We start from the raw sequence: 71,199 nt of genomic DNA, 5'->3' as shown, positions 1-71,199 counted from the left end.
CTTACGTGCCCATCGATCGCCGACGCAGTTTAGAGGACAATCTGTTTGTAGTATGGTACACGTCCTCCATGCCTACAAAGATAGTACAAGCTACCCGACGCCCAGAAGAGGCATAAGGGTATAACCCATCGTTCTTAACCCAGAAGGCAAGGCTTTGCTCTTTTGACTGGCTTGATTGTGTTAATACCCCCCAGTTTCCTCCTTCTTTCAAAATGGAAGCTTCTATACCTCCTCCTCCGCAAAATCCCCGCCGGATAGAGAGACTGAGGCTTACCCTCTCTGCGGACAAGGTTTTTCTCCCCTATAAGCCTCCACCTCCCCCTACTCCAGCTCAGCGAAAGCAAGCCCAACTTCTGCTTGCGGCCTTTTCTCACTTGCCTTTCAATATTCTTGAAGACGATGTTCCTCTCAAGAACCTTTGATGGGCTTGTGATGTTATGACTCGAGGTCACGTCCTCAACCCCGTTGCCCAAGCAGAACTCCAAATGTTTTTGGATCAACTCTCGTTGCTTCTTCATTGGCACCGGACTTCTGTGGCCACCACCCAATCTTTGGACCAACTTTCATCCCTTCGAGTTCATACTCAGTACGAAGCAAAGAACCTCATCAAAAAATATAATGACTTCAAGAATAAAGACTCTGCATACTGGGATGACTTGGATATGGATGAGCTGGAACAAGGGTTAAAAGAAACAGTGTTTGAAATAAAGGCTGAGGAACTCTTTTATCAAATGAGAGCACATCAACTTCAACAACCAAGCTTGGAGAAAATAGAAGATAGAATAAAAAAAGAACAGAATTTATTGACCATAGCTGGACCAAATTCCATGATCTTGTTATTTATTCTATTCCTTACTTTTATGAACTCGAATTTCTACCCAAAGAGGGCCCTTTGATGTAATTGCTTTTGTTTCAATACAACTAAGACTTTTCTATTTGTTTGGCATGGTTTGACTTTGTCTCCGTTTGTCTTTACAAGCAAATTCTCATCCTTCGAATCTAGATTCAATCATCTCAAATGAAACACTGAAAAACCAACAAGAACTTCTCTAATTCATGGAATACAGTTGACAACTTTTGCTGGTTTCCACTTAGAATCAGTGCTTCGAATTTAATAATCTTATCCCTTAAAGCTTGTTTTAATCATATCCAACATATGGTCATATGGTTAGTACGATCAATCAGTTTTAAATTGATCATTTTTGCTTCGAACAACAATCTATACTTCCAAAAATATGGAAGCCCCTCTCAAGAGCTGCATTGTTTTAATCCGAAAAGCAATCTCTTCTTATCAAACCAACTATTGGTTTTGATACTTCGAACAACAATTTCCATCCTTAAGGGATCTCAAGTTTTGCTTCGAAGGATTTATTCTCACTAAGAAACCCTAAAACAGGCTTTCAATCCTGTTGAGGTACACAAATACTTGAGCTTTCTTGCATCCTTAGGTGTGGGATGTGCTTCGAAGTCGGCTCCTTGCCTTCAAAGCTATTTGTTATCGGATCTCAGCGCCAAAATTTGTTATCGAAGCTATTTGTTATCGGATCTTAGCTCCTTGCCTTTTTTGCTGTATTTCGAAGCTGATATCAGTATTTGAGATATGTTTCATTCCAAAACTGTCAACATTGAGGGAAACCTTTCGCATCCGTATTTTTAGTACTTTTTGTGAATTCCGTCCGTGTCACACGACCGAGTATATTTTCAGACACAAAAAGTTTTAAAACCCTTTTATTTCGTGCTCGAAATTCACCTATTTGTCTATTGCACAAACCCTTTATCTCTACCGACCTTCCACTTCTCTCTACTCTCTTTCCAACTTCGTCCTCTAAGAAAGCTTTCTATCAACGGCTTCTTCTTCGTTGAAAATACCAGTCGTAGAGCGTGCGAGCCCGTCTGTAACCTTGAAAAGGATTATTGCCGAAGAGTGTGAGAAGTATAAGGCTGGTGAGAAAAGTGCCATTGACGGACGCATCTTTATTCCCCGCCGTCATGAGCAACAAGAGTATGTGCTTGGGCCCATCTTCAAAGAGATTCCTATTGAGCTGCCAGCTCTATATCTACATCTAGAAGACCATTGTCTCCTTTACGAAGGTGGTCTTGACTGGGGAAACTGGAGGATGAACCGCTCATATCGCTGTTAGCCCACGGTGAGACCAGAGTGGCAAGAATTGTATGATCAGGTTGTCCCTGATAGGACTCTGGACCTTCAAGAGCTTTGCCTTTTCGATGCCCTCTAATTATCTAGGTTCACTATCTCAGAGGACCCTTTTTTAATACCTGCTACCCTTTGCTTTTGGAATTCTGCCTTTAATTTCTTTCAATTCAGATGTGGGATAGTGGCCCCTACTGTTCTTGATATCTGTCATCTATTAGGATTATCCCCCATTGAAACCCCCTTTGGACCAGATTATCCTGACCTACCAACCCCTTTTTCCCTCCCCTCTCTTAACTCATTCTATAGTGACTTTGTCAAGGCTGAGAATAAAAGGGAGGGCCTTGTGACTGATAGGGAATTCTTTTCTTTCATACTATATTGGCTTTGCAAATTCCTTTTCGACACCTCTTCTCAAAGAATCATGCCTAAATTCGCCCCTCTTGCCAAAGCCCTTGTTTTACAAAAAAAGGTGGCCTTAGCTCCATACGTTCTAGGTCACGTATATAGAGCCTATTCTCTTTTTTGTGAGAAACCCTTGGATGCCAATCAAGGGGGTCCATTTTGGATACTTCAGCTTTGGCTTTTTGCTTATTTTACTGAGCTACAATCTAAATGTCTTAAATTTTTTGAGCCAAACCCTACTACTCATGGCATGAGGCTAGCCAACGCTTCACTCTATCCTTCTACCTTTGCTTTTTACTTCTCTTTCTTCCACCAACTTGCAACTTCCCTTCCTTCTTACAGTTTTCGTCCCTTTGAACCTACTACCATTGACCCATCTTGGTTGAAAAACTTTCTAAGTGATAGGTTCTGTTCTTCACCTCATCACAAGAACATATGGGCCTCTATTCTGATCCCCAGAGAGTTTTTCATTGGGACTATGAACCCCAGAGCTTACAAGTGCATTGCTGAGCCTTATTGTCCTGCTCAATTTGCTAGGCAATTTGGCCTCTCACAAGGGGTCCCAATACCTCTCTACAGCCAGACCAATTTAAGTCTTACCAGCAGGGATTTAAAGGTTCGAAGATCCAAACTAGAAGAAGCAACTTCTAAATTTATACAGGACTTGATTGAGATTGAGTATATCCCTTTCATTCCTCAAGGTAACCTATTAAAAAGGTACCAAAACTGGTAGGTGACCAATATGGAAGTATACTTTGGCATTTCTCCTCAAGACCTATTAATGGTGTTGGATGTGCCCCAAGCCAAGCCCAAAGGAGCTGGAGTTGTCACCTCTTCCACTACTCCTACCACTTCGGTTCCTGTGCCTGCCACCACACAGTCTATTCCTACTACCTTAACTCCTCCTAGAGTTACTCGAGCTGTCTCGAAGAAAGGTATATACCCTTGTTTCTTTTCTTTTCTTCTTTTTTATAATGCTTTTAGCCTTACCTCTAGTTCTTCTTTTTGAAAGTGGTGCGGGTGCCTCATAGAGAGATTCTCCCCAAAAGGTCGAAGCTTTATACCTTCTTAGGAGCAAATAGCAACAAAAGAAAAGGAAGCTTTTACTTGATCCTGAAGAGGAAGCACCTGGGGTTCAGGCAACAAAAGAAGAAAAGGCAGAACAAGAGCAAGAAACACCCTTAAAAAGAAGAAAGAAGATGGATGTCTCTCTTGCTGACTTCACTGCAGATCCTATACACGAAGCATCTGCTAAAACAGTACAAGCAGAACATTCCAAAGAGCTTATTGTATTCCAAAAGGCTGAGAAGAGGAAGCAACAACAAATGCTCAAGGATGAAGCCGCCGCCGTTGATGCACTCCAAAAAGAGGTTGCAAGAAAACAGCAAGCTGCTGGACACTATTCTCTTCGCAGCTTCCCAATTATAGCCATTACTTCTGAAACCAGTAAGCTCCTTCATACTTATTCATCTTTCTCAAATTCTCAATGCTGAGGCTTGACATTGTTTTGTATTTCTTCTTTTGCAGCAACCACTACTTTGCCTATTCTTCCAATAAAGACTCCATTAGTTTCAGTCGAAGTTGAACAATCTCAAGATGTGGAGCCCATTCAAATAATTCTCCCACTTCCTGGCCCTATATTTTCCATACCCTTCTTGAGGCCAAGTATTCCTGCTCCTCTTTTTTCTAGCTTAACTCCATATCTCCTTCATTTGTCTTTTGATTTTACTCAATTTGATTCTCTTTCGAGCATTGCTTCTCCTCTCGCTCCTAAGGAAATTCCAGCTGACACTTCATCTTTGATGGTAGCTGATTCCTATAGAGAAGGTACTGGTAGCTCTCCCACTCACGGTCCATTATCTCTGCCTAGCTCTAGTCCTTCTTCTCTTGACCAACTAGTAGCAAAAACCATAGAGACTGCTAAGGATACTCCATCTTCTTCCCCGATTCCTATACAGTCATTTCCTCCTTCTACCAGAGCTCTTTCTGCACCTTCCATATCAATGGATGAGGTGGACATTTTTTAGGCTAGACTAGCTAGTCTTTTTGACATACCTTCCACCTCTCCACTAACTAACAATGAGACTGAGCCATTAGTTCTAGCTGATTCTTTGCTAGAAATTTTTAAGAGATCTTCCTCCAGTGGTAAGACTTCCTTGCCTTTGATAGACTTGGACAACTGTCTGGAGCTACTGGCATCTTTTTCGAGGATTCCTTTTGAAGTCTTACAAAGGTCTATAATTAAAGATGGCTTCCTCTAGTGTTGCAAGGTTGTTGAGCAATCCGGCATGGCTGTCTCAAGTTATTTATCTCAGGCAGCAGCCGCCATAGATTTTTACATCAACATTTGTCATGCTGCCAAGGCTACGGAGGAGAAATTGGAGAGGGATCAGAGCTTTGTTTCCAAAGTACATACTGAGGTATCAGAATTGAAGGAACAACATTCCCTTGTCTCCCAATTTCGAGCTCAACTATTGGAGAAGAAGACTCAACTTGAGGAAGAATTATTAGCAGTTAACCAAGCTTTGGATCGAACTACTTCCAAGCTGCAAATCACTAATCAGGAGTTAGCTGATCGAAAGCAAGAGATGACTACAGCTATTCAATTGTTTCCATCCCTCAAGAATAGAGCATCTATTGTAAAAGAATAATTTAAACATTGTACTGACTTCTGGGCTAATCTATGGCTACATGTATTTGACTCTTTATGAAATAAATTCTTATTTTCATTGAAGTGTTCTCACGTTCTTTTATTTAGCACTTATTCTATTCCTTGTGTTTCCCACATGGTTGGATAACAAGGCTTCAAATATCTGACATTAATCTTTTTGGGATGTACATATCCATTCAAATTCCTCAAATGGTATGCTCCAAAAGGCCAGACTCTATGAACTTGATATGGTTCTTCCCAGTTAGGTGACCATTTGCCAAACTTATGGCTTTTAATCCCTATTGGGAGTATTGTTTTCCATACTAAATCACCTTCATCAAAGTCAATGTGTTTGACTTTCATATTATAGTTTTTTGCTACTTTCTTCTTTTGGAAAAGAATGCTATTTAATGCCAGAATTCTAGCTTCATCTATACTTTCTAACTCCAAGCACATACTCTGATGGTATTGCTCAAGCTCTAACTGGTCTTGGCATCTCACCCTCAAGGACTTAACATTAATTTCCACAGGTAGCACTGCATCATGCCCATATACTAAGGCATAAGGAGTGATTCATGTGCTTGACCTTGGAGAAGTTCTATAAGCCCACAATACATCCAACAATAAGTTATGACAATCCCTAGGATTGTCTTCCAAAACTTTCTGTATTCCTTTTTTCCGAGACTTATTGGATGATTGAGCTTGACCATTGGCTTGTGCATAATAGGAGGTGGAATTAACAAGGTTAATTCCAAACTCTGCCATAAAAAACTTTACCATCTTCCTATCAAATACAGTCCCATTATCAACACTTATAGTCTGTGGGATACCAAATCTATGGATTAATTCCTTAGTGAATCCAATGACTTTAGTCTGGTCTACTGCCTTGTATGGCTTAGCTTCGACCCACTTAGTGAAGTAATCAATGGCCACAAGATGAAACAATGATGCTTCAAAGAAGGTGGGTGCATTTTCCTCATTATATCCATGACACATCCTCTAAATGGCCAAGGCTTCACAACTACATGTAGGTCAGTTATGGGCACGTGCCTTATTGTGCCACGCTTTTGGCATGCCTGGCAACCTCTTGCATATTCTATGCAGTTGTCACGACCCAAACCCGCCCCTGTAGGTTTAGCACCGTAACCGGCCAGTAATTCGTGGATTACCAAAGGCCTCTGAACAGATTAGCAAATAATAAGGGGCTATGGAAGCAATAATACAAAATAGACAAGGTCCAATGAACTGTGACAAAGTACATGGGACAGAACATTTCAAAACTTATTTATATATACATAAACATGCCAGTCCAGATACACAATATTCACAAGGTATATACAGAAAGTACTTCCCAAGACCTGACTTTACAGGGTATACACAAAGACTAGCATGATTACAAAAAAAACAGCCATGGCTTTAGACTTCGATCGGAACCTCCTCGGGAGGCACAACAGTCGACTGACAAAAACAGAACAGAAGGCCGTCAACTCTAGCCCTGGTCACATGCCAGCTCACCTACATACATAATATAAACTGTGAGTGAAGCCTAGTGAATAATAATAGAGTAAAGGGTTTTCAATGAATGAGTTCGTACAGATTCAGAAATCATAATTCAGTTCATATCAAAATCATAGTTTATCCAAATCATATACAGACAGAAATCATAAGTCATGATTAAGTTTACGTGATACATCCATTAGCATTAACAGAACAGAACGTATACAAGTGAGGTTACGAATAACCAGTTCCATAAAGGAACCTCCGGATCCAGGTAACAGAACAGAACAGAAGTTGAGCCCCCGTGACAGGGCCTCCGGTACGGGTAATAGAGTGCAGGCAGAAATAAGTTCCATAGAGGAACCTCCGATACCGGGTAACAGCTAGTAGATATCACATGATGCTAAGGATGTCATGAATACATATCGGAAATTGAACAATCATTCATTGTACAGAACATATCATTTCGTAAAATAGATCTTGTTTTGTCACACAGAAAGTAGATACAATTTGAACATAACTTTACTAAATTATTACTCACAGTTGGTCTTGAAACAGACAGACGGAGCAGATTGATCACACGACACGCGGCACGTGACCTACATAACACATAACGGACACACACTTGAAACACACATTCTAATTGCACAAAACTTACGTTGTTAGTTCTTAGTGTGTTTCTAACCTCAAATCCTCACTAAAGAGTCTTAAACATGGCCTAGGAATGCCTAGGATGGAATGAGGATGCAAAGATGTCTTGGAAAACATTTTTCAAAACTTGCTGAAAATAGGGGTCTCACTCGAGCGTAGCTTCCTTCGCTCGAGCAAGCTTGTCAAAATAGAGGGGTCTCTCGAGCGTAGACTCCTTCGCTCGAGCGGTCTATAAAAATACAAAAGTACTGGTTGTTGAAATTTTACGCTCGATACTCGCTCGAGCGTGAGACATAGCCCTTCGCTCGAGCGTAGGTCTCGTCGCTCGAGCGTGCGTCTGCATGCACCAAAAACCTGAGAGCTTGCAATTTACGCTCGAGCAGAGCTTTGAACAAACGATGGTCGCTCGAGCGTGGAATCCTTCGCTCGAGCGAGGAAGCCAAATTCTGGAATTTCCAGATTTGCCTCCCAAGCTCAAACCAAGCATTCAACACCTCAAAACTCGACCTCTTGGGCCCATTTTTTTGGAAAACACTTGTAAACTCATAGTATAAGATGTTTCAAAGATCAATTTGTAAAATCAAAGCCCAAGGGTGAGTCAATTGAACACAATTTCAAATAAAACTTCAAGAACAAAACAAGAGCTTAACATGCAAGTGTTCAATTTAAATCCAATGCTCTAAAACATGACCAAATGTAAGATTGAGCTAAAAATCATGATGAATTCATGAACTAAGGCTAGAATATGGGCTTGCATGCAAGAACTACCATGAAAACACTTCAAAATGCTAAGATATGAACATGCATGCATGATTTAAGCCTCAATTCAACATTTTCAACCAATTCTTGACTTCAAACTCTAATCTTCCATGTACCATGTAAGAATTAAACTTAAATGCACAATTGAAAGGAGAATCTCCTACCTTAAGTCTTGAATTCCAAGCCTAGAAGCTCAAATTCGCAAACTACTCTTCAATTCTCCTAAGCTCCAAGCCAATCCTTGATGAATTCTATTTTCTCCTAGTTCTCCCTCTCTCTAGTCGGTTTTGGGCTTAGGAAGATGAATGAAAATGATATCAACACATAACATAGAGAGTAATGGCCTAGGATTGTCCACTAAGTGGCAAAATGATAATTAACTTGAACTAATGTAATTTAGCCTATTTAATCCAATTTAATCATTCCAAATCAAATTTCAACTAAATTTACCATAAAATCACATTAATTCTAATTAACACAAAACACTAATCAATTTCGGATTCGGCAGCCTATAAGGCCTTCAATTTGCAGTTTAAAGCATAAAACATGTGCAGATCATTTTATGGCAAACAAATAAAAACACAAAAATAATTAATACATATGCAATTTAATTCCGGAGTCCCTCTAAATTACTGTTAGGCATAATTAATCATGGTTTAGAATTAATCGGAGGTCGGGGTTATTACAGTCTTCCCCCCTTAAAAGAGTTTGGTCCTCCAAACTCGAATTACCATCATTCGGAATCAACATTGGGTCCAATTGGAACAAATTCGGATATCTCTTCTCCATGTCTTCCTCGGTTTCCCAAGTTGCATAGGTTCCTCCGTGGTTTTGCCAATCAACTTTTACCAACGGTATTTCTTTATTTCTCAATCTTTTGATCCTATGGTTCACAACCTAGATAGGTCTTTCCTAATAAGTGTAGTCATCTTTCAAAAGCACATGTGTCAGTTCGATGACGCGGAATGGATCCCTCAAATACTCTCGTAGCATCAATACATGAAAGACGTTATGCATGTGTTCCATTACTGGAGGTAAGGCTACCCGATACGATACCGAATTAATCTTTTCGAGGACTTCATAAGGTCCGACATATCTTGGCGCCAATTTTCCCTTAACACCAAACTGAGTTTGACCCTTCATCGGGGTCACCTTTATAAACACATGGTCCCCAACTTCATATTCCCTCTCTCTCCTTCGAACATCGGCATAGCTCTTCTGCCGACTCTGTGCAGTTTTCAGACGTTGCTGTATCAGTTTCACTTTCTCGGTTGTTTCTTGTACAAGTTCCGGTCCCAACAAAGGCCTATCACCTACTTCAGCCCAACATACTGGAGAACGACATTTTCTTCCATACAAAGCTTCGTAAGGAGCCATTCCAATGCTTGAATGGTAGCTGTTGTTGTACACGAATTCAGCTAATGGCAAGTAGGTCTCCCAATTCCCTTGGAAGTCTAACACACACATGCTAAGCATATCCTTCAGAGTTTGGTTCGTTCGTTCAGCTTGGCCATCTGTCTGTTGGTGATAGGCACTGCTCAGTCTCAATTCAGTCCCCAAAGTCTGTTGCAAACTCTGCAAAATCTCGATACAAACTTTAAGTCCCTGTCAGACACAATAGATACTGGCACTCCCTGCAATCTCACAATTTCAGTCATATAGATATTGGCCAATTTATCAGCGTTATAAATAGTTTTGACAGACAGAAAATGGGCAGACTTAGTTAAACGATCAACTATAACCCAGATAGAGTCCATACCTCGAGAAGAACGAGGCAATCCCACAATGAAGTCCATGGTAATGTGCTCCCATTTCCATTCCGGTATTGGGAGTGGTTGTAGCAAACCAGCGGGTCATTGATGTTCAGCTTTAACCTGTTGGCACTGTAGACATCTAGCCACAAAATTGGCAATACTCTTTTTCATTCCAGGCCACCAAAAATTATATTTCAAATTATGATACATCTTCGTGTTTCCGGGATGCATTGCAAATTTACTACTATGAGCTTCGGTCATAACACGTTTCCTCAAATCATAACAATCGGGCACACAAAGACGGTTCTGAAATTTCAGCACATCATTCTCAAACACAAATCCTAGCCTCGGCTTTGAATCAAATTCCTCCATGATCTTTTTCAAGTATTCATCCTCACACTGTTTCTATTTGATCTCGTCAAGAATTGTAGGTTGAGCGGCAATAGCAGTTAATAGCCCATCTTGTTCTAGGTCAGTCAACAATTCTTTTCAGTTAGATAGCAAACATGACAAATTCGCACTGAATTTTCGGCTCAAGGCATCTGCTATGGTATTAGCCTTTTCTGGATGATACAAGATTTGCAAATCATAATCCTTGATTAGTTCTAACCATCATCTCTGTCTCATGTTATAGCGATCCCGGGTTTACCCTTGTTGTACAGTGATCCGGACATGTGTCCGTGGATGTTGGTAGTTGTTTATTATCTTGTTTACATCCTTTCTTACTTTGTATTTGAGTTATAGGATGTGTTGGGCGGGTTGGTTACAGGTTGGTTGAGTTTAGAAACCAAAACTAGTTGCCCAGATTTTTGGCCTGTCCGCTCGAGCGGAGGTGTTGGCGCTCGAGCGGGGAATACATCCATCCAGTATCTTGTTGTGCAGTGTTGTGAGCTCGAGCGTAGGGTTGGGAGCTCGAGCGGAGGCCTGGTTCTGCAAATGTGCTGGGCGAGTGCATTCTGCGCTCGAGCGGGAGGTTGGCCGCTCGAGCGGAAGTCTGTGAGTGGCCGCTCGAGCGGGGTGTTTTACGCTCGAGCGGAGACCTGGGTTAAAGTCCCGAAATTGTGACTTTTCAAATCACTTTTTCACTTTCTCTTCTCTCTCTTACTTTTCCAAAATCACCATTGTTGAGCCTCTCACTCTAGACTCTACCTTCTCTCTAGGTTTTGATCTAGTAGGAGTGATTTACTCACCTTTGGTCTTTACAAAAAAGTTGTTGATCGTCGAGGGCTTCATTTTAATCTGAAAATCTCGGGTTTTGGAGCACGTTGGGTTTTGTCGTCTTCTCCTTTGGAACTCCGAATTTGAGGTAGGGATAACCTACTCCTCTCTATGGGTTTTGTCTTTAAATTTTGGTAATTTGAGATGTTGGGCTTGGTTTGGTAATTTGGTGAAAGTTTGGGACTTTTGCGTAATTTTACAAAAGTTGGGGTTTTATTCATAATAAACCTAGATGCATGTTTGGCAAGGAAAATGGAATTAATGTTGAATCATTGATGAAAATGGGACCTAAGGGTTGAAATGTTAATTATGGGAATTGACCTAATTACATTGTTTAATTAATTGGGATAATTAATTGAGAGGAATGAAGGAATGAAATGTTGATTGAATATCCATTGTGCATTTATTTTCTGTTTAGAAATAACTGCTTTGGGCTATCGGTGGAGGATAGTCGTGATTGTTGTAGACAATGCTTGATGATTAAGTAAACTGAAACTAATCAATGGAATGTGTCATGGAACTTGACGGTTGATAGAATACATTAAATGTGTGTATTGTGTGATTGTATATAGAACCAATGTGTTTATATACGTTATGTGTAGAGGAGGAGATAGGGGATGTACTCCGCGGTTTAGGGGAAGATAGGGGATGTACCTCTAAACCGGATAGGTATTGGGAGGAGATAGGGGATGAACTCCATAGACAGAGCTCATATGCTTGTCTAGAGAAGTGAAGATAGAGCTAATATGCTTATCTTTGTGAAGTGTGGATACAGCTTGTATGCTTATCTGTGGATATTGTTGATATACATATCTGTTGAGAATGTGGATATAGCTTTTATGCTTATCTGAATGTGAGATATAGTTTTTATACATATCTGTGGAAATGATGATAGAGCTGGCATGCTTATCTGTTGAAAAAGGGAAAATGAAAAGTAATTGGGACTTGTAAGTCGTTGACATAAATATGTAATTTATGTGATTGTATCAGTGTTGACCAACTATCAATTGCTAATGTTTTAGTCATTGTCCATGGTTGGTTTAGTGTATTTCTATTGGGCTGTGGCTCACCCTATATGGGAATATCATTTTCAGGTACAGGAAGCATGCCACCTCCAAGGACTTAGCTGGGAGGCTAGTGGCGGGCATAGTTTTGTCGTTTTACTTTTGATGTATTACATGTAACTTCAAGCCAAGGGCTTAATGTGTAAACGAGTTAGAACTCTTTGTTGTAACCAAGTGTTAACTTGGAAAGCTGTAAGCCCGTAGGGCATTTTGTTATGAGGTTAACATGTAATATTTATTTAACGGAACTCTAATGAATATAAGAGTGTGGTTAATTTATATGTAAATGCATGTTTTATCTGATGGGTTTATTGTTATTATTTTGAGGGCGTTACAACTTGGTATCAGAGCGTACCGGGTTCGAATACTTTGGGTACGTGGGAAGTGATTAGTATCACAATGGGTTTGTCTCGCTTGATAGAGACGTAGAAGTAGTACCATATGCTATGTGTTTATTTGATAACATGCTTATGTGACTATGTGGGTATGAGATTTAATTTCTAGGATGTTGATTGGATCCTTGAGTTTCTGGGAGTCTTGTTGGAAAAGCACTTGATCAACGCTGTTTCTAACCGGAACTCTAGTAACGTCTCGGGACTATCATTATCCGGAAATGAAATTCGTAAGTGCTTATGTGTTTATGTGCTTATGTGGAGTGAATTACAGTTGTCCATGCATTAGGACGTGAGTGTTTAGTTTCGGCACATTCGTGAATGTGCTAATGTTCTGTGTTGCCTTTATTAGGATGTCAGGACGAGGAAGAGGAGCTAGGCGTGGTAGACCTGCGAGGCAGGAAGTACCGTTACCGGGTGAGATTCCGGCAGTACAGGAGGGAGTTGGTCAGGCCACTATGGCTGAGCCAGTAGGTCAGCAGGCTATGGGTGCCTTGGCCAGAGAGTTAGCAGGAGCTTTGGGTATTCTTAGGGCTGAGAATCAGGCAGCTGAGGCAGGGCCGTCCTTCTTGAAGAGGGAGTTCTTTCGGTGTAATCCGGACGAGTTTATCGGGGATCCTAAAGAGCCGCTTAAGGCAGATGAATGGCTCGAACAGACAACGAAGACGTTTGAGATGCTTGGCATCGAGGACGGAGCACTGAAAGTGACCTTGGCATCCTTCCAACTGAAGGGAGATGCGGGTCAATGGTGGAAGTACGAGAAGGCTCGTGTTGGTGGTACTTGGGAGGCATTTGTGAATGCTTTTCAGGAGAGGTTTTTGTCTGCAGTAGCTAGGGAGAAGCTGAGGGATCAGTTTAGCCGGCTTAATCAGCAAGGCTTGTCAGTGGCCGAGTTTGAGGCTACTTTTACCAGTCTGTCTAGGTTTGCACCTGAACTGGTGGCGTCTGAGGAACGCCGTTGCTATGAGTTTGAGCGGAAGTTGAGGCGGGGCCTCAAGTTGAGAATTGGTGGGTCTTATATTCGAGAGTATAGACACCTAGTGGACGCTGCAGCTCATATGGAGCTTATGATGCAGGAGGAGGATGAGGGTCAGAGAGGCTCCAAGAGGAGCCAGGATAGTCAGGGTGATGGCAGGAGACAGAAGGGTTATAACCCTCAGCAGTCGCAGGGTGGTGTTGCTAGATCGACCTTCCCAGTGCCGAGTGCAGGCTCCGGGAGAGGTGGTCAGGGGGATTTCACCTGTTACAAGTGTGGCCAGTTGGGTCACAAGGTATCTGTTTGCCCGCAGAAGGGTGGGGGTCAGAAAGCTGCTTCTTCTTCAGCTAGACTGCAGAGTCAGAGTTTGGGCAGGGGGCAACTCTTGACTTGTTATCAGTGTGGACAACCTGGGCACATGAAGAGGTTTTGCCCACAGTTGAGTGCCACTTCGGGAGCGTCTGGTTCTAGGCAGACGCAGGGTTTTCAGCCAGCTCAGTCTGTGCAGGCCTCGAGGGCCAATCCGGGAGCTTCGTCATCCCAGTCTGTGCAGCAGTCTTTTGCTCCGAGAGGTGAGCAGGTAGACCAGGGGCCTACGGGGCGCGTGTATGCTGTTACCGCGCAGGATTTAGTACCGGCTCCATCGGTGGTGAGAGGTACTTTTCTGTTTTGTAACTCAGTTGCTAATGTGTTGATAGACACGGGTGCATCTCATTCTTTTGTATCTGCTGCATTTGCATCTGTTTTGGAATTGGAGTTAGCACAGTTAGCATCTCCTATTTGTGTGGTATCGCCTTTGGGTGGTGAGTTGATTCTAAAACAGGGTGTTAGAGGATGTGATATTGAGGTCGCCGATTATAGGCTTCCTTTTCCGTTTGTTGTCATGCCCATGAAGGGGTTTTGATGTTATTTTGGGTATGGACTGGCTATCGTCATACCGGGCTGTTATTGATTGCTACCGCCAGAGGGTTACATTGTGTACCTTGAGCGGGGAGTGGTTCCATTTCTTGGGAGACCGGGTTGGTAGTGTTTTGCCACCGGGGTATGATTCGCGAGGGCGAAGTGAGCTTAGTAGTCTACTTGCTAGCTTTGAGAGTGGTGGGAGTGGTGAGACCCAACATGTATTGCCGAGGGTGGTTTGTGAGTATTCGGATGTCTTTCCCGAAGATCTTGTTAGTTTGCCACCTCACCGAGAGATAGAGTTCTCTATTGATTTAGTGCCTGGTACGGCGCCGATTTCTATGGCACCTTACCGTTTTGCTCCAGCAGAGTTGGTTGAGTTGAAAGTTCAGCTCCAGGAATTGCTCGATAAGGGCTTTGTTCGCCCTAGTGTTTCACCGTGGGGAGCACCGGCACTCTTTGTTAAAAAGAAAGATGGTGCCTTGAGATTGTGTATAGACTACCGGAAGTTGAATCGGGCTACGGTTAAAAATAAGTACCCTATGCCCCGTATAGATGATTTGTTTGACCAGTTGAAGGGTTCCCGTTGTTTCTCTAAGATAGACTTGAGATCGGGTTACCATCAGTTGAGGGTCAGGGAGGAAGATATTCCTAAGACGGCATTCCGTACGCGGTATGGCCATTACGAGTTTTTGGTGATGCCATTCGGACTTACCAATGCACCGGCAGTCTTTATGGACTTGATGAACCGGATTTTCCGGGAGTTCTTAGACCGATTTGTGGTTGTTTTCGTGGACGATATCCTTATCTATTCGTCTTCTGAGGAGGAGCACGAGGCACACTTGAGAGTGGTGCTTGAGTTACTTAGAGCCCATAGGCTGTATGCCAAGTTTGGGAAGTGTGAGTTCTGGCTGGGGGAAGTCAAATTCTTAGGCCACGTGGTATCCGGGGAAGGGGTGTCTGTTGATACATCCAAGGTTGAGGCAGTGCAAGATTGGGCACAGCCTAAGAGTGTGTTTGAGATCCGCAGTTTTCTGGGATTGGCTGGGTATTACCGTCGGTTTGTGAAAGATTTCTCCAGGTTAGCGTCACCGTTGACTAGACTGACTCAGAAGGGAGTCAAGTTTGTATGGAGTGAGACTTGTGAAAGGTCGTTCCAACAGTTGAAAATTAGATTGACCACCGCTCCGGTGTTGATTATTCCGGAGAGAGGGTTGGGTTATGCGGTTTATTGTGATGCTTCACGAGAGGGTTTGGGTTGTGTGTTGATGCAAGAGGGAAAAGTGGTAGCTTATGGCTCACGTCAGTTGAAAATACACGAGAAGAATTACCCCACACACGACCTAGAGTTAGCAGCTGTGATTTTTGCCTTGAAAATCTGGAGGCACTACCTTTATGGTGAGAGGTTCGAGGTATTCTCGGATCATAAGAGTTTGAAGTATCTGTTTACACAGAGAGACTTGAATTTGAGGCAGAGGAGATGGATGGAGTTCATCGAGGATTATGATTTTGAGTTGCATTATCATCCGGGAAAGGCCAATGTTGTGGCCGATGCCCTTAGTAGGAAGACCATTAGTGATGTTGCTAGTATAGCCATCCGGGAATGGGTGATGTTGGGAGCACTTGGCGAGTTTGATTTGCTACTGGGCGAATCTGTTGAGGCTGCGGCCTTGTTTTCTGTCGTTGTGCAGCCTACACTTGTGATTAGAGTGTTAGAAGCACAGAGAGGTGACCTTGAGGTAGAATCCCTCCGAGAAAAGATCTCCAGTGGGAAAGTTGAGAAGGGTTTGACGGTGTATCCCGACCTGAGTGTGAGATACCGAGACCGTTTGTTTGTACCGGAGTCTTGCCGAGAGGAAGTACTCCGAGAGTTTCATCATTCGCGCCTTGCGGTGCATCCGGGAGGTACTAAGATGTATCAGGATTTGGGTCGCCAGTTTTGGTGGCGGGGTATGAAGAGAGATGTGGCTGTTTTCGTATCGAAGTGCCTTACTTGCCAGCAAGTGAAGGCCGAGCATCAGAGGCCAGCGGGTTTGTTGCAACCCTTGCCTATTGCCGAGTGGAAGTGGGAGCATGTCACTATGGACTTCGTTGTAGGTCTTCCGAGGACTCAGCGGGGTAGTGATGCTATTTGGGTGGTTGTAGACCGGTTGACTAAGTCGGCGCACTTTATTCCTATGCGCGTGAGAGATTCGGTAGATCATCTTGCCAACTTGTATATTCGGGACGTAGTGAGATTGCACGGGGTCCCAGTGACGATCGTCTCAGATAGAGATCCTCGTTTTACTGCCAGGTTGTGGCAGAGTTTGCAGAGTGCCTTGGGCACTAAGTTGACCTTTAGTACGGCCTATCATCCTCAGACTGATGGGCAGTCCGAGCGTACTATTCAGATCCTCGAGGATATGCTTCGGGGTTGTGTCCTGGACTTCAGTGGGACGTGGGAGAGGCACTTGCCATTGGTAGAGTTTGCCTACAACAATAGTTTTCAGTCTAGCATCGGTATGGCACCGTTTGAGGCCTTGTATGGCCGACCGTGTAGGTCTCCAGTTTGTTGGGCCGAGGTGGGTGATGCACCTTTGTTGGGTCCGGAGTTGGTTAGGGAGACGACGGAGAAAGTTGAGCTTATCCGTAGGAGGCTTGTTACAGCCCAGAGTCGACAAAAGAGTTATGCCGACCGTAGGAGGAGACCTTTGGCGTTTGAGGTAGGTGATCATGTCTTTCTGAAGATATCACCTCGACGAGGCTTGATGAGATTTGGGAAGAGTGGGAAGTTATCCCCTCGGTTTATTGGTCCTTTTGAGATCCTTGAGAGGATTGGTGAGGTTGCTTATCGGTTAGCCTTACCGCCGCAGTTGTCCGGAGTGCATGACGTGTTTCATGTGAGTATGCTTCGGAAGTATGAGCCAGATCCATCACATGTGCTGGATTGGAGCGATTTAGAGGTAGATGAGGATGCCTCGTATGAGGAGAGACCGGTTCGGGTCTTGGATAGGCGGGATCAGGTCCTGCGTGGCAAGACCATTCCTTTGGTGAAAGTCTTGTGGAAACATCACGGAGTGGAGGAAGCCACTTGGGAACGTGAGTTGGAAGTCCGTGAGAAATATCCGGACTTGTTTGTTGATGTGTGATCTTGTATTTAAATTTTACGTTTTGTTGAACTTAAGAACTTTTATATATGTCTTAAGTTGTGAAACATTGAAAATGTTTGGTTTAATGAAAGTACGTTTTGGAACTTGCCTCATATGGAAGTTGAATGTAACATTATATCTGTTGAATATATTGTTGAAATTGGAAAGATAGTGCATAATGTTAATGCATGTTGAAAGTACATATGTTGTTTACATATTGTGATATGTCTCTTGTTAAAGGGATGGGATGACCGGTAATGGGTCGAATTGTTGACTGTTCAAGTGTAACACTGTTTAAAATGGAGGAAAGCTTGTTTTGTAACTTGTGCTTAATTTCGGGGGCGAAATTCTTTAAGGGGGGGAGGTTATAGCGATCCCGGGTTTACCCTTGTTGTACAGTGATCCGGACATGTGTCCGTGGATGTTGGTAGTTGTTTATTATCTTGTTTACATCCTTTCTTACTTTGTATTTGAGTTATAGGATGTGTTGGGCGGGTTGGTTACAGGTTGGTTGAGTTTAGAAACCAAAACTAGTTGCCCAGATTTTTGGCCTGTCCGCTCGAGCGGAGGTGTTGGCGCTCGAGCGGGGAATACATCCATCCAGTATCTTGTTGTGCAGTGTTGTGAGCTCGAGCGTAGGGTTGGGAGCTCGAGCGGAGGCCTGGTTCTGCAAATGTGCTGGGCGAGTGCATTCTGCGCTCGAGCGGGAGGTTGGCCGCTCGAGCGGAAGTCTGTGAGTGGCCGCTCGAGCGGGGTGTTTTACGCTCGAGCGGAGACCTGGGTTAAAGTCCCGAAATTGTGACTTTTCAAATCACTTTTTCACTTTCTCTTCTCTCTCTTACTTTTCCAAAATCACCATTGTTGAGCCTCTCACTCTAGACTCTACCTTCTCTCTAGGTTTTGATCTAGTAGGAGTGATTTACTCACCTTTGGCCTTTACAAAAAAGTTGTTGATCGTCGAGGGCTTCATTTTAATCTGAAAATCTCGGGTTTTGGAGCACGTTGGGTTTTGTCGTCTTCTCCTTTGGAACTCCGAATTTGAGGTAGGGATAACCTACTCCTCTCTATGGGTTTTGTCTTTAAATTTTGGTAATTTGAGATGTTGGGCTTGGTTTGGTAATTTGGTGAAAGTTTGGGACTTTTGCGTAATTTTACAAAAGTTGGGGTTTTATTCATAATAAACCTAGATGCATGTTTGGCAAGGAAAATGGAATTAATGTTGAATCATTGATGAAAATGGGACCTAAGGGTTGAAATGTTAATTATGGAAATTGACCTAATTACATTGTTTAATTAATTGGGATAATTAATTGAGAGGAATGAAGGAATGAAATGTTGATTGAATATCCATTGTGCATTTATTTTCTGTTTAGAAATAACTGCTTTGGGCTATCGGTGGAGGATAGTCGTGATTGTTGTAGACAATGCTTGATGATTAAGTAAACTGAAACTAATCAATGGAATGTGTCATGGAACTTGACGGTTGATAGAATACATTAAATGTGTGTATTGTGTGATTGTATATAGAACCAATGTGTTTATATACGTTATGTGTAGAGGAGGAGATAGGGGATGTACTCCGCGGTTTAGGGGAAGATAGGGGATGTACCTCTAAACCGGATAGGTATTGGGAGGAGATAGGGGATGAACTCCGTAGACAGAGCTCATATGCTTGTCTAGAGAAGTGAAGATAGAGCTAATATGCTTATCTTTGTGAAGTGTGGATACAGCTTGTATGCTTATCTGTGGATATTGTTGATATACATATCTGTTGAGAATGTGGATATAGCTTTTATGCTTATCTGAATGTGAGATATAGTTTTTATACATATCTGTGGAAATGATGATAGAGCTGGCATGCTTATCTGTTGAAAAAGGGAAAATGAAAAGTAATTGGGACTTGTAAGTCGTTGACATAAATATGTAATTTATGTGATTGTATCAGTGTTGACCAACTATCAATTGCTAATGTTTTAGTCATTGTCCATGGTTGGTTTAGTGTATTTCTATTGGGCTGTGGCTCACCCTATATGGGAATATCATTTTCAGGTACAGGAAGCATGCCACCTCCAAGGACTTAGCTGGGAGGCTAGTGGCGGGCATAGTTTTGTCATTTTACTTTTGATGTATTACATGTAACTTCAAGCCAAGGGCTTAATGTGTAAACGAGTTAGAACTCTTTGTTGTAACCAAGTGTTAACTTGGAAAGCTGTAAGCCCGTAGGGCATTTTGTTATGAGGTTAACATGTAATATTTATTTAACGGAACTCTAATGAATATAAGAGTGTGGTTAATTTATATGTAAATGCATGTTTTATCTGATGGGTTTATTGTTATTATTTTGAGGGCGTTACAAATTCCTTCTGGGTAAAGAAATATTTCAAACTTTTATGGTCTGTATACACCTCGCAAGTTACCCCATACAAATAGTGGCGCCATATTTTCAAAGCAAACACCACAGCCGCTAATTCAAGATCATGTGTTGGGTAATTCTTTTCATGAGGTCGAAGTTGTCTAGAAGCATAGGCAATTACCCTTCCGTTCTGCATTAGTACACACCTCAAGCCTTTATAGGAAGCATCACTGTACACTTGAAACCCATCAGTGCCATTAGGCAAGGTTAAGATCGGTGCAGTCACTAACCTGGTTTTTAACTCTTGGAAAGTTGCCTCTCTTTGTTCATTCCAGTCAAACGGCACATTTTTCTGAGTTAACTGAGTCAATGGCATGGCAAGCTTGGAAAAGTCTTTCATAAACCTCCGGTAGTAACCTGCAAGTCCCAGAAAACTTCGGACTTCTGTCATATTTGTCGGTCTAGGCCAATCCACGACAGCTTCAATTTTCTAAGGGTCAATAGAAACTCCATCCTTATTGATTACATGTCCCAAAAACGCCACACTGTCAAGCCAGAATTCACACTTGGACAGTTTAGCATACAATTTCTTTTCTCTCAAAACCTGCAAGGTGGTTCTCAGATGGTTCTCATGTTCTTCCCTGTCTTTAGAATAAATCAAAATGTCATCAATAAATACAACAATGAAGTCATCTAGATATGATTTAAACACCCTATTCATAAGATCCATGAAAGCTACAGGTAAATTGGTCATCCCAAACGGCATTACTAAAAATTCATAATATCCATATCTAGTTCGGAATGCAGTTTTCTCTATGTCTTCAGCTCTAACCTTTAATTGATGATACCCGGACCTGAGGTCAATTTTGGAAAACACTTGGGCACCCTGAAGTTGATCAAACAAGTCATCTATTCGGGGCAGAGGGTATTTATTCTTAATAATCACTTTGTTCAGTTCTCGGTAGTCTATACACAATCTTAAAGATCCATCCTTCTTTTTGACAATCAAAACTGGAGCACCCCAAGGTGAAGTACTCGGACGGGTCAATTTCTTATCTAACAGTTCCTGAAGTTGGGTTTTCAATTCTTTCAATTCAGAGGTAGACATTCTATAGGGAGTCTTGGAAATAGGTTGCGTCCCCGGAAACACCTCAACAGTGAATTCAATTTCTCTATCAACTAAGTCCCCAGGTAAGTTAGTCGGAAACACATCGGGAAATTCACAAGCAACAGGGATTGTTTCTACAGTAGTACTGTCAGATGGTGCAGTCAGTATACAACACAGATAACCCCTACATCCCTTCCTAAGGAGTTTTACAGCTTTCATAGCCGAAATCAAATATGGAAAGGAACTACCCCATTCCCAATAAAAGTAAATTCAGGCATATCCGGTGGTCTAAACACAACAGTTTTATTTGCACAGTCAATGGTAGCACAGTATTTAGTCAACCAGTCCGTCCCCAAAATACAATCAAAATGATTAATGTCCAAGGGTAATAAGTCCACATATAACATCATATCGCCAATCATAACATCACGTTCTGGATAAACATGAGCACACATCATAGAATCCCCAGACGGCGTAGACACAAATAATACATAGGTCATAAGTTCTAATGGTCTAGTCAATTTTCGAGAAAAAGTATGCGATACAAAGGAATGTGTAGAACCAGAATTTATCAGTACACATGCATTATGAGAACATATAGAGAGTGTACCTGACACCACAGTATAGGTGTTCGGTACGTCACCGGGCACTAAGGCAAACACTCGGCCTTGTCTCAGAGGTTCTTTTCCAGTATTGGCCTTGGCATTGGTTTTGGCCACAGAAACAGATCCCGCTGAACTTGCTGCAGGACGGCTAGTAGTCTCAAACCTGAGCGGGCAATCTTTCACTACATGACCTGGCTGGCCACACCAGAAACAAGCACCGGACAACCGGTAGCACACACCTCTGTGCCTCTTACCATAATCAGAACAGACTGGAATAGACCCACTACTTTGACTCGAGCTGTTCAAAGTCCCTGTGTTTTGCTTCTTACTAACAACGGACCGGCCTTTTTTAAAACCAAACCCGGATCTTTTTCCTCTCCACTCAGTTGTTGTAGTTGCTGGGGCTTTACCTTGTTTCATGGCGGCTAGGGTGGCTTCTGCCATTAAGGATCTATCTAACACTTCCATATAAGTAGGCAATTTCAGTACGCCTACTCGATCAAATACCTCTAAATCCAATCCACCTTCAAACTTTTGTGCTTTCTTGTAATCGGTATCCACCATATGTGGAGCAAACCGTGCCAGTTCGGTGAATTTAGCTTCATATTCTACCACAGACATCCTTCCCTGTTTGAGTTCCTGAAATTCAGACACTTTCCGATCCCTGAAACATTGGGGAAAGTACTTGTCGTAGAAGATAGCATTAAACTATGCCCATGCCATATTTCCATTGCCACTTCGGATCAGTAACCACCACCTGCGGGCATCATCTTTCAGAGTGTAGGTGGCTAGGAGGACTTTCTGAGTTCCAGAACAAGGAAATACTTCATACAATTTTTCCATCTCAAGCAACCATGTCTCAGCTTTTAGAGGTTCAATTCCACCATAGAACGTTGGCGGTTTCATTTTCATAAATTTCTGTGCCAGATTGATGATATCAGTATTATCTGCCTCGGCTTGTGCCGGTGGAAGTGGAGGGGGCAAAGGTTGTTGTCTCTGTTGTTGTGTCCAGGCTTCAGTCAATGCTGCTAACATCTGTTCCATTCGGCCCATGCAAGCCTCTGAAGACTCACTTTCACCACTTCCCCTTACATTCTCCATCTTACTATACAGACATCAAATGATAATAAACACAGGCATAATCTTATTCGTTTCCTTCAATTCATTTGATTCAAATGTACATTCAATTTTCATATTCAGTTGCATTACCACACACTCACACATGCAGATGGAATGCCCCTAACTCTAACTACGACATCCTAAGCTCATACAGACCTGTGTGTGCAGTAGAACATGTGCTCTAATACCACTCTGTCACAACCCAAACTTACCCCTGTAGGTTTAGCACCGCAACCGGCCAGTAATCCGTGGATTACCAAAGGCCTCTGAACAGATTAGCAAATAATAAGGGCTGCGGAAGCAATAATACAAAATAGACAAGGTCCAATGAGCTGTGACAATGTACATGGGATAGAACATTTCAAAACTTATTTATATATACATAAACATGCCAGTCCAGATATACAATATTCACAAGATATATACAGAAAGTACTTCCCAAGACTTGACTTTACAGGGTATACACAAAGACTAGCATGATTACAAAAAAAACAACCATGGCTTTAGGCTTCGATTGAAACCTCCTCGAGAGGCACAACAGTCGGCTGACAAAAACAGAACAGAAGGCCGTCAACTCTAGCCCTGGTCACATGCCGGCTCACCTACTTCTTGACTTCAAACTCTAATCTTCCATGAACCATGTAAGAATTAAACTTAAATGCATAATTGAAAGGAGAATCTCCTACCTTAAGTCTTGAATTCCAAGCCTAGAAGCTCAAATTCGCAAACTACTCTTCAATTCTCCTAAGCTCCAAGCCAATCCTTGATGAATTCTATTTTCTCCTAATTCTCCCTCTCTCTAGTCGGTTTTGGGCTTAGGAAGATGAATGAAAATGATATCAACACATAACATGGAGAGTAATGGCCTAGGATTGTCCACTAAGTGGCAAAATGGTAATTAACTTGAACTAATGTAATTTAGCCTATTTAATCCAATTTAATCATACCAAATCAAATTTCAACTAAATTTACCATAAAATCACATTAATTCTAATTAACACAAAACACTAATCAGTTTCGGATTCGGCCGCCGATAAGGCCTTTAATTTGCAGTTTAAAGCATAAAACATGTGCAGATCATTTTATGACAAACAGATAAAAACACAAAAATATGCAATACATATGCAATTTAATTCCGGAGCCCCTCTAAATTACTGTTAGGCATAATTAATCAAGTTTAGCATTAATCGGGGGTCAGGGTTATTACAGCAGTCTTTAAGGATAGTTGGCCAATAGTAGGAATGCCTTCGAAGCAGCCATCTCATCTTCACACCAGGCTGATGAGCACCACAGATGCCTTCATGAACCTCAGTCATAGCTATCAATGTTTCCTTTGGGCCTAAACATTCCAACAATAACCCATCTTCCCCCCTTTTGTAGAGAGCATTACCATACATCATGTATTGCATAGACTGCAATTTAATTTTTCTGCTGGCCTTCGAAGATGGACCAGCCAGATACTGCATTATGGATGCCTCCAATCTTGTTCTTGTAAGTCATTATGATTGACTTCCAGGACCACATTCCTTTTATTTAAGGGTGGTATTAATTTCTGATATGTTGTTTGGCTTATGTCCCTTTGAGTATTATCCCTTCTCTTGAAATTCAAAGCTTTCTGAACCACATCATTAGCTTTATTATTCAAGAATCTTGGGACATGAGTTACATTTGCTATCTGAAATTAAGAAAGCAGATGTAATGCAACAACATAGTATGGCAACATGCTTATACTTTGACATTTGAAAATTCCTTTCACTTGGTTAACTACCAATTGAGAATCTTCAAATATGTCAACTGCATGAGCTTGTAATCCAATAAGTATTTCCAATCCCATTATTAAGGCTTCATATTCAGCTTGATTATTGGAACAAGTAATTTCATCCACTCTGAAACCATGCATGGTTTCTACTCCTTGTGATGACTTAATTACTACACCAATTCCAATTAGACCATTGGCTTTTGATCCATCTAACCACATGTGCCATGGTTCAACACTAGCCATACCAAGTTCTATTATCTCTTGGCTTTCTGTTTGACATGGATGGTCTGCAAAAAAATTAGCTAAAACTTGTCCTTTTACTGCCTTTTGGAGAACATATTCTAGATGAAATTCTGATAAAGCTAGTATCCATTTGCCAATTCTTCCCCTCAACATGGGTCTAGATAACATATATTTAACCAAATCTATGGTTACAATTACCAAGACAGTTGTAGGCAAAAGATAGTATCTTAATTTCATTGCAGCAAAATACAATGCAAGGCACAATTTTTTTACAGCTGAGTATTTACATTCACAAGAATTTAGAAACCTACTAAGGTAATAAACAGCTTGCTCCTTGCCTTCTTCATTGTCTTAGGCTAAAAAAGCTCCCAATGAATCCTCTGCTGCAGCTATGTACAATTTCAAGGGCTTATCACCCTTTGGTTTCATCAGCACTGGAGGGTTGGCCAAGTAGGCTTTGATTCCTTCGAAAGCAGTTTGATGCTCTGCTGTTCACACAAACTCCTCTTCATCTTTTAGCCTTAACAAGGAAGAAAATACTTTAGTTTTCCCTGCAGTATTAGAAATGAATCTTCGAAGGAAATTAACCTATCCAAAGAACTTTTGTAATTCTTTCTTACTTGATGGAAGTTTAGCTTCAATGATGGCTTTGGCTTTATTCTGGTCAATCTGTATTCCTTTCTTGTGTACTACATAGCCCAAGAATTTTCCAGATGATACGCCAAAAGCACATTTAAGAGGATTGAGTTTCAACTTAAACTTTCTCATTCTTTCGAAAGCTGCTTCTAAGTGAAACAGATGTTCCTCCATGGATTGGGATTTCACTACAATATCATCAATATAACACTCTAAACACCATCCAATGAGGTCATGAAAGATAGTGTTCATAGCCCTCTGATATGTAGCTCTAGCATTCTTTAAGCCAAATGGCTTTTTGACCCATTCGAAGGTGCCAATATTCCCAGGACATCTGAATGTTGTCTTGTGGATAACCTCCTCTGCAATACAGATTTGGTTATAACCAAAATGCCCATCCATCATTAATAAAACTTGATGCCCTGCTGACCTGTCTACCAATAAATCCACTATAGACATAGGATACTCATCTTTTGGAGTTGCTAGATTCAAGTTTCTGAAATCAATGCATACCCTCATTTTACCATTCTTCTTAACTACAGGCACAATATTGGATAGCCATTCAACGTACCTGGCTGTCTTAATAAAGCTTGCCTTGAGGAGTCTAAGAATTTCCTCCTTAACTTTCTGGATCACTTCTGGACTCATTCTTCTTGGTTTTTGCTTGTATGGCTTGAAATTAGGCCTCATAGGAAGCCTATGTTTCATTAATGATCTATCCAATCCCGGTAGTTCATTATAAGACCATGCAAAACAATCTTTATATTTCTTCAAAACAACCAACAACTGGTCCCTGTCAAGAGCATTCAACCAAGCACTTATATAGGTGGGCTGTAGTATAGAACCTTCCCCTAGATTTACTTCTTCCAAGGGGTCTTGTATCTAAGAACTTATTGATGCTCCTTCTTTGATTCCTTCTGACTTCGAAGCAATCTCCTTCCTTTGTTCTGCTCCCAGTTTCTTTTGTTTGACATCCTTACCCTCCTCCTCATAGACAAGGTCTGTCCACAAGGCATCCTCCTCCTATATCTCTTGAATTTTTATTTCAATATCCAAAGCACAGTATTTATCCAAGGCCAAGCATCTGACCTGTTGTTGTTTCTTCTTACAACCAATCATCATGGCTTCTTTCTCTTGCTCTTGCACTTTCTGGACTATTGATTTTACATCCAATGTTAAGAACTTCATTAGAGCCAAAGACCTGGCCTCTTGGGTTTCATCTCTTTGCCTACAACCAAGCGTCATTGTCATCCTTAACGACAAACTCTTCATCAGCACTCTCCTGGACCAAGTGCTTTAGATGTGCAAACTCCTCATCAGCCGTCACGTCGGCTGATCCATCAAGTTTTCTCAGTATACTGAGTGGTGCCACTCCTTCAGTATATAATTTAGCCTCTGCGAAATCTGCACAAGCTATGAAGGGTTGAGGATCTGTATTGATCTCCTCCGTCTCTCATGGCACAAGGCCATCATGATTTTCTGATGTAAAGAGGAAGGCACACATTTGTTGGTGTGAATCCAATCTCTTCCAAGTAAAGCATTATACTTAGCATTGTTATCGATAACAAAAAATGCTGTCATGCAGTCCCTGGTTCCCACACTCAAGTTAATGGGCAAAATACCTTGGGCTATCTGTTTGTCCCCAGCGAAACCAACAATGGCTGTACTGGTTGGGATTAGTCTGGGGTTCTTCTTTCCTAGTTTCTTCAACGAAGATTTTGGAAGCAGGTTTACTGCTGCCCCGTTATCCACCAGCACCCGATTCATCCGTATTCCTTCGAAGAAGGCCTTGATATACAAGGGTTTGACATGCTGTGTCATGGACGTCGTGAGATACTCAAAAGGGTATGAGAGGTTAATACTTACCTCTTCCTCACTCTCGTCTTCAGTTTCCATTGGTGTGGCTACTTCGGATTCGTCTTGCACCATACTTACTTATAAGTCTTCATTGGAGACTGGAATTGGGTCAATTTCCTGACCTTACTTTTCATCTTTAGCTTGAAACTCCTGTGGTAATATAAGCACCATATTCACTGACACCGGAGGAAACGAGCCAAATTGGACGACTGGCTGTACCTGTTTTCCCTCTTGGTCAACTTGTTTAGTTACTTCAGAAGCGTCCTCCATGCTGCATTCTGGTACTTCTATATCAGTAACTTCTTTCAAATGGTCTGTTTCTATTGGTTTTTTGACCAAAAATGTCTGTTTAGCCATGAAGGCTTCAAACATTTCTTCCTCAACCATCCATTTCCTTTGGCCTGGGACGACTTCATCTTCTATCTCACTATCACTTTCCATTAAAGCTTTTTCCAATCCTACTAAGCTGGACCTTTCCTTGGCCTTTAGTTTGGAATGAACTTTGGCCAACTGCTCCCTGCTACAACTCCTTTTATCTGGAAGAGTTGATTTTAGATTATGGTCTAATTTTGAATCTTCTTCTCCTTCTGCCTGGCTCTTTAGCTGAACCAATGAAGAAATTTCTCCACCTTCTTTCAGATCCTTCTGGTACTGAGTATACCTTCATTGGGACCTAGAAATCACTGAGACCATATTTGGTTCTTTTGTTTTCGGGTGCTTAAGCAATACCCAATTGTTTGGAGCCACCAAAGGAGGTTTGACCATCCTACCTTGGTTTCCAACAACATTTCTTTGGGTAGACATTTCCCTAGGTTTGTTCTGCATGACAAACCAATCTGGAACTCCAAGTACCCACGAACCTACTGACCCAGCTGTTGAACTGTTTCTTTTTTCTTTCAAAGCCATCTTCGAAGCTGGCTGTGAAGGCCACTGCTTGGCCCTGGCTCCCTGCTTTAGGCCTAACTCAGGCCTTTGATGATAGTGGCCACTTTCCGTCCTGCGTGAGGCTGGTCTAGGAGGCTAATCTCTGGCTTTGATTCCATAAACTGAACCCTTCTCCAGTCTCCTTTCAGGATGACTGCTCTCCATTCTGTAATAATTAGGTGGTCTGGACTCATGTAAAGGCCTCTTGCCTTTAGAATGCATTCTAGCGGCTATTGGCTCAGCCATTAATGGCTGCTGCCTGATACTAGTTGGATATGGCCTTTTGTTATAAGCACTGGTTAGTTTAGGACGCCTCTGCACATCCTTGTAATATTGATTCCCATCAATTGGAAGCCCTTTCAACCACTTGCAGCTCAGCCTGCATCTGGGACACATTCTTTACATGACAGCTGCTTCTAAAGAGTCGTCATCTAGTGTTTCTTCATCAGAGTCTTCCCTCTGTTGTGAGAAACCTTGTCCAATAGTTGGTAGATTTCCATTGTCTTTCTTGACAGTTGTTTGGCTGGCAACATGCATCTGCACATTGACTTCTTCAAATTCTTTCAAGGACAAGTTCTGGAAGTCTAGCATGATAACATTGGCTGCCACTTCTCCAATTTCTGGGAACGGATTAGTGTCAATCCCCATGGCCTTTTCTATTTTAGCTGGGAATTTTAGACTGTCCTTTCGAATCTGCTCTTGGATCTTGTCTCGAAAAATAATGCAATTTTTAGTTAAGTGAGACCAAGAATTATGCCATTTACAATACACTTTTCCTTTAAGTTCCTCTGGAGACAAAATTTTGACTCTTTTTGGTAACTTCAGGAAATTTGCAGCAAGCAAACGATCAAAAATGTCATCTGCCTTTGTTAAATCGAAAGAGTATTTCCTATGAAGGTCTTTCTTTTTAAACTGCTGGTCAATTATTGTGTCTTTATGAATTAATGTTTCACAGATCACAGGTTTTTTCCCTACAATCTCTGCTGCATGAATCTCATAATTAGGATCCCTATAATACGTCTTGTATGATGGATTACTATGATCTTGTTCTTCTTCTAGTAATGCTTCATGCCTAGACACCTTATAGGTCAATTCCACTAAGTCTCTAAACTCAGTTGAGTCAAACTTCTTTTGAAGCCTAAACTCTAAACCATTTTGAGCCAATCTCACAAATTCAGGCTCTAGTAAGATGATCCTACATTTATTTCGTGCTCTTTTAAATCTAGCAATAAACTGAGTAGCCTTCTCCTCAAGCCTTTGACTTAATCTTGCCAAGTCTGCCATGGAAACCTCTGGCTCTGTTTAGAAGAATTGGGCATGAAATGCCTCTTCCATTTGTTGTCAAGTTTGGATAAAGCCAGGTGTAAGGTTAATATACCATAAAAATGTTGCCCCAGTTAGAGAGTTTGGGAACAATCTTAACTTCATATAGTCATTGTTAGTGAATTCACCACACTGAGCAGCGAACCTAGCAATACGTTCAACCGTTGGCTGGTTTCCATTCCCATAAAAAAGAGTGAAGTCGGGTATCCTAAACCCCATTGGGTATTCATGTACCCTAGCTACCCATTCTGGATATGGCTTCCTGTACACAAGAGTTTGAACCCCCTGAGCCATTGGTCCACACATCTCTCTAACAATGTCAACAATTTGGTCCCTAGGGACCATATTTTGTGCCTGTTGAACCACTACTGGAGGAACAAACACAGGATTTAGTGAACAACCTTGTGTCTGGGGTCCTCTTGGTCCATAGGGTGGTATGTTTGGGACTTGTTGTCCCTGTGGTGCTGGCTGTTGTTAAGGGTATGGATGACCTCTTTGAGCCTGTCCTGCAAAAGGACCTATGAAAGGTGCTGGAACAGGTGTTGTGTCTCTTCCAGTTGTAGGAAAACCTTCCAACCCCCCGGGTATAAATTCGAATAAAGGGTTAGTGAACCCCCTCGTGCCAGGTATGGCTTCGAACATGGGATTTGGAACCATCCTTATACCATTTTCTTGTACTGGGCCAAATCCACCAATTTGCATGGCTTCACTGTTAAGTAATGAAGCATTTTGATTTGCCATAGGCCTCAAAAGAGGCTCATACCAAGACTGAGGTGGTGGTCTTTCATGGTTTTGGTTACTAGTTTGACCATTAGTATGCCCATTACTCTACATAGGCTGTTTATCTTTGGCCAATCTTTGCTGAGGGGCATTTGAATTTTTCTCTATATGCCTTGCATTTGTTGGTTGGTGGGCATTCGTTCGATCCAAAAAGGATGTTGCCCACCTTTCCATTGTGTTCATTAACTGCTGTCCCATGGCATCTACTAGGCCACCCCATGGATTCATTAGCTGAGTAGATGGAACAGTAGATGGTCCAATTCCTTGGCCTCGTCCAATATTATGAACATGTGGTACTTGTTCCGAAGTGCTGGTCTGTTCGACCATAGGTTCTGATAAAATGGGTGTTTCCACAAGATGTGTGTGGGGAGGTGATTTGGAAATACTCTTCTGATCCTGGGGGACACTCGTGATCCTCAACTAGTCACCTGAAAATAAATAAACACTCCGGTCGGGGGTGCCGGAATTAGCACTCCGACGGGCAAGTCAGTCTCTACTCTCTGGATTACTTGTATTTTAAGTAAAGCGTAATGAATCTCACATACTTCTTTCTGGCTGATATTCTTCTATTTATATCTTTTCTTTCTTGGCCCTCGGGATTGGGCCCACTTTCAATTCTCCATTCGGCTTCTCTTGTAGCAAACTGCTTTTCACTCGGCCCCTCGCTCCACTGGCTATTTGGCCGAATAGGGTAGGATTTGAACGTGTGAGACGGGGCCGAGTGCTATATATATTTCAACTCTCCAAGTGCAACTATTCGGCCTCTTTACGACTCCCAATATTCGGCCCCCACAATTGTCCCCCAAGCACTCCACTAATGACAGTTGGCTGGAGTGTTTTGTTTCGAACTCGAAAAGTCAAAGCCGAAATTCGGCGGCTGACCTCATTCCAACGCAGATGTCTAAGCACACGCCTCTCGGTTATCATTTCAACTTCCCGTCCCTTCGTACACTTCTATTTATTGTGATTTAAAATTTCAACGTCTTTTCAAATACATACACATTTTTAGGTGCTTGTCGCTGGACTGCCTTCCAAATTACCTCTGCAACTTCCTTTCCTTCACTATCCTCTTCGTCTTTTATAAGTTCTTTCTCTCTCCGCTTTGAATCCTTTTTCCTGGTGTGTTTTTGGTTTAGCATATTCCCATAGGCTGAAGGAAATGGCAAAATATTTGAAAGATCTCCTCTCCTCGAATCAAATTTCTGGCTTCTGATGCCATTTTTTCATTCCTGATGACATCTGTCTGTCACTCGTGACAGACGGCACCCTCGATATGGAGAGGGATGATGAAACCACGATCGTCTTCCCTCTCCTATCAATTGCAGAGGGTGGAGTCCGTTTCCCCCTTCACCCATTCCTTAGGGTTGTGCTTTGCCATTGGGGCCTAATCCCTTCCCAACCCAATGTCAACTTTTTTAGAATCGTAATGGGGATTATAGAGCTAAACCATCACCTTAGGATTAACCTTGGCATTCCTACCATTCGGCATTATTATGCCTTGGCCAAGTCTTCTGGTCGGCACGGACGTTATTTCCTTAGGGCCAAGGACACCGACCATCAATTAGTGACTATGCTTTCCAGCTTTGGGAAGCGAGTCGATGATGTTATGGTCGTTGTCCAAGGTAACAGGGAATTTGGCAAAGGCAAGGATCGCCTCGATCCTATTCCTAGACGGAGGGGCGAACCACGTTGCCGTGTAGCTTCTTGCATTTATTTTTTGTTATATTTATAAAGTTTCATTTTTGAGATCTCATGGTTTTTCTTGTGTAGGAAACAATTTGAAGAAAGTCCTGATTTTAACCGACGACGCCGTTCTTTGGGAAATCAAAGTCGCGCTCAAGTATTTCGGCTGTCCAAGTCTTTAGAAACGGGGGAGAGCGGCCCACGTTCTGCTTCGCTACGAGCCGACATATACGACCTTCTCGGCAGCAGAAAACATCCCAATTTCGAAGGGTGAAGAGTTTCTTACCGCTCTTATTTTAACCGACTTTAAAAACCTGCGGCAAGTTGGTTTCAAGGGGTCCGATTCGGAGCGGGCGGAAGTAGCTGAGGTCGTCGAGTCAGATCAGCCCGAAGTGGAAGTAGACAAGGCTTTGAAGTTGATCTTTGAGGAAGTCGGCCTCAATTCAGCCGACCCTCCGTCCACTTCGGGCCGAGGGGACCTTCCATTTGACGATGTTTTTAACAGTTTAGAGGACCTTCCTGACGCATACCCGAAGACATGGCTGGGTTAAGCCTCACACAACTTGCCAAAAAGAAAAATGCGAAAAGGATGGCCACGCGGCGAAGAGCAGAGGCCATTCGATCTGAAGTGCCACCTGCCACCGAATCTCAACCCTCCCTGCCTGTTGCCAAATCTCAACCCTCCTTGCCTGTTATTGAGAAGGAAACGGCAAGAAATCGAGGTGCCGAGTCCGAGGTGGTTGTGCAGGCCGATCGAGAGGCTGAGCAAAGGGAAGAGAAGCGTCCTGCCGAGGTCGAGGCCGGTTCAGAAGAAAACCGTGCCGACAAACGGCCTCGTCTAGAGGAATCGGATGTGATTGTGCCTTTTGTCATTCAGCCGAAGATAAAAAAAACACGTCGATCTCCTCTGATGCTTCAGTAATTAAAGACCCAACCGTCGCACTCAGCATGGCTACGTCCGTCTCATTACCGGCTGACAATGCGATTTTCCGGGCGGAGCCGGATCTGCTGGCAATAGCACTAGTCGCTCAATCGGCTCTCTTGGTATATACCTTGACCTTGTCTTTCCCTTTTATGCAAATATTGTTTTGGTTTTAATTTCCTGTTCCGCAGACGTCGGGAGAATAGCCGAGATAGGTCGTCGCCAGCATGACGCCGTCGAACGACTTGGCTGTTTACAAACGGAAATAGAGGGCCAAAGGAGCAAGGTTGATTTCGAAGAGGCGAGGGCGAAAATGAAAAACGCCAAGGCCGAGGCCGAGATAGAAAGGGCGAGAAATGCGGATCAGCTAAGATTGGCCGTCGAAAAGAGGGCAGACGCGAGCGAAGACACGCTCAAGTTAGCCCAGGAGGCGATTGCCAAACTGGAGGCTGAGCTGGAAGAATTAAAGAAGGCTAAGGAAGCAGCCGACTCGGAGGCTTCTAAGGCGTTCGAGGCCAAGCAAAGTGCTGCTTTCGCCAACTATGTGGACGAAGTCCCCAAATTTGAAAATCGGGGATTCAAACATGGCTGGCTCAAAGCCCTTGCTGCTGCTGATGTGACATTGGCTATGCCGATTCCATACGAGCAAGTGGATATTGAGCCGCTGGAGTTTGACTCCGAGGATTAATTTGGGCAACACTTGTTTTTGTTTTAGGATTTTGAATGTATTCTTACAGCTTTTCGTTTAGTAATTTTCATGTATTGCTACAGTCATAGTTTTTTGCTAGGCATTTTCATGCGAACTTGAAGCTTTTTGTTTAGTAGTTTTCATATGTAAAATGGCTACAATTTGTGCCCAATTTACTAATGAAAATTTCCTTTGTTCTTTGTTATTATTTGTGCTTAATTTTGCTATTGATGAATGTACTTTGCTGTTAAATTTCCTTTGTACAGTTTTTGCTTAATTTCCTTTGTACTTTGGATAAAACATTCGCATATACTTGCCGATTAGATAGCTAGGCAGTTCAGTAATTTACCCTTGCCCAAGTCGAATACTATTCATGGAGTGGCTGTGGCATAAATCGATCGGCATCAGGCTTAGATATTTGGCCAATCAGATTAATAAATCTGCTCTTGCCCCAGCCAGTGCATGAGCTGCAAAGCCGAATGCTGTTAGTTCATGGAGTGGCTGTGGCATGAATCGATCGGCATCAGGCTTAGATATTTGGCTGATCAGATTAATAAATCTGCCATTACCCCAGCCAATGCATGAGCTCCAAAGCTGAATGTTGTTAGTTCATGGAGTGGTTATGGCATGAATCGATCGACATCAGGCTCAGATATTTGGCCGATCAGATTAATAAATCTACCCTTGCCCCAGCCAGTGCATGAGCTCCAAAGTCGAATGCTGTTAGTTCATGGAGTGGCTATGGTATGAATCAATCGGCATCAGGCTTAGACATTTGGCCGATCAGATTAATAAATCTGCCCTTGCCCCAGCCAGTGCATGAGCTCCAAAGCCGAATGTTGTTAGTTCATGGAGTGGTTGTGGCATGAATCAATCGGCATCAGGCTTAGATATTTTTCAAGGAGTAATCCGATCGGCTTCGGGCTTTTGGAGTTTAGCATTAATGAAGTCGCCCCGGATGCACTGCATACATTAGGAATAAATGGGGTGAGTTCTTCGCGCCAGTGGTTCTACTTGTCGTGTTCAGACTCAATCTAAACTAGCTTTAGATAAGTGCGAATGTCAAATAGACTGTTCTTCAACAGCAGAAGAGAAGGACGAACATTGGCTGAGCTAGGCACTGCAATGAATCGCAGCAGTGAGCCTACACGCACGGGAGGAAGGACGTCGAGGGAACGGGAAAAACGTCAGCCCCCAAGTCGTCGACGCAGATCACCCCGAAAAGAAAAACAACAACGGGGAAGCTCCCCGCGATCGCAACAAAGAAACGAGCCCGACGCGATGTCGTGACTGTTGAGTTTTGTAGTTTTCGTGGGGAATAAATCGATGACGGAGGTGGATTCTATTGTCAACGACCCAGGTGTAGCAGTCGAGTTCGCTCGATAGATCTTTCCACCGAAAGTCCAGCAGTCGATAGTTGGTCGACAGGATTTCGAAGTATTTCAAGAAGGCAGCCATGGGGCGGTGAAAGGGCTGTATACCGCTTATGAAGTCGGCATACGCCTGCGCACCGTGTGACGAGAGAGAGAGAAGAAAGACGAACGAATTCGAAGTTTAGAGGCTCACGCGGAGAAGGCCGAGCGTGAGCTTAAGAAGGCTCAAACCACCGAGCCGCGTGCAGCAGGTCAGTCCAACCCGGTTGTGGAGGAAAGGGTGGCCCTACGGTTGTTAAGTCACGCGATTGCCGACCGAGATACGGCAAGCATGTTTGCCGTAGAAAATGCGAGGACCATGAGTTATGAAAAAGACTTTCACGAGGGCCAAAAGGTTGGGATAGAGAAGACCAGGGAAAAGCTCGCCGAAGAAGTTTGCCGATGTGAAAATCGTGGATTTAAGCATGGTTGAATCAAGGTATTTCAAGCCACGGAGGCTCTCCGAGCAACGGGCGTTGATTCGGCGTTACCAGTATACCAACGCGATCACTTCCCCTTTTTCCGCCTTCGAAGTCAAGAAGAGTGACGACGAAGGAGACACCGTATAAAAATAGATATTGTAATGTTCAAACGCAGATTGCGTGCAAGTTTAAGTAATTACTGTCTAATTGAATAAAATGTCTTATTTTAAATGTTTGTGGTTCATTTTGAATTTTTACATGCTTAATTAGGCGTCTTATTTCAAATGTTTTAATTTGTTTATGCTGTTGCGCCGGCCCAAGTTAACTAAGCACTTCATTTTGAATGTCTATATGCTTTGATGTGTAAATGGTTTTTGCCGGCTCAACTTAACGGAGCATTCCACTTTAACCTTCGTCGCGAAGAGCACTCCGAATTTGGAGTATTATTCAGCCCATAAGTGTTATGCCTAAACGACCCTCCGAATCCAGAGGCTAATCGGCCCAAAGGCGTCATGCGCCGATGGGGCTCCAAATCTAGAGACTCTATTTGGCCAGTCAGGATATCCACAAAGGGCGCTCCGAATCCAGAGTCTTAATCGACCCAAAAGTGCCATGTACTGATGAGGCTCCGAATTTGGAGTCTTAATCGGCCCAAAAATGCCATGCACTGATGAGGCTCCAAATTTGGAGTCTTAATTCTTGTCCAATCGCGATATCCACGAAGGGCGCTCCGAATCCGAAGGCTTTTATCGGCCCAATGGCGTCATGCGCCGATGGGGCTCCGAATCCGGAGACTTTGTTTGGCTAATCGTGATATCCACGAAGGGCGCTCCGAATCCGAAGGCTTTTTTTGGCCCAATGGCGTCATGCGTCGATGGGGCTCCGAATCTGGAGGCTTTTATCAGCCCAATGGCGTCATGCGTCGATGAGGTTCCGAATCCGGAGACTTTGTTTGGCCAATCGTGATATCCACGAAGGGCGCTCCGAATCCGAAGGCTTTTATCGGCCCAATGGCGTCATGCGCCGATGGGGCTCCGAATCCGGAGACTTTCTTTGGCCAATCGTGATATCCACAAAGAGCGCTCCAAATCCAGAGGCTTTTATCTGCCCAATGGCGTCATGCGCCAATGGGGCTCCAAATTCGGAGACTTTGTTTGGCCAATCGTGATATCCACGAAGGGCGCTCTGAATCCGAAGGCTTTTATCGGCCCAATGGCGTCATGCGCCGATGGGGCTCCGAATCCGGAGACTTTGTTTGGCCAATCGTGATATCCACGAAGGGCGCTCCGAATCTGAAGGCTTTTTTTGGCCCAATGGCGTCATGCGCCGATGGGGCTCCGAACACGGAGACTTTGTTTGGCCAATCGTGATATCCACGAAAGGCGCTCTGAATCCGGAGGCTTTTATCGGCCCAATGGCGTCATGCGCCGATAGGGCTCCGAATCCGAAGACTTTCTTTAGCCAATCGTAATATCCACAAAGGGCGCTCCAAATCTAGAGACTTTTATCTGCCCAATGGCGTCATGCGTCAATGGGGCTCCGAATCCGGAGACTTTGTTTGGCCAATCGTGATATCCACGAAGGGCGCTCTGAATCCGAAGGCTTTTATCGGCCCAATGGCGTCAAACGCCGATGGGGCTCAGAATCCGAAGACTTTCTTTGGCCAATCGTGATATCCACGAAGGGCGCTCCAAATCCGGAGGCTTTTATCTACCCAATGGCATCATGTGCCGATGGGGCTCCGAATCCGAAGACTTTGTTTGGCCAATCGTGATATCCACGAAGGGCGCTCCAAATCCGGAGGCTTTTATCGGCCCAATGGCGTCATGCGCCGATGGGGCTCCGAATCCAGAGACTTTGTTTGGCCAATCGTGATATCTACGAAGGGCGCTCCGAATCTGAAGGCTTTTATCCGAACACTTTTGAACTAGATTTCGCAGTGAGTAAACAGAAATCCTTGCATTACGAAAGTAGAATGTGTACATGGTGAACCATTCAAAACTAGTATCATTCCCCACAGGTCGGGTTCAATGATAGAATTTACACAAGTGAGTTGAACTCCAAGGCCATGGCAGACTCTTTTCAGGCATGTCTTTGAGCCGATAGGCCCCTACTCCTACGATCGAATCGACCTGATAGGGGTCGTCCCAGTTAGGGCCCAGTTTTCCATCAGCTGGTTTTTTGTCAGCTGGAAGTACTTTCTTCAAGAATAACTCTCCAGGTATGTAGCGGCGTTGCTGAACACGTTGATTGTACGACTTAGCAAGCTGTTGCTGGTATCGTGGCATGGACTCAAGGGCGCGGTCTTTTCGTTCTTCGATCAGAATCAAATCCAAAGCCAGCATCATGTCATTTCGGCCCATATAAAAAACTTGCGATTTCAGGGTTGGGTGGCCAATCTCCAAGGGTATGATCACCTAGGTTCCAAAGCATAAAGCAAATGGCGTTTCCCTAGTGGATCGCCTCGACGTAGTTCGATGAGCCCACAATACACTCGGCAATTCTTCGACCCATTTGCCTTTAGCTTTCTCCAGTCTCTTCTTGATGCCGTCCAAGATGGATTTGTTAGAGGCTTCAGCTTGACCATTACTTTGGGGGTAAGCCGACGTAGAAAAGTAAGGTCAAATACCATACTTGCTGCACAGCTCTCGGTAGACGCCACAATCAAACTAAGTGTCGTTGTCTGAGATAAGAGCTCTTGGAATGCCGAATCGTGTTATGATATTTCTCCATACAAAGCACTTAACATCAGCGTCTCGAATGTGCGTTAATGCCTCCGTTTCGACCCATTTTGTGAAGTAATCTGTCGTAACGATCAAGTATCGCTTGTTCCCTGAGGCCCTCGGCAATGGTCCTACGATATCAAGTCCCCACTGGGCGAACGACCACGGACTGGTGATAGAGCTTAACTCTTCAGCAGGCAGATGGGTTAATGGGGAGAACTTCTGGCACTGTTCACATTTTTTCACATAGCATTCGGCATCAGTTCTCATTGTCGGCCAATAATATCCCTGTGTTATAACTCGATGGGCCAAAGAGCACCCGCCAGAATGGGCACCACAACTGCCTTCATGTATTTCGGTCAGAAGCTCTTCGACTTTGTCCGGATGTACGCATTCCAGGTGTGGACCATAAAGGGATTTTTTATAACGCTTTCCTTGCGGGTCCAAGTAGCATCGCAGGGCTTTGTTTCGCAGCTTGTGTGATTCTTTCTTGTCCGCTGGGAGCTGTTCGGAAGACGGGAATGCAGCAATAGGGTCCATCCAACTCGGTCCTGACTCTATGATATTGACCTGGATTTCCTCCGAAAGGCCAATGCTCGACTCCAAGATGAAACCTACTTTGATAATCCGTTTAATCTCTGAGTTAATGGCAGAGGCTAGGCAAGCCAGGGCTTCTGCATGTGTGTTCTGATCACGTGTTATCTGATTCAATTCATGATGGTCAAATTTTGCCAACAAGGCGCTAGTTGATTTCATGTAAGCCGCCATACGGTCATTTTTGGCCACGTACTCCCTCTTTAGCTGATTGATCACCAGTTTTGAATCGCAAAATACAAGCAAACGCCGAGCACCCAGAAGATGTGCATTCCGCAAACCGGCCAGAAGGGCTTCGTATTCAGCCTCGTTATTTGATGCTTCGAAGCCAAGTTTGACGGCCTGCTCAATTATTGCGCCGTCGGGAGCCATGATTACTACTCCGGCTCCGCAGCCCCGTTGGTTAGATGATCCATCATAGTACAACTGCCAAATGTCCCCAACATAAATTCTCCAGTTTGGCTTAGGTCGAATTTCATCAAATTTGAAGTCGGCAAGACCCCCAGTGAATTCGGCCACAAAGTCGACAAGCACCTGTCCCTTGATGGAGGTTCTAGGCAGAAACTGAATATCATACTGGCCGAATTCAAAAGCCCACTTTGAGACGCGCCCTGATGCTTCTGCGCTACGGAATACCGACCGGAGGGGATGGTCCGTTAGCACCCCTATGGTATGACCCTGAAAGTAATGCATCAGCTTTCTCGCTGCCATGATGAGGGCCACAATGAGTTTTTCCAAAGGAAGGTAGCGTGTTTCGGCGTCAACTATTGCCTTGCTCATATAATACACTGGCCGCTGCTCTCCCAGCTCTTCCTTTATCAATACAGCGCTGACGGCCCGGTCGGAAACTGCCAAATACAAAATGAGCGGGTCACCTACCGAAGGCGTTGTCAAGAGTGGAACTGATCGGAGGTAGGTCTTGAGGCCGTTGAAAGCGGCTTCGCACTCGGCGGACCATTCAAAAGCCTTGCCCTGCCGTAGTGTATGAAAGAATTGTCGGCAGCAGTTCGTGGAATGACTGATGAACCTGTTAAGTGCGGCGGCCATCCCTATTAACTTCTGAACCTCCTTGACCGACCGGGGGGAGCCGAGTTCCAAGATTGCTGTGATTTGCCTTGGGTTGGCTTCGATTCCTCGGTGGTTGACAATGTAAGCCAAGAATTTGCCAGAGCCGATCCCAAACGTACATTTGGAAGCGTTCAGCTTCATTCTATATTTGCGTAGAATGCCGAATGTCTCATCCAGATCGGCTATATGATTCTGCTCTTCCTTAGACTTGACCACCATATCGTCAATGTACACTTCCATAGTGTGGCCGAGTTGCTCCTTGAACATGGTGGTGACTAGTCTCTAGTAAGTTACCCCTGCATTCTTCAGCCCAAAAGGCATAACCTTATAGCAATAGGTTCTTCTTGGGGTGAGGAATGCAGTTTTGTCTTGGTCCTCCGGATGCATGGCAATTTGATGGTAGCCTCTGTAGGCATCGAGGAAGTTCATACGCTAATGACGTGCCGTAGCATCTACAAGTTGGTCTATCCTGGGGAGAGGAAAATAATCTTTGGGGCAGGCTTTGTTTAGGTCCGTGAAATCAACGCAGACTCGCCAAGTCTCATTTTTTTTCTTCACAACCATAGTATTAGAGAGCCATGTAGGGTAGGTCACTTCCCTGATTGCCCCGGCATCAAGTAACCGATCAACCTCTTCAACAACGGCGGCGGTGTGCTCTGCAGCTGATCGCCGGCTTTTCTGAATAATTGGCTTGCATTTAGGGTCAACATTTAAATGGTGCTGCGAAACAGACGGATCTATATCCAGCATCTCATATAGAGTCCATGCAAAGACATCAAGGTTGCTAAGCAGGAAGGAAATTACCTGCTGTCTGTCAGTTCGATTCAGGGAGGCGCCGACCATGAAGAACCTGTCTGGGTTTCTGTTGATTTCAACTCGATCTAGGGCTTCTGTGGCCTTTTCATTTGGGAGTCACCCAACATCGTCGAGGCTCTCCCGATCCGGCACCTCAATAGAATTCACTTGCAACTCCTTTTGGCATCTTTCCCGCAAGGAGATAGTATGCTTGTGCCAACTTCTATGAGCCACAGATTTGCTCAATGCCGTGTTCTGTCAGGAATCGTAGCAACTGATGATAGGTGCTTAGCACAGCCTGCATAGTATGCAACCAACTTCGCCCTATGATAAGATTATACGGTGATGGCAGCTTGACGACCAAGAATTCCACATCCACTATTTGGGAGCCCACTCGAACGGGTAGTGTGATTTTTCCCAAAGGGTATTCTGGATTGGCGTTGAAGTCGAATAATGGATAAGGAGCCGGAGAGAGATCTGATTCGGAGAAGTCGAGTTTGGTGAATGTCTTATAATACATAACCTCCGATGTGCTCCCCGGATCAATGAGTACGTGCTCAACGGTGAATCAATTTATGCGTAACTCAATTACCAAGGAATCGATGTGGGGAAGTGTCACTCCGGCCAAATCTGAATCATCGAAAGCAATACTCGCAGCTTCATGGGGCCGTTTTGCCTGAGTGAGTTGATTTTGAGGGTCGTGATTCGACTGAATCGTATGCACCGCGGATGACACTGGCAGGCTGTATATCATGTGGATCACGCCAAGTGGAGGTGAATCCTGTCTCAAGGCTATTGCTTTGGTCGAGTTGCCTTTTCGGGCGTACTATTGTAGCTGACCATCTTGTACTAATTCCTCCAGGTGATCCTTCAATGCATAACAACTCTCAATATCATGGCCATGATCCTTGTGATACTCCCACCGCCTATCCCGTCGTCGCGTGTGTAGACACCCCATTTTTGACCGTCCTCAAGACTTGGACGTCATCATGTGAACACTCAATGATCATCCATGTTCGTGTTCGTTTTGAGTTCCCGAAGGTCTCAGCTGCGTGCCTTGCCTTAGGATCTCTCAACTTGTTTGTTTTGTTCTTGGTTGTGGACCAAGGACTTGTGGTTTTGTTTCTAAGGAAAGAGGGTGGCTTGTTGGCCATCCCTGCAACCCATCGACTAAGGCATTGTGCCATCGGCCATGTTTTCTTGCCATAGGCCATAAGTGTTGGCCGATCGGCACTCTTTTTGGTCGATCGGCCATATTTTTGAGCCGAGACCTTTCCATTTGCTTTTTGCAAATATTTTGTGACAGCTGTGACAACTGGTGAGCACAATTCTCATTTTCCATACACGTGTATGGAGGGATTGCATTCAAGACTCAAGCTTGTTCAACAAGCTTGAGAATTGAAATTCTATAAGAAGGGAGCCTCCCCTCCCTTTCCAGAGGGTCTTAAATCTTGAGATACAAGTTCTATAGCTCTCTCTGTCTATATTTTACCTCTCTCTTTTGATTTGCTCTTGTTTGTGCTCAAAAGTGTAAATCCTTCACACTATTGCACACGAACACCTACTAGAACACCATCCTTTTGTTGCTGAGGTGTTGAGGTGATGAGGAGTTGATTTTAGTATTTTTGGGTTGGTTTGAACTCAGAAAAGCTGCTGGAGTTGTGTTCTTCAAGGTGTTCTTCAAGGGTGAGTCAACTACCTTTTGATCCCTTATTTTGGCTTAAGCTTTTAGACCTATTTGCATATTGTTTTAAGCTTAACTCTAAACTACAAAAAGTTCTGATTTTTCATGCTTGTGATATTTGTTTTAGGTCACTTTTTGGTTGAGGGTGGTCTACACCCTCTTAGGCCTTGTTAAGCCTTGTTTTGAGTCATCCCTTTTGGCCTTTGTTCTAGCCTTTGCATGACCTCTCTACCACTGAAATCCAGAGAATTTTTAGTGGTGGAAAGGTGGTTTTGGAGTCTTGAATAGGAGAGGGACACCCCTATCTCCTTATGTCTTGTATGCTAGTATAAATGGCTCATAATAGTAGCATGTTTGCTTAGCATGTTTGCTTAGCTTGTTTTGGCTCCATTTCAGCAAGTATTTGGTGTTAGTTTTCCATGATATACCTCTATTTTAAATTAGTTTGATAGCATCTTGCATGCTTCACATACTTGTAGAGCAATCTTGCATGTTAGCATAACATGCATCATGTGTTTGGACCATCATTCTTGCATGTTTTGGCTCAACCCAAAGAAGCTTTTAGCCTTGTTTTACCATACTTAAGCTTTGATTTGTGTTGTCTTGATAATATATGCATTGTTTTGTATAGCCATGATACAATCTAGCTTGTTGGCTTTGAGTGTCCAAGCCACTAGCATGCATTGCTTAGACTATTATCATGATTTGGCATCATTTGAAATGATATTTCAGTCCATATAGTGTGGTCTTGCACTCACATTTGTCACCTTTTCCATGCCTAGGAGAGTTGGTGTTTTATTCCTTAAGAGTGGGTCATTGTGCTTGCCTCTATGCTTATGCCTTTAGGATGTCATTTCAGTGCATTTTTGGGCTTATTTTGACATGTCATGACTCTGATTTTTATTGGTTAAGTCATGTCATGTTTGGTTGTAATAGGTGTAGTGGAATACCCCTTGTTAGCCTTGCATGCCTCATGCTTTCGGTCTTTTGTTATAGCTTGTGTTGGCTAGGTTCGAGCATGTTTTTGGTCTTGTATTGACCTGCCTTGGGACTGTTTGGTTTCCCTTGGCCCTTTGGGGCTTGCTTTGTATGGCCATGGTTTAAGCCCCTTTGCTAGTTTCAAGCTTTGAGCTTTCTTGCATGCTATCCTTGTGTTATGTGAGTGGTTTGGCACCATTCCATGCATGATTTCAGGGCCTATAGTATTGTCATACATCAATGCTTTTCATTCATTGCTCATGCTTGAGAGTTGTTGTCTTCATACCTCGTTTGCAAACCAAAGTGTATGCATGTTTGTATGTGCATCTCATGCCATTAATTCATCATTTTGGCCATTGTTTTTGGCATGGCTGAGGTCTGTCCATCTGCAATTTAAGTCCATTATGTATGTGTCTTGCATGTTGTTGCATGCTTGTTCCATTTTGTGGTTGTTGCATGCTTGTCGCATTGCATGTTGTCGCATGCATGTCGCATTGCATAATTTTTGCATGTTGTTGCATGCTTGGTACATTGCATGTTGGCATGCTTAGGTTGTATTGCATTTTGCATGCTTGTTACATTTGCATTTGGCCTGCTTATGTTGCATTGCATAGCATTGCATTGTGTTTGGTTTGGGATGTTAAGCTAAACACGAGGAACGAGGGACGTTTCATACTTGAAGTGATGAAACGTGCCTCAATCCTCGGTCGCCGACCCTCTTGATCATGCATGATAGAGGTTAAGGCATTATGTGTTTTTGTGCATTTCATTCACATTGAATTGTGCGACTCGGTCTCTTTGGCTATCATGCATCGCAATACGTGATTGATGGCTCAACAGTCGAGCACTACACTCCTTTGAGTCTCAAACATGATAAGGGGTGTAGTTGCACAACATTTTCTTGCAAATGTATTGCCATGTCTCTGTTTGTACTCTGCTGCAGTAAAAGGAGCAGTCTACAGGAAGAAATGGCCGATCGGCTATCTAGAGTGCCGATCGGCTAACAATTTTTGGTCGATGGACTCAAAAATGGTCGATAACCCTTTTCCCTTGGCCGATGGCCTCTGAACATGTCCATGAGGTGGTTCGGAAGCATCACAGAGATTTGTACAGTTTTTAGAGGTGCAAAACAATGCAAACAGAGGCAACATAAGGCATGGCAACGGATTTCCGAGCGAAGCCGATCGAGCATGCATTTGTCCCTCTTCTCGAGGCTGTTTTAACTGCTTTGTATAGTTAGTTAATTTGTAATAATTAGTTGTAGCTAATTTTTAATTTGGTTATGTAATAATTAGTCTAATTAGATTATTAGATTAGTTAGGATAGCTGAGCGTAGCTAGCTAGTATTATTCATTCGGATCTTCCGTCAAGAAGGCGAATTTTGTAATAAGTGTGCGTGAGTGTGATGCATGTCTTCCAATCCCCATTTCTTTCTCCCTTTTACTTAACCGCTTATGATGGTTAGTTCTAGGTCATGTTTTGATTAGCATACTTATGATAGCATGTTTGCATACATTCATTCGTATTGCGTGCACCTGGCTCGGCGCATCATACTAACTACATTGTATTTCAATTTCTACTTGAATACATGATTATCAAGTTGCATCTCATATGCCATTTTCGAATAGCCGAGCCTATTTCTAGTCGCATTTTGCATGTGTTGCATTAGCCATCTTAACATAAGCTAGGATCATGCATTGATTACTAACTAGCTATTGTTTTGGCTCAAAGTACTAGGTAAGCTTTTATCCTTTAGCATCTTGCATGTGTGTGTGTGATTGTCATGATAGCATGCTTGCCATGAGGCTAACTGCTTATATGATTAACTGCCTGAATGTCTGTGGGTGAAGGTTAGATTACCTGAATTGGAACAATTCATCGAAATGCTAGTTTTAAGCCAACTTTGCAAAGTGGCAAAATCATGTTTTCTCAGCCCACTTGAGGGTGGTAAAATCCACGTCTTAGCCTACTTGCGAGTAGCACCTTCAAACCATTTTCAAACAAACAAACATGAGATGTTTTGTTCCAACTTAGGTAATCTAGTCTATACTTGTATGCTGTGTACATCACATAGTAAAGCTAGCTAATAAACCGGAATAAGAACACATGTTTTCAAAACAAAATATCATGCTTAGTACAGGCCGATCTTTTGATCGGGCGAGCGAGGGTGCTCATTGCATGACCTTCCCTTCTCGTACCCAAGTTCTTGAGCTAAGGCAACTTTGGTGATGACGGACACATGGCCTTAGGCACGAGTCAGGGTTTCCTAAATTTCCCAAAACAAAAATATTTAGGTGGCGACTCTATATCTGGCAAAGCAGTCCATGTTTGGCACTTCTTTATAAAAATCAGTTTTCCAAAATGATTTGTCAGATTTGGACTCTTTGGTGATTTATCGGTCTTGCATTGCACTTTGCGAGATTAGATTCAAAACCGTGACATTGAGTCCGAACTGTAGTAGCTAATGAACGAACGGATTTCGCGTCATTCGCGCGCGGAGCCAGGACGTTCGGGCACGTCTACAGCGTGTCGGGAGGTCCCACCATTTTCGATGGCCATTTGAAGAACGGAAGGTGTTGGATTTTGGACATAACCACGCTGATCGGCTCTGTCAACTTCGTATATTTCTTGTCAGCGCACCTTGTGCGCCTGCTATCGACTTACAGTTGTTCATTTGTTTAGTGGGAGTATTGGTCGCTTGATCGGCGAGAATCCCGTCTCTTGTCTCGTTTAGCCCGATGCCGTGGTTCAGGGCTCTGAGGTGGTAAAGAATTTAACGGCTGAGCAATTTGAGAAGGAACAGTCTTGTTGGCCACGTTTCCGACTTTAACCCACAAGGCGTCATCTTCCACTTTATAGTATTCCTCAACTTTCTTCATCAACAACCACACTGTTTTGGGGGGCCGTCTGGTCAAAGAGCTGCGGAGGGCACTGTCGGGATGTAACCCTATCTTAAAGGCGGTAATGGCCGTGGAGTCATTGCAAGCATCATCTACCAGATTAAAACACTCCTAATACCGCGCCGAATACGTACGAAGGGTTTCTCCCGGTTGAATCTGTATTGCCCAGAGGGAATCGACTTGCTTTGGCTGGACCTCATTAGTGATAAACCTTGCCCTGAAGGATTTTTGGAGTTAGTGGAAGCTCTTGATCGAAGCCGGCTCCAGTTTATAATACCACCTGACAGCCAGCGGTCTCAAACTGCTCGGAAATATTCTACACATAAGAGCCTCGTCGTCCGCTTGCAGCGTCATGGCTTGCTTGTAATGGCGGATATGATCGGTGGGGTCTGATTTACCGTCGTACAAGGTGAATGACGATGCTTTGAATTTCTTGGGTAGTACTGCCCTTGCAATCCGTCGTACAAAGGGATCGTACTGGTCTTCTTCGTCTGAACTATTTCTTCTTCGCTTATGCCTTATACGTGGACTCTCTTTAGAGGAACTGGTAGTTTTGGGTCATCCCTTCTTCTTGGGCTCCGGGGATAATGAGTCAGAGTCGCTATCAGTGTCTTGTTGTCGGGCTCGAGGTCGTCGACTACCTGCCCTCAGAGGTCGCTTCAGATCTTGGCGTACAGCTTGTTTGGACTTCGCCACTTCCAGGGCCAAATCCTGACAGAGACGTTCGTTCTCAACGATCATGTTCTCCAACCTCTGTTTATTTTGCTTTGCATGTTCCATGATTGCTTGCATTGTCTCATGCGCTGAAGTCGAGGATGAGACGAAGTTCAAGGCGAGTCTTGTGGCGATAGTCTCCGGTCCAAGCATGTTTATTGAAGTGATGTTGTCTCTTTGTGTGGTTTCGTCAGTGACTATCGGAGGGTCTTCCGTTACGTCTGCCATGGATGTTTTTTAGTATTCCCACAAACGGCGCCAATTGTGGGGAGGTGATTTGGAAATACTCTTCTGATCCTGGGGGACGCTCGTGATCCTCAGCTAGTCACCTGAAAAGGAATAAACACTCTGGTCGGGGGTGCCGGAATTAGCACTCCGATGGGCAAATCAGTCTCTACTCTCTGGATTACTTGTATTTTAAGTTAAGCATAATGAATCTCACATACCTCTTTCTGGCTGATGTTCTTCTATTTATATCTTTTCTTTCTTGGGCCTCAGGATTGGGCCCACTTTCAATTCGCCATTCGGCTTCTCTTGTAGCAAACTGCTTTTCACTCGACCCCTCGCTCCACCGACTATTTGGTCGAATAGGGTAGGATTTGAACGTGCAAGACGGGGCCGAATGCTATATATATTTCGACTCTCCAAGTTCAACTATTCGGCCTCTTTACAACTCCCAATATTCAGCCCCCACAATGTGTTATCACATTATCCTCTAGATTAGGTATTTTCTACCTCTCCTTCCACACCTTCTTCCAAGCGTTCATTTTCTCCTTGTCTCCTACGTCTAGCCATTTCAATTAGTCCCACCGGGTGTGCCAAAAATATATGTTGGCTTTTTTGGCTTTCGAAGGTTATTTTTGTAATTGTGAGCGTGCCAGCAAGGATCAATCAGTCCTTACAGAAATTTAATTGCCAACCAATTATTAGACGATTGTGTTTTAGTTCTTTCAGCCTCAATGAAAAAGACTTTTACTGGTGGCTTTACTTAGGAGGAATAAACTGACAATGATTAAATGAAGAATAATTGCAGTATTTCATTAAGTAAAACGAAAGACTTACAATGATCCAATTCAGTCTTGTAGAGGTTTACAGCAACAATTTACTTGAAACTACTCCTATGAACGAAGTGTAGTACAGGAATTTTAAAGTACAGAAATACAAAGAACAGGAAATATAAAACTGGAAAGGAAATAAAGTAGATAAAACCAGTTTTTTGGATCTGAGTCTGGGCCTTTTTCTGGAGCTTTCTCTGCTATTTATACTTCTCAAGGATAACCATCGAACTACACTTCTAACCGTCGAATCGCTCCTCCATGATCGCTGATCATGTTGCTTTATAGTTAGCTCCACTATACCATTACTTGCAGTAAGGCTTCCCTCATGATTTTGAATTTGAATGTGAGTAACAGTTGAAGCCACATCACTTCGCACCTCTTTGCTGATCCAGTGTGATGCAGATCTGGTAAGAAGCAATACTAACTGCCACGTGGACGATCACGATCGAAGGTTTGAATTGTCTTCCCGTATTACCCCCAACCTACTACGTGTTGAACTGTGATTGGCTTTATACAAAATATGTAGCCAACAATTGTATAATGTGAATATATTTTGAATTGACAACATATTAAAAATAATATGAACATTATCTCTCATCTGATATAAACGTTCACAACACCTTTCCGAAAAGTTCTCTCTTATCTAATGTAGTAATGTGAACGTTCACAACATATGAACCTTCTTATTTTTAATTGACAACACATTAAAAATAACGTTCATTATATTTTTAATTGACAACATATTCTTATTCACAACATGTAGTGATGTGAACGTTCACAACATGTGAACATTCTCTCTCATATAATATAGTAATGTGAACGTTCACGTTCGTATGTTTTAATATAAATATTCACATCATGTAATTGACAGCATAATGACAAAAATTCATTTTAAGTTAAGACTTGTGGTTGTGTAATTTGATGCAATGCTGATGTAAACCTTAACATCACTTTTATCACAACATCATCTGATGTGAATATTCATATTTACGTCATCTAATGTAAACATTCACATTCACGTCATCAATAAAGAACCATGTTTAATTTTTTATGTGTAATATATATCAACATTAAATAGTAATATGTAGTTAATGTATCTTTTTGGAGTGAAAATATAATAACAATCAACATTAAAAATATCAACATTAATGGAGACATAAGAGATTTAGGGTGTTTTGGTCTTCTTACCTCAGATAGGACCTAATAGAATAGTCAAAATGAATATGAGTTTGATGGAATAAAATTCTTGAAAAGGAAATTTATCAAAAAAAACTCTCTTGAAAAAACTGGTGAAAAAGGATTTTTTTTTATGTACCAGATGACATGAAACAATTAAAAAATGATTACATCAAATTTTGGTACGAGAATTTGGGAAAGAAATTATTAATCATTTACACATGAAACTAGTATTCTAACTTCTTGTTGATCAAACACTTATATGTGTTTAGTTCATATGTTTGGCGAGAGATTTGAAAAATAAAAAGGTAGGTGAAATATATGTAATATAATTACATTTCATATAATTTTTTTTTTTTTTTCAAATTCGTGAACCAAACACAGTTTTCGAGCACTTCCATCAAACTAGCTATTATGTTAGTCATTTTAGTTTTTGTGGTTTTGGCTTAACAAATGTAGCTAGTGATTTTACTTAGTAAAATATTGAACTTTTCATATTTTAAAATTAATTTTGTTGAGTTTATAAAAAAAAATCCAAATTAAAATCAATTATAATATAGAAAAAGAATAGAGAGTTCGTTGAATAATGTATTTAAAAATGTGTATAGCTAAAATTGAAAAAATAAAATAAAATAAAATAAAAAAATAACTTTTAAGTCAAAATATAATAAAATTCTGACTAGTTTGATGAAAATACTCTTACTAGCCCACCTTAGGAAAAGGATTTCATTCATTCAGACTACAAATGGTAAAGTAATCTTATAATTCCTAACGGGCATGTTTGATTGGGTAAATTAGAGTATGAGATTGAAATTATTAATTCGTGGGTCCAATTATTCTACGTTTGTTTTAACATTTTGGTATTAATCCAACAAATTTGCAGGATTATTAACAATGAGGTAGGGGTGAGATTATTAATCCAATGAATATTAATCTAATTGGATAGTGAATACCACACTAATTTAATAAGATTATTAATACTTCACTATTAATTTTGTGAATCAAACATGGCCAACGCGTATTAAATAAAAAAAACTGGTTGAACTGAAAAACTGATCCGCAGCGTCTCCAAATTGTAAGGTTTGGCTCACCTTAAGAAAAGGATTTCATTCATTCTGACTCCAAATGGTAAAGTAATCTTATAATTCCTAATACGTATTAAAAAAAAACTGGTTGAACAGAAAATTTGATCTGCAACGTCTCCAAATTATAAGGTTCGGGATTTTTATTTTATTTTTTTAGACCGGATTGGTTCCGATTCCAAAAAGCAACAAAACCATTAAATACGGTTTGATTCTCAATTTTACACAACTTACACGGTTTAGTTTGATTTTCAAAATAATAAAACCTTTAGGTCTCTAAAATCAAGTCAATCAAATTAAGTTTTGTATCCTAATCAAATATGATCAACTAAGTAACAGGGTGTCCTGAACCAAAGGTCAGAAAGATGTTCAAGAACTGAGCACTTTTGGGCATTTAATCTGCAAGGGTTTCCTGTACATGTCCCAAATTGCAATCACTGCAATAGAGTTCATGGATTATAAGGTGCATGGGCAACTTACCCTCTGTTTCTTTGCCATTGAACTAGCTTGGTTCAAAAACAGCCCAAATCTTGGCCCTTAAACAAATGCAGGTGGGATCCAAGAACTAGAAATGGCAAATCTATCAGAAAACCTAGAGCAGCTTGTCTTCTTGCTGCTGTAGCTCACACATAAGCCTAAATCATACAGACCTACTTCTCTTTAAGTTCAAGCCATGCGGGGACCTGAGATTTTACTCAATAACTTCCCTAGTAACTCGAAAGTTCAGGCCACGTAAAATGCACCGATAAAAGTTTTCCCAGCAACCAACACTGGTAACTATGGTTGTCAAAAGAATGGAAGCTAACTACCAACAACGCCTTGGAAGAAAAATGAGAGAGAGAGAGAGAGAGAGAGAGGGAGAGATTATCATCAGAAATTATGGGGAAATAACTTGTCACTATGTAAAAATCATACATTGATGCTTAGTGAAAAACCAAATCACATGATTATCAAGCAAGAAAAATAGTTGGGGGTTTTTATAACAAATTCCCTTCAAGGCTATTACCAATTGAGTGTCATAATCAAGCATCCAGCTGAGATGCTGTTGACAAAAAATCAATTTTGTCAACAGTGGATCATTTCAACTGGACGACCTACCCACAGCATCCTCAACAGAACTTGTATACCTCCTCATTGTGATTCCAGACCAGATACATCTCCTCTTTACAATGCCCGAACTAGAGCTTGTGAATCTCTGCTGCAATAACATAAAAGTGCAGGCTAAACCAATTAGCTGATGGCAATGATCACAACCAAATTGCAGTTGTATTTGGATAGCTCATTTGCAACAAAGTATAACAAAGTCAGCCACGCATCTTCACATTGATGTCAAAACAATGAAATAAACAAATGTACCCCAGCTGGTGATAGTTGCAATAAATCAGATAATGAAGCTATAAATAAATAAATCAGATAATGAATCCAATTGCCTATATAAGCTTGACATGCCGAACACATTCAATTTCTTCAGACCATTACAAAAAGGTTCATTCCATCCACTGGTTGATACCTTTGTGATATCAGGTCGTCAATACAGTACACTTTGCAAACATCTCCAATTTTCTATGGACAATATTCTTCACTAAAGTTGGATATCATGGGTGAGATTTAAGAGACAACATTTACAACACCTAATTCCTTCTACATCTCCTAAAATTACATTACTAAGGGCAATCCCAATGCATAAGTCATCTGTGGGCCTCAACCGTGGGGTGTGAGAGAGTCAGATGTACACAGTTTCACCCCTGCGTGCGGAAAGGATATTTCCATGATTTGAACCCATGACACCCAGGTCACAATAAAGCAACCTTACACTAATTTATTTTTACAAAATCCTCAGAATGTCTCCAGCTTCGGTACCAAACATGGACAGCCTGAAGTTCTAAATAGAAAGTGCAGACACATAACCCCACCTTACCACACGTGATGCCCCATTCAAGGATATGTGCACACACCTCTTTTATTTCTCTTTTATTTGATCCTTCCAAGTTAAGATGTCAATCCCTTAATGTAGATCGAGGCACTTAATGCCTTGACACCTGGCCTTGACATCTGCATGAGGGCATACACTCTTCATACTTTTGGCAGATTGAGTTGGTCTGCACAATTCAAGCTCATGCAGAGCTCTTTGAGCTTAGAACAGTCACAATGCAGCCTCCATACTAACACCATGACCCACTTGGTCACGCTACAAGCCCTTCATGGAATTATTAGGGTCACATGTGGCTCATTAATAAAAGTTGATGGTTCCCAAGACACATTCTGACCAGAGACAAAATGTTGGGCATTTATTCTCCCCTAAAGTACACCTTCACTAATCTAAGTTACTTGGCAATCTAATGGATTTTTATAATTTTTCAAGTAAGGAAGCCATAATGGAAAGTGAGTGAGTTGTGAAAATGTTCTCCTTCGCTCAGGCAAAGCCACCCAGAATCATATTTTTAAAAAGCTTGTAAGTTCAGGCCATTGCCTATGTGCGCCTAAGCAGATCACAAGCTAAGGCCAAACAAAGATAGAGACAGAATTCAGTGATTTCAGGTGAATTACACGGATTTTGGTCAAGGACAATTGGAGGCAATGTTATAAATAAGGGTTTCTAACTTGAGATTGGGTTGTTCAAGTTTTGAAAAGATGGCTCTCAAGCAAGGAGAAGACGTCTAAAGGTTTGAGCACGGTGGTTCTCTCCTCTGAGTGGTTAGGCTCTCCTCTTAGGGTGTAGACAAAACCTTAACCAAGTAACAATGATTTTTGATGAACCTTGCTAAACTTGATGAGGCGTTATACAAATCTAAAGAATATAATCAAGTTGGCAAAAACTAGATTTGCAACCGCCTTTCTCACTTTGTCCAAGATCCCTCAGCAAAAGAACAACTTGCAAAAGATTGTCACTTCAAAAAATTGTACTGCAAGCAAATGGGCAAAGAAGCCATGTGGTAAAAGAACAGCACAAACATGTTTTAGTTCGGTAACACGCACCTCATGGTAAGTGGGTGACTTTATACCAGGACCATATTGCCCAATGGATTAAATCATTAGTCCAAAACTACTATCATAATTCACGGCATTAAAAGGGATACCTAGTGTGGTCAGTATCTTACGATTCAAAATGCCTAATAACCCATTTCATAACAGAATGATGCTTTGATAGAAAATAAAATAAAAAATAAACAATATGATGCAATAACATAATAAGTGCTCCCATGAACATTCAAGAGCTATTACATTAGTTTTAAAGTTGATAAAGAAGAAAACAATGGTAATCACATATAAAAAAAATAATAATAATCAGTGTGTTTGGTTTTAGTTTTTTGAATTCAGTTTTCTCAAAACTAAATTTTTTGTTTTTCGTGTTTTTTTGTTTTTAGTGAATATTTTTTAAATTTTAAGTAATTTTTTTACTTTTTTAAATGCACTTTACTTAGATGTATCTAAATAGTAAAATATTTGTGAAAAAATATTTTAAAAAATTAATAAATACAAAAAATACGAAAAATATACTGAATTTTCGTAATTTTTTGTATTTTTTGGTATTTAGAGTTTTTTTTAAAAAAAAAAATTTACAAATATTATACTTTTTAAATGTATTTATGTTAGGTGTGTCTAAAAATTTTTATAAAAAAAATTGCATAAAATATTTTTAAAAAAATCATTGAAAACATTAAAATACGGAAAATAAAAAAATAGGGGTGTGTTTGGTTTGTATTTGTAGAGTAGTTTTTTAGAAAAAAAAGTACAAAAACTTATTTGGTTTGCTTTTTTTAAAATATTCTCTCTCAAATAACTTTGATTTTTTTTGTAGAGTAGTTTTTAAGATACAAAAGTACAAAAACTTGTTTGGTTTGCTTTTTTTTAAATATTCTCTCTCAAATAACTTTGATTTTTTTTTGTAGAGTAGTTTTTGAGATAAAAAGCACAAAAACTTATTTGGTTTGTCTTTTTCCAGATATTCTTTCTAAAATAACTTTGATTTTTTTTATAGAGTAGTTTTGAGATAAAAAAGTACAAAAACTTGTTTGATTTACCTTTTTGTAGAGTAATTTTCGAGATAAAAAGTACAAAAACTTGTTTGGTTTGTCTTTTTTGCAAACATGTTTTAAAAGTAATTCTGGAAATTAGATAACCAAACATATTTCAGAGAGTTTTTTTGAGAAAATTTGTCTGGTTTGATTACTCTTAAAAAAGTGTTTGTAGAGTATATTTCCAAAAAATTTCTCCCAAAATCAAACCAAACAAGGCCAGAATTTTTTGAAAACTATAACCAAACAAGCTCAATAATTTTAAAAAAGTAATAAATGCATTCCCAACATATCGTATCTTATTTTTTTTGAGAAATGATGTATCAACATATGAGTGTTATGACATATTTTTGTCTCATGTCTCTATCCGTGCTTCTTAGGTGGGAATAGGAGAAGTTTAACGCCCTAAAATTATGCATATAATCTTTTTATCCGTTGGAGTAGAGTTTTGAAGAATTCATTCAAAATTTTGAAGCTTTTTGTGATGCTTTGTGCAACCTTACCTTAATTCGTAGGGAAGTCAAGGTGGATTCTTAGAATCTTCTTGTCTTTCACAATGTCACTATTCTCAGGTTACAATTCAAAACCCTAGAAAAGTGCCCTTTACATCCCTAAACTCCATCAATCACATCTAAATCAACCCTAATCCTTTGCCTACCTAAATCGACTTGCCACTTTTAAATTGGACTATTTAAGCCTTTCTACTTCTAAAATAGTCATCTTATATCTTAAAAAAACCCCAACTGAAGCTTTTTGTAACCAAAACCCATCAACAACAATAGATAAACTTAGGCCCTAAGTTTCCTAATATGTCCTACATCACTAACTAAACACCATATATAAACAGAAATATCATAATGGTTTTAATAGTGGGACTAATTATTCTACAAAATAGCTCATTCCCCCAGTCCATCATATTGCACATACTAAAACACAAAATGGACGGAGCAAAATAATCAAAGATGAAAAGTTAACAAATCAAACAACCCTAAAAACAGATTTATGCATGTAATAGGCTCAATTTTATCAAACATAGAAGCATATTGATATTCCTCCTACATCCAAATGACAAAAAATACAAAAGAAATAAACAATGAAAGGAAAGCAGTGAACATACATGAAGATCAAGCATCAGCACCCTCCCTTCCAGCAAAAGGATCATGAGAAGGGCCAGCATCCTGTCCGATGTGGCGTTGCACCAGCCGCTGCAGATCAGCCATAACCTTCTGTTCCCGCTTCGCCTTCTCCTCATAGTTAAACATTGCCAAAGCCCTCTTATCTTCCGCACTATAAACCTGGTTTTCTTTCCTGATACGAATAGCATTCATCCTTTGATGCCTACTACCACTCATCACATACCCAAGGCTCTCAAATTTCTGAATCTCCTCCGCTGAAAGACCGACTTCACCTCTCCGTGGGATACGCTTTCCTTGTTGAACATACTGAGCAATGGCATCACCTTCACCAGGCCGGAGTGCCCCTCCATAGCTAATATGTCCTTCAGCCCTAGGCAATGGCATTGGTCCAACCACTGGCTCATTCTCTAAAGCAGATTTCTTTCTCGATTCAATCATCTCTTTGAACATAAGCAATTCACTATCGTCCTCAATAGTCATCGCGTCATCTACCTTAGATATATTTTTTGCATCAACTTCAGAATCAGAATTCTCATCTGAATCCAAACTCCCAGCATCTGATTCTCTCTTTTTCTTGCTCCTCTTAGATTGCAAGGAAGAAGAGCGTCTCAGCTTCTTTGATTTCACTTGATCATCCGAAGATTCCTCATTTTCACTAGCTTCGCTCTCACTTTCGTCAGAATCGATATCCCTACTCTTCCTTGTACTACTCCGCTTCCCCTTACTAATCCTCCTACGGCTCTTTCTTGGCCTGCTTTGTCTACTCCTCGACTTCTTTCTCCGTCTCCTATCTTCTTCTTCTTCTTCATCTTCTTCCGAATCATCATCACTCAACTCATCCGATTCACTATCACCGGCTGATTCCGATTTCCTACTTCTAGGCCTAGAACTCCTGCTCTTCCTCTTCCTCCTCGATCGCGAATCATCCGAATCAGATGCTGATTCTGATTCCGATTCCGATTCCGAATTGGGATCTGATTTCGCCCCTCTATCTTTCACTTTGTCACTTGAATCGCTGCTGTTTCCTTTCTCCTCTTCGTACTTGTCTGTAATTTCCTCCGGTTCTTGTTCGTATGGATCGTTCTCGTGTCTAGGAGGGCTAGGCGTGAGATCCCAAACATAACTCTTCAACGTAAACATCTTCCTAAGTTTCTGGCGCTTGAGCCTCCGGTAATCTTCAAAGCTCAAACCTCTCAGTTCTTCGTCCGACTCCGCTTCAGCTTCAGGAACCCTTTCGTTCCTGTAATCGCGATCAAGGTATGGTGGTGCGTCGCGATTCTTTCGATCTCCATAGCCGAATTTTCTCTCTGATTTTAGGGTTTCGGACCTAGGGCTTCTTCTAGGGTTTGAGTAATCGGGCGAATACGATCGACGGCTACGATTATGAGTGGAATTGTGTTCGTACCTTGCGTAGACGTTTGTTGGGCTGAAACTGCGGCTGCGGCTGCGACTGCGGCTCCGGCTAAAACTGCGGCGGCGGCGACGGTGGAGGTCGGCTGAGGCGTCAGATTGCCGTGAATAGCGGCCGTTATCGCGGGGGCTGCGACGCCGATCGTCGGGGATTTCAGATTGCCGTGAATAGCGGCCGTTATTGTGGGGGCTGCGACGCCGATCGTCGGGGATTTCAACGGCGGAGGAGAGTTTGCCCATCGGAAATCCCAAGTACGTAGAAAAAAGGGTTGGCTGCTGGGTGTATATGGGAGATGGGTTTCACTCCGATTCTAATTTCAATCGATCGACGCCAAAAATCTGTACACTATACGCTTCGTTTGGAAAATATTTTTTATTTTTTTTCAAATGTATAAAAAAATTAAAATATGATATGATTTATTAGCAAACTAGTGTATAGTGGTGCCTTTAATAATTTTAGAATTAAAATATAATTGTAATAAAGGCACAGATTTTTTTTTGATAAAAATATTAAAAAAATATAAAGTAATATTATTCTTGTTAAAAACTTGTAACAATTTTACTTGTACCACATGCTGCACAGAACTTAAATAAAATAATAACTCTCCCTAACCTTAATGTAAATTAAGAAACAAATATATGAGTTTTATATTAAAAAAACATAAATTTTATAAAGTTTACCAATATTGCAAATCAAAATATAAGAGTAAGTAAAAATATATATATAAACACTAAACAAAGTACAAAAATCAAAACTATTGTATACTCGTTAACATTCTATAATAAAAAGAAAAAAATTACTACTAAACACTACATAAAGCACACCATCAAATGCTCAGTAATCTCAACAAATTAAATTAAAAATTAAATATCAAACAATGCATACCAACCTGTACTTTGCAATTCCAAACAAATCAAATATAAAAAAAAAAAAATTAAATATCAAAAAATGCACTCCAACCAGTGATATGCAATAAAAAAAAATTAAAATTAAAATACACACTAGCTAGTACTACTGTTGCCAATCAAATTATAACCATATCGGCAAAACAAACATTATATTGTCATACACCTAAGCCGATAATATATGTATCCTTTACAAAAGAGTAGGAAAAAGCTTTACAAAAGATGTTTTTGTTTCATAAAAAGTTAATGTATGCTTTACAAAAGATGTGTCAATAAAATGTCATCAAACATGTGTTTACCTAAACTTCGTCCTCATTACTTTCCAAAAATCTTTGTATCAACTTATATGTATCCCCAATGAGGAACATACATAACAAGTTAATAATTTGTGGAAGCAAAAAAATATAGATTAGTACATTTATTGAAAAAATATATATCAAAATACTTTGAGATTGAAATTACCTTATTACATTAATTGGGTTTACCAATCCCTGTATAATTTCAACAATATTTTTTCAATCACTCATACAGTTTGTGAAACTCTAAACTTGAAAGGCATATATAGTATACATCCAAACCTAAGTCGAGTAAATCCATTCTTTGATCCAACTTACCCAAAAAAGTTGTCAACAAAAATCATCGCATTCATATAATGGTTGAATATGGCTAAACCAAAGAGTTATTGCAAATATGATTAATGTAAAAAGTTATCAATTACATTAACTAAAACAATTTTAAAAATGAAATTGTTGTCCTAAAAATTGGCCAAAGATAAAAGGATTTGAAAGTCGTTCAATAGTCATTCTAGTATTGATACCTGAAATTAAAAAAACAAAAAAAAAAATTGGAAAATAATAATAAAGTTAGATTAGATGGATTAAAGAAAAAAATCTAATTAAGAGAAAAAATGCCTAATGTTCAGTATTTTCAAATCAACGTTACATAGTATGTGTAACAACCTGAAAATTTAAGTTGTCCCTTAAATTTTATATTATTATTCGAAATTATTTTCTAAGTATTATGATATTTTTATTATATTTTTTTTTAGACCAAAATATACTGAAATACAATATTTTCTGTACAACAAACGATATGTGTCCCCAAGACTGCTTGCCACCCACGACTCTTTTACTATATAAATAGCTATCTATCAGCAGCAGCAGCATTATCACCAAACTCTCTTATTCTCTCTCTCTGGCGTCCAAGTTTTATACATAAAACTTTGAGTTTAATTTAGAGTATCTAATGGGTCGCAGTGAACGAAAAGTAAAAGTTGAAATTAAAGTTAATGTGAGTTATATTATACCTTGAGTCACAATAATATATTTTATATATGTTTTGAGTTACTATAATTTATTTTACGCAATCATATTTTATAAATTATATTAATGTTTCAATTACGTGGATTATTTTTTGAACTCTATTTGTTTAAAATGAAACCTATGGATATATTTGTTTAACTTATAATAATTATTTGACTATGATTATATAAATATTTATTTTTTATAAGCACCACCACAGGAGTCTCATGTCTTGGGGGACTTAAATAACCATTGGCCCTCTGATTAGTCACTTTGTGACCCTCTGTCTGTCATGGATCCACTGACACTCTGATTTCTGGTATGGAGCTAAGTGCTATACTATTGTGGGAGTCACCTCTAGAGTTCGTACGAGCCACCTCTTGAGTTCATACATCTATTATGTTCTGTACCGCGGTTATAATTTCTGGTATGGAGAAAAGTGCTGTACGAAGCTAAGTGCTACACTATGGTGGAAGCCACCTCTAAAGTTCGTACGAACCACCTCTTGAGTCCATACATTTGTTCCGTTTCGTTCTGTACCATGATTATGATTATTTTGTTTATATGATTTCTGTATCATATGTCAAATGATTTCTGTATTTTAATATCAAACTTTGTTTAGCCAATAACTGTCCATGGTGAATTTTATGCCTTCACGCTCTTAGTATAATATTTATCACTCTGCTATGTGCTTATAGCTGTTTACCAATTTTCAAGAAACAATGCAATTCAGAAATAGCTTTTGGAAAGTCTTAGACGCGGGGCTGCAGAATAGATACACATAGCACTTTTATAGTATCTTTATATGTAAATATCGGTATTTTTGGTCAATCAATTTTGTTATAAAAATAGAAAATCCGATAATTATTTTGGTACCCTCACTTAAATATTTTTTCGCTCGCATTTAGTAATTTGTTTAAAAAGTGGCTAGATGTAACTCCAATTGCTGGCCATCACGATACTTAACCCTTGGGTTCGGGGAGCGAGTTATGACAAGTGGTATCAGAGCCTAAGTTTTTAAAATTTTTATAAAAATATCGGAGCATAAGACACATGCACAAATAGGATAGGAGAAGCGTTGAACTAGATTACAAGTTATATTCAAATTAAATATTTGTGTGGCAATATTCGTAATATATATAAATATAGTATTTCATTAAATTTTATAATTAAAAATGAGTTATTTGTCACTATATATATGATTGTATATATTTTTCTCTACAAAAGAAAAAAAAAAAAAAAGACTTTTAGAAGTGGGTTCAAATCTATAATCTTTCAAATTTTTTTTAAAAAAAAGAAAATTTATAAAGATACTAAGTTTGAAACTATTCCCATCAATGGAAGTTCATCTCAAATTCCTTCAGCTCCTATATATGATTTTGTCATTTCATTTCCAGTCGCTTGTTTAATTGTGTTCTCATTTTTTTTTTTTCATTTTCAGAAACAAAACCAATGAAAAGTTTTTAAAATCACCTATTGTTTCTCATTTTGGCCGTAAAACAGTCTTTGATGAATAAATAGTGAGTTGTTTTTAGTAGTAGTATAATAGTAGTAAAGTTATATTTTATGTTGTAATAAAAATTTAAAATATTGACCCTTAAAGAAAATCACGCTCTTGTAGATGACTCTGGAAATTTGATTCGAATCACGTAGGTTCAATTTACAATTCTTGATAATTTTTTTGAGGTAATGATTTAGCAATATTTTATATCAGATTAATCATAAAATATATATTTATCAGAGTGCGCAGCGAATAGCTTATACATATGACAAATTTCGAGGATGAAATTTTTAAAAGGAGAGAAGATTGTAACAACCTGAAAATTTAAGTTATCCTTTAAATTTTATATTATTATTCGAAATTATTTTCTGAGTATTATGATATTTTTATTATATTTTTCTCTATATTTTTTCTAGACCAAAATATACTAAAATATAATATTTTCTGTATAACAAACGATACGTGCTCCCAAGACTGCTTGCCGCCCACGCCTCCTTTACTATATAAATAGCTATCTATCAGCAGCAGCATCATCACCAAACTCTCTTATTGTCTCTCTCTGGCGTCCAAGTTATATATATAAAACTTTGAGTTTAGTTTGGAGTATCTAATGGGTTGCAGTGAGCAAAAAGTAAAAGTTGAAATTAAAGTTAAGGTGAGTTATATTATACCTTGAGTCACCATAATATATTTTATATATGTTTTGAGCTATCATAATTTATTTTACGCAATCATATTTTATAAATTATATTAATGTTTCAATTACGTGGATTATTTTCTGAACTCTATTTGTTTAAAATGAAACCCATGGATATGTTTGTTTAACTTTTAATAATTATTTGACTATGATTATATAAATATTTATTTTTGATAAGTACCACCACGGGAGTCCCATGCCTTAAGGGACTTAAATAACCATTAACCCTTTGATTAGTCACTTTGTGACCTTCTGTCTGTCATGGATCCATTGACACTCTGATTTCTGATATGGAGCAAAGTGCTATACGGAGCTAAGTGCTACACTATTGTAGGAGCCACCTCTAGAGTTCGTACAAGCCACCTCTTGAGTTCATACACCTATTCTGTCCTGTACCGCAGTTGTTAGGTTTTTATTCTTGGTAACCCCGTTTGACAAAATTCCTTTCAGTTGTATTTGTTTTTGCATTTTTATTTCAGTGAGGCTATGAGTGTTTAGATGCGAATCCAACCCGAATTGTGCCTTGCAGAGAAGTTTGTGATGTTAATTCTTTCAAGATTGCCACTTCACTGATTATGACGAGAATCGAGCTGTCCGGTCAGCTCACGGGGGTCCAGGGGGCAACGCTCCTTAGCAGGTCCGGGGCAGCGCCCCTTGGTGGGTCGAGGGGCAGCGCCCCCGAAGCAAAATGCAAAAATACATTCAAAGTTGTCTCCCCGCTCGAGCGTCCATGCCCCTACTCGAGCGAAGAATGCTAAGTTCTAGAAGTTTATTCGCCTGCAAAAATACTGGATGTTATTTTTTCCCGCTCGAGCGGCCAATCCGACGCTCGAGCAGAGATCGCGGGACAGTTTTCTATAAATATGTGTTTCAATCCAAATCTAGGATAACTTCTCCAGATCTTCTTTTTGGGTTCTAAGGTTTATATCTGGGGATGTTTTGCTAGTTTTCTTTGATGTTTTGATTGAGTATTCAACTCATGGGTTAAAGAGTATACATCAAAGGATTATTTGTTTGTTCTACACAAAAGAGAGAGTTGTTCTTCGATGGATTCTGAAGAATTCGAGCCTGAAGCTTTGGTAGGTTCCGGAGTGGCTCATCATCATGACAATTCCGAGGTGAAGACGGGGTTGGAAGAGGCACATAGAGGTTGGTTCAATTCGGGTGTGGATTCACTAGGTAATTGAGAGTATACCTGTGTAATTCTTTTATATCTTCTTAATGGGTTGTTTTGTGGCGGTTGCCCGTGGTTTTTTTTATCACAATTGGAGGTGTCCAATTGTGATTTTTCCACGTAAAATCGTTGTGTCGATTTGCCTTGATTGTTTGATTAGAATTGTTATATACTGCTTAAAATTGATACATAATCACAAATCAACATCTAGGGGATTTCTAGATTTTTCAATTGGTATCAAAGCAGGTCGTTCTATTTATTTTTTTTTTACATATTCTTTTAGAACGAGATCTTGTTTGATTTGTGATAATGGATTCCATTTGTGAGGGGAAATTCTATGGTTCAACCAGCCCTACTTGACGGATCCAATTATTCTTTTTGGAAAGCTCGGATGAGATCGTTTTTGAAATCTATAGATGAAAAAGTTTGGCAATCTATTATGAATGGGTAGATCGAACCAACAATTACCGTTGATGGAGTAACTTTTCCCAAACCAATTGAAAAGTGGGATACAATTGATTACCAAAATAGTAGCTGGAATAGTAAAGCTATCAATTCTCTCTTTTGCGTTGTCACACCTTAAGAGTTTAGTCGAATTTGCAATTGTGAAGTCGCAAAAGAGGCTTGGGATATCTTACAAACTATTCATGAGGGCACTCATTCTGTTAAACACTCAAAACTTCAAAGGCTCACGTCTAGTTTCGAAAACCTTTCAATGAAAGATAGTAAGACCTTTGATGAATTTTATGCGAAGTTGAGTGACATTGTAAATTCCAGCTTCAATTTAAGTGAAAAAATACCAGAATCTAAAGTTGTGGGAAAAATTTTGAGATCCTTGCCCGATCGGTTCCAACCAAAAGTTACGGCTATTGAGGAGGCTCAAGATGTTGACAACCTCAAGCTGGATCAGTTGGTTGGAAATCTCCAAACTTATGACGCACATAGGAATTTCAAAAAGAAACAAAAAGATATTGCTTTTAGTAGTGCTCATAGAGTTGGAGAGGATTCTAATGAGGATTGTGAGATAGATTCCAAAATTACGGCTGCTTTTGTTAAACAATTTAAAAAATCTTTTTTGAAAAAGAATCCTAATCTTTTGGAATCTACTCATACTCATAAATCTAAAGGCAAAGATAAACTCAAAATTAATTCTATAGCCAAGATGGAGAAAAGAAAGATACAAGGGAACTCTGAAAGAGTCCAATGCTATGAATGCCAAGGATGTGGCCACTTTGCTTCAGAATGCCCCACTCGTTTGAAGAAGAAGAAAGCCCTCGCTATCACTTGGGATGATGAATCAGAATCTGATGAAGATGAAAGTGACAACGAAGATCAAGGCGAAGAGGGACATAAACAATTCATTGCCTTCACAGCAGCTTCTGAAACTGATGGACCAATAGAGTATTCGAAGAGCTCGATTGAGAATGCCATTGATAATAAATCCTCGGGGAGTGAAGATGAAGAACTTCAGCAAGCATATCAAAAGTTGTATAAGGAATCTCTTAACTTATCCAAATTGAATGACAAACTCACTACGAAACTCAAAGCATGTGAAAGTGAGAATGTCAAATTAAAGAAAGAGATTTATGAGGCTAGGAATGATGCCCTTAAGATTTCTAATGATCAACAAGCTCTGTGTGAAAAACTCTTGACTTGTGAGACAGAGAGGAATGAGCTACAGCAAATCTATGCAATATATGAAGAAAAGATTGAAACTCTCGAGATGTCTCAAGTTGCTTTGGAAGAACTAATGATCAAGAAAGATGAAGAACTCAAGTGTGCTATGGCTACCATTGGTCTTTGGAACAGAGGATCAAAGACTTTGGACAATATCATTGGGTCTCAACAAATTTGTTCTGACAAGAGTGGCATTGGCTTTGGTCATAACAAAAAACAGAGTGCATCTACATCTCATGATATAAGAACTCAAGGAAAGGGAAAACAAAAAATTCAACATAAGGATGGACTTCTCAAACTTCCTAGAGTTGGTAAGGTAAAAGAAAAGAAGGTACACCCTGTTTTTATTTGTCATCATTGTGGTATGCATGGTCATAGTCGCCCTTATTGTTATGAGTTGCATGGGAGAGTGTCTCATAGAGATGGAATAAATTCCAATATCCCGTGGGGTAGGAGACACTTCATTGGTAGTAATGAGGTTAAAGGTCATATCAGACCTCGTTATTTTGATCAGCTTGAGACCAAACATGGAGCGAGTTTGTATTTGCCTAGACCTAGATATAGGAAGTTGGAAACCAAGTCGAGATGGGTTCCCATTGAAAGCAAAAGGAATCACAACGTCAAGACACCATCCAAGAACTGCAATGCTCACAACTTTGTTCGTACTAAAGCAATTTGGGTGAGAAAACTTGACTTGTGTTAATTTGTTTTGTCGTTTTAGTTTTTGGGTTTCTGTGTTTTTTTTTTTTGGTCATTAAATGTGTGTGCGTGTTCGTTCTCTATTTTTCTTTGTTTAAAGAAAAAAAAAAACTCAAAAAGATTTTCTTAGTATGGTTTTGCAAGCTTGAAATTTTTGAGTGGTCCTTGGTGCATGTTGGAATTGATAAGAATATCCATTACATGTTAATATGTGTGTGCTTTCTGTGGTTTTTACTCATTTCGGAGTGTGTGTTCTTTGATTAGTATGTCTCATTCTGTACACACTCTTGGATTAGCAAATATTAGAGTCTTCTGCCTTAGTGTTTTTTTTTTTCTCTATGGACTTCTGGCATTGTATCTTTTGCTTTTCTAGAGGAATTGACCTATATTAGCATATCATGGGTGATGTTGAGTCTTTTAACCATCTTCCATCTTTTTGCATCTTCACGGCTTTCCCCTCTATTCTTTGTAGTCCAGGCATGAGGAAAAGGCTACCTCAGAGTCACCAACCAGGCCATTTTTATTATATCCATGCTTCTCTGGTTTGGTTTCCATACTCTTGAGCGTGTCAGCCGCCAATGAGTGTGCAAAAGAAAGAAAAAATGTGCAAAAATAAATAAATAAATAAATAAATAAAGGAAAAAAATAAAGGATTCATTGATTGAGGGAGAGCCTCCGCCTTTACTCACCAAATACCCCTTGATTCCTAGTGGTTTGACTTTCCGCAGTTGTCTTAGATTCTCTTGACAGAGGTTCAACTTTCAGCTCACTACTAGGATTGAATCTGGTGTTTGTCGAACTCCAAGAGTCACACACACACTTTTCTCATGGGATCTATGCTTTTCACATAATGCATCACTTTCTCTTATGAGGAATCTTCTAGAGGCTGTGCACATTGTGTTTTCAAGTAATTGTGCTTCTTTGATAATCTTGTGTGTTTTAAGGTACAACTCTGAAATTCCCTACTTGCTCCACCATATTATTTTTTGTTGTTTTCTTCTTGTTCTTTGTTTTTAGTGAGGGGGAGTTTAGTTTATCATTACAAGAGTTTGTTAGCATGAACACTTTGATTTGTTTGGTAAGGGAGATTGGCTTTAGTTGTTTTGCATGTTGCTATGCACTATTTGCTAATTATTTTCTTTTTGCATGCCCCTGATATTTACATCATCATATCATTGCTTGTGTGGTTTATGATCTTGCTTTTGTTGTTTGAGAGTTGTTTTTCATGAGTCTTAGTTTTCATCTATTCATGTTTTCCATCTCATGTTTCAAGATAATCGTGTCATATGTCTTTTGCTTTTTCATATACTCTTGTGGGACTAATAGTTGTTTTGGAGATTGTGGCACTAATAGTTGTTTTGCAGATCATGACCTTGAGAAAGAAGTTTGTTTTTATTGGCTGTAAGGGTTGGGGTGTTTAGAATTTTATTTGTTAGGTGTGTTTTGTCACGGCATTGCCAAAGGGGGAGATTGTTAGGTTTTTATTCTTGGCAACCCCGTTTGACAAAACTCCTTTCAGTTGTATTTGTTTTTGCATTTTTATTTCAGTGAGGCTATGAGTGTTTAGATGCGAATCCAACCCGAATTATGCATTGTAGAGAAGTTTGTGATGCTAATTTTTTCAAGATTGCCACTTCGCTGATTATGACGGGGATCGAGCTGCCCGGTCAGCTTGCGAGGGTCCAGGGGGCAGCGCCACGGCGGGGTCGAAGGGCAGCACCCGCGAAGCAAAATGCAAAAATGCATTCAAAGTTGCCTCCTCGCTCGAGCGTCCATGCCCCTGTTCGAGCGGAGAATGTTGAGTTCCAGAAGTTTATTAACCTGCAAAAATACTGGATGTTGTTTTTTCCCGCTCGAGCAGAACTTTCCGCGCTCAAGCGTAGGTCGGCTCGAGCGGCCAATCCGACGCTCGAGCGAAGATCGCGGAACAATTTTCTATAAATACGTGTTTCAATCCAAATCTAGGATGACTTCTCCAGATCTTCTTTTTGGGTTCCAAGGTTTATATCTGGGGATATTTTGCTAGTTTTCTTTGATGTTTTGATTGAGTATTCAACTCATGGGTTAAAGAGTATACATCAAAAGAATATTTGTTTGTTCTACACAAAAGAGAGAGTTGTTCTTCGGTGGATTCTGAAGAATTCGAGCCTGAAGCTTTGGCGGATTTCGGAGTGGCTCATCGTCAAGACAATTCCGAGGTGAAGACGGGGTTGGAAGAGGCACATAGAGGTTGGCTCAATTCAAGCGTAGATTCGCTAGGTAATTGAGAGTATACCTATGTAATTCCTTTATATCTTCTTAGTGGATTTATTTGTGGCGGTTGCCCGTGGTTTTTTTTATCACAATTGGAGGTGTCCTTTGTGATTTTTTCACGTAAAATCGTTGTGTCAATTTGTCTTGATTGTTTGATTGGGATTGTTATATACTGCTTAAAATTGATACATAATCACAAATCAACATCTAGGGGATTTCTAGATTTTTCAGCAATTATGATTTCTGGTGTGGAGTAAAGTGTTGTACGGAGCTAAGTACTACACTATAGTGGGAGCCACCTCTAAAGTTCGTACGAGCCACCTCTTGAGTCTATTCATCTGTTTCGCTTCGTTCTGTGACGTGGTTATGATTATTTTGCTTATGTGATTTCTGTATCATATGTCAAATGATTTCTGTATTTTAATATCAAACTTTGTTTAGCCAATAATTGTCCATGGTGAATTTTATGCCCTTACGCTCTTAGTATAATATTTATCACTCTGCCATGTACTTATAGCTGTTTACCAATTTTCAAAAAATAATGCAATTCAAAAATAACTTTGGAAAAGTCTTAGACGCGGGGCTGCAGAATAGACACGCATAGCACTTTTATAGTATTTTTATATGTAAATATCGGTCTTTTTGGTCAATCAATTTTGTTATAAAAATAGAAGCTCAGATGATTATTTTGATACCGTCACTTAAATATTTTTCCGTTCGCGTTTAGTAATTTGTTTAAAAAGTGGTCGGAGGTAACTTCAGTTACTGGCCATCACGATACTTAACCATTGGGTTCGAAGAATGGGTTGTGACAGTATGTAATAAACTTTTTTACTGCTCAAAAGCATCTATCATTTATCAGACATCATTTGCCATCACACACAGTCCAACTCACTTTCTTCAAATGTTTCATTGTCTAGTTTTGCTACATTTACTATGTACTTGACAAAAAATGAAAACACATGTTTTCCTTTACTAACTAAACCAAGCGAGAAAAACAATGGGAGAACAAAAGCAATACACCACGATTTTATTGTCCTCATATTCCAAGAGGTTAAAAAAGAGAAGACAAAAATAGAAAGGAAAAAAGAACCTGCAACTTTAGTTTTCTCTTAAATAAAATGTAAATTTATAAATCCAATTTAAGAGACAATTAGACATCAATTTTTATTTCGACAATAGGGGATTCCAAAACTTAGCACAAAGTTATTTCCAAAGTAACTTAAAATTTACCAACATATATTGTTTTAAGAAAGGCATTTATTTTGTTACTAAGATTAGTCTGTGTGTTCACCAAAAACAAAAAGAGATTTATCTATGTTCATCTTCTCTTTTTATTTTATTTTTTCAATCTTTTCAATCCTCATTATGCACATTTTCTTTTTGGATTGAATCTTCAACACATACTCCCAACAATCACCAAAATATGTAATGGCCAAGTCAACACTTTCTTATGGGGCGAAAAGAAATCTAGTGTATAATGCATGAGTTATTCAAATAAGCCATTCTATTAGGTTTCTCATAGGTCATACCAATCCATTCTATTTCATTTCACTACTTTAACATTCACCAAAACCACTCACAAAAAAGCTACAAAGACTACTACAACACTCTTTACTAAGCTCAATAAGAAAGAAGTAAAGATTAAGAAAAATAATCTAGTGGAAAAAGCAAATTAAAGCAAAAAGTTTGAACAATGCTATTTTTTTATCATTCTTTACTGCTCATTAGTCCCATTTTGCTAATATCTTTTATGCAAATGGAAAGGGAGCTTTGTTTAAAACATAACTACAAAAGTAACAAACCAAAAAATTTAACTTTTATCAAAATTATATGATTAATGAAACAGATGTAATAAAGAAAAATTGTGTGAGAGGGTTTATACCTTTGATTATAGACCTAGAAATTGATGACCACCGGTAAAAAACACAGCACAATATGAAAGGAAATGACATATTTATCAAAACTTTAATGAAAAATATTATCGAAGAAATAAAAAAATTTAATACCTTTCATTATGGAAACTGATGAACTGCATCAAAAATTGATGATGAACTACGTCAAAAATTAATGAACTGCAGCAAGAGGAAATCAGATATTAGAAATTGATTTATAGAAATATAGAAATCGAAACAAAAGAAAGAAAATAATTAATAAAAGTACCATTAATGTTTGTAGACAGTGCAAGGGAAAATATACATGGACGTCCATTATATAGATAGTAACTAAAAGAAAATAACAGTATCTTAGGTGACTCTTATCACGGCTCGAATCACTTTCATGGTTCATTATCATCAACATGGATGTCCATACTCTACAAAATATATTTATTCCAAAATAATAATAAATAAATAAAAAATCACACCTAAAACACTAACTAAAGAAAAAAATCATTTTGTTAGTAAGATGAATGGAGTGATTGACAGGAAACAAAAAAACAAAAAAAAAAAAGTCATTCAAATGTAAAGTATTACCCAAATCAAACTAATTCATTAAAATCCCAATTCAACTGAAACACATGCATAACAAAACAAATGAGAGAAAATGTAATTGTTTGAGCTTTAATCACTGCTTGAGTTATCGAGTCTAAAAAAGAAGGAAAAAAAAATTAATAAACAAAGCTCAAAGTATAGTTTCTATCACAATATACCAATCCACATTCCCAAATAATAATAAAAAATTAGGCTTCTTACATATTTGTACTTTAATGGAGGCTCCAATTACAGTCATCGGCTGAGTCTCATATTCTACAAGATTAAACCACTGTCATCAACATCTATAAGTAAACTTGAAATGGTAGCAAAGTTATGCCACTTGAGGAATAATCAAACGAAACAACCATATGGATTGAGAAACGTACAGTCAGTTGATAAACAATAAAATTAAAATGGCCCTCCTCAACATACTTGAATTCAAATGTGAAACAATAAAATTAAGGATTAAGAATTCAAACACAAAAAAAAAAAAAAATGATATGTCCAGGTTCAAACTAAGGTACACTAAGGTACATTGTAAAAACTAAGGTACACTAAGATTCATGCTCACAAAGAGAATAAAAACTGAGGTATATTATAAAACAAAAAGATGGTATGCTCACAAAGAGAATACAAACTAAGGTACACTCACCCACAACCTGTAGAACAATGTAGGAAAAAAAGACTGCATGCTCACAAAGAGAAAACAAACTAAGGTACACTCACCCACAACTAGGGAACATTGTAAAACCTGACATGTATTTGGTAGTGGGTCTAATTTGTGGTTAATTTTTTATTTTTTTCCATAGATTATTAAATCCCATGGGAAATAAAGAAGAAATAAATAATTAAAAAAAAAGGCTAAACTAAACCAATTAAAAAATAATGAAAACAAAAAGGAAACTAACTCGTATAAATGAGATAAAAAACTAAACAAAAACAGCTAATAAATGAGGAAATAGCGTAAGTTATGCGCCACTGTCAATTGAGAGAGAGGGAGTCACCAGAAAACAACTCCATCGAGAATCTAATGATCTTCAAAATAGCATAAGTCACCTAGCAAAAATGGGAAATCACACAGCGTTCACAAAATCAAATTGACAACTTATAACAGGAAAATAAAATGAAAAACCCAATTTGATAGTGTTTTTTGTATTATTTGAAGCCTGCAATATTCTCAAGACACAGAAAAAGGGAAAAAAATAACACAATTATTATTGTCAACTCGAATTGCTACGGAATTTGTTTTCCAATGGAAGCCAAGCACCCTATAACCAACAAATAAGAAGAAGAAGAAGAAGACATCAAATAACTTCAACTATTAATAGGTACCAAAGGATATAGTTCAAATTTATCACAATTTTAGCAATAAAACAAACTAATTAAAATACAAATCCAGCATAATTAATTACAAATCTAATTAATTAAAGTTTCTAGCAACTTTTCGCATGGTTTGAACATATCCGGCATAACTAACTAATTAAAATACCAAGACCAAGACACTGAAATAGAGCTAGCAAGACCAAGACAAATACCCACAACCTTAATATGTTCCATTGTCGCCGTTGAAGTCGTTGCACCATATGAAGCAAAAAACATAATGGTGCTTAAAGATAGAGTAGAAAAAATATAAAGAGATAGATTATTGGTGCTTGAACAAATAACCTAAGTCGATTAAAAAAAATAACAATTAAGAACATCAGCACTTGTTCTTGAGTACAAAACCCAATAAAAAAATTAATTTTGATAAAAATGCAATCATAACAGACCTTTCAGTCAAACCCAGAAATGACAGTATCTAAA

At 40.2% G+C, this 71,199-nt stretch overlaps 1 protein-coding gene across 2 annotated transcripts; it reads right to left on the bottom strand.

Annotated features, from left to right (window-relative positions):
• Positions 1-51,016: 51,016 nt before the first annotated feature.
• Positions 51,017-57,135, bottom strand: LOC114264196 (uncharacterized). Of its 2 annotated transcripts, none has more exons than XM_028204791.2 (2): positions 55,286-57,135; positions 51,017-51,350 (listed from the first exon to the last, which is right to left on the bottom strand). In XM_028204791.2, exon 1 carries the CDS (start codon positions 56,952-56,954, stop codon positions 55,293-55,295), a length of 1,662 nt encoding a protein of 553 aa, XP_028060592.2. In that variant the 5' UTR covers positions 56,955-57,135; the 3' UTR covers positions 51,017-51,350; positions 55,286-55,292. The 2 variants fall into 2 exon arrangements, with proteins under 2 accessions (XP_028060592.2, XP_082755690.1); XM_082899564.1 differs by having other exon boundaries at positions 51,017-51,347; positions 55,286-57,118.
• Between the last annotated feature and the right edge of the window lie 14,064 nt (positions 57,136-71,199).

This window comes from Camellia sinensis, chromosome 12 (genome assembly GCF_055761805.1).
Source record: "Camellia sinensis isolate YWXY chromosome 12, ASM5576180v1, whole genome shotgun sequence".
Classification (NCBI taxonomy): Eukaryota; Viridiplantae; Streptophyta; class Magnoliopsida; order Ericales; family Theaceae; genus Camellia; species Camellia sinensis.
The sequence above is the reverse complement of the archived record's forward strand: the minus strand, read 5'-3'. Positions and strand labels throughout refer to the sequence as shown.

What these genes read in the sequence shown, in the direction of transcription:
- LOC114264196 (XM_028204791.2), bottom strand. Translation starts at nt 56,954, where the DNA reads ATGGGCAAACTCTCCTCCGCCGTTGAAATCCCCGACGATCGGCGTCGC.